Source organism: Triticum urartu, chromosome 3A, assembly GCF_056163025.1.
Source record: "Triticum urartu cultivar PI428250 chromosome 3A, HENAU_Tu73, whole genome shotgun sequence".
Taxonomy (NCBI): domain Eukaryota; kingdom Viridiplantae; phylum Streptophyta; class Magnoliopsida; order Poales; family Poaceae; genus Triticum; species Triticum urartu.
In genome coordinates this window covers 670,814,585-670,880,316 of record NC_141875.1, presented here as the reverse complement: position 1 = coordinate 670,880,316, position 65,732 = coordinate 670,814,585, and the positions used below count along the sequence as shown (strand labels likewise).

The window sequence follows — 65,732 nt, the reverse complement described above, 5'->3', positions numbered from 1 at the left end:
GCATCTCCTGATGCTGACTACTGGAAGGAAGCTGTACGTAGCGAGATGGATTCCATCTTAGCTAACGGTACCTGGGAGATTACTGACCGTCCTTATGGGTGCAAACCTGTAGGATGTAAGTGGGTGTTCAAGAAGAAGCTTAGACCTGATGGTACGACTGAAAAGTACAAGGCACGGCTTGTGGCCAAGGGTTATACCCAGAAAGAAGGTGAAGACTTCTTTGATACTTACTCACCCGTGGTTAGACTGAGCACAATTCGGATGCTGCTATCATTGGCTGCCTCACATGGTCTTCTCGTTCATCAAATGGACGTTAAGACGGCTTTCCTTAATGGAGAGTTGAAGGAGGAAATTTACATGGATCAGCCAGATGGTTTTGTAGTACCTGGTCAGGAAGGAAAGGTGTGCAAATTATTAAAGTCTTTATATGGCCTTAAACAAGCTCCTAAGGAGTGGCATGAGAAGTTCAAAAGAACATTAACTGATGCCGGCTTTGTAGTAAACGATGGTGACAAGTGCGTGTACTATCGCTATGGTGGGGGCGAAGGAGTTATTCTTTGTCTGTATGTCGACGACATATTGATCTTTGGAACCAAACTTGATTTAATCAAGGAGGTTAAGGATTTCTTATCTCGCTGTTTTGAGATGAAGGATCTAGGAGTAGCTGATGTTATCTTAAACATCAAGCTGTTGAGAGATGAGAATGGTAGGATCACACTGCTTCAGTCTCATTATGTGGAAAAGGTCTTGAGTCGTTTTGGGTATAGCGACTGCACGCCTTATCCAACTCCATATGATGCTAGTGTGTTGCTTCGAAAGAATCGACGGATTGCTAGAGATCAACTGAGGTATTCTCAGATTATTGGCTCGCTTATGTATTTGGCGAGTGCCACGAGGCCTGACATCTCTTTTGCTGTGAGCAAGCTGAGTCGGTTTGTGTCAAAACCGGGAGATGATCATTGGCATGGGCTTGAGAGAGTTATGCGCTATTTGAAAGGCACCGCGAGCTATGGGATTCACTACACCGGGTATCCAAGGGTACTGGAGGGTTATAGTGACTCAAACTGGATATCTGATGCTGATGAGATTAAGGCCACAAGTGGTTATGTTTTTACACTTGGTGGTGGCGCTGTTTCCTGGAAGTCTTGCAAGCAGACCATCTTAACGAGGTCAACTATGGAAGCAGAACTCACAGCATTAGACACCGCCACTGTTGAAGGAGAGTGGCTTCGTGAACTCTTGATGGACTTACCTATGGTTGAAAAACCAATACCCCCTATCCTGATGAACTGTGATAATCAAACTGTGATCGTCAAGATAAACAGTTCTAAGGACAATATGAAGTCCTCAAGGCATGTGAAGAGGAGACTAAAATCTGTCAGAAAATTGAGGAACTCCGGAGTTATTACGTTGGATTATATTCAAACATCGAAAAACTTGGCAGATCCATTCACAAAGGGTCTATCACGTAATGTGATAGATAATGCATCGATGGAGATGGTTTTGAGACCCACCGCATGAGTTGTCCATAGTGGTAACCCACTCTATGTGATCGGAGATCCCGTGAAGTAGAAGTGGGAGACAAGCTGTTGGTCAGCTGGGAGGAGAGTATCCTTATATTAATTATCCCACTCCGTGAAGATGCAATACTCTCCTGATCTGCATGGCAGGTTAATACTTATCTTAATGTGTTCCAAGTGGCTTATTCAGGTAAGTAGAGATGTTGTCCTGCAGAACATCTTCTGAGGAACACACCTATATGAATTTGACTGTCAAAGTCACAGTCTGTGAGAATTGGGTGTTCTCTAATAAATTCATGAAAGGCCCTGGAGTATGACGTATACGCTCCACCCGCGGGGAAGCCTTGCGGCAGCCCAGTATCGGTCAAGAATTTGTGTGAAACTAGTTTCACAGAAAACTTGTAGTTCAAGGCATAGTCCACTATTCAAGTTGTGATCTAGTGTAGCATAAATTTCTAAGTGAAAGTTCAACTTCACAGTCTCCACTAAGCACCGATATATAAAACAATGTTTTGGAACTAAATGATGAGATGTGCCAATGAGACTTTGTGGGGGATTGTTGGAATTTTACTAGTAGGCCTTTGGCCCAAAGCCCAACTAAAATTCTGAAATTCTCTTGGCCCATTCATGCACACATGTGAGTGGAGTGAGTGAGGCTAAAGTTTAGTCCCACCTTGGAAGTTGAGAGAGAGTTGCACCTCTTTATAAGGTGAGCTCTTCTACCACTTGTATGAGCATGAGAAGAGGAGACCTACACGCGCGCTCCTCCTCCTCGCTCGCCTCGCCACGACGCGCCGCGCCGCGGGTTGCGGGATTGAGCCGAGCCAAGGACAGAGCTATGCACGTTGTCTATATTTTTGCTGCATGGGAAAATTAATGAGTCATTAATTAATAATTAACGAACGCGTTAATTACTGAACCGTTTCCGATTCTTTTGGATCGTGACGACTCGGACGTGGGGTTTACTCCCACGACCTACCCGGCCCGCCCGCAATATATAGTCAGGCAGACGTCTACCCTAGCCGCCGCTGCTTCGTATGGTTTCTCATCACCGTTCCAGATCATTGCGCCGCCAAGCTAGTCTTCTCCATTCCTCCTTCTGGTGTGCACCGCGAGAAGGGACAGCAGGCCTCCGGAACCCCGCCTCTCGTGATCCTGTACGGGAGAGGGGCGATCAGGTTTTTGGGAAGCGCACTCGCGCGACTGCTGGCAGCGACGACTTCACGAACGACGACTTCTTTCCCGACCTCGGCAACCTCATCCTCGACGACATGGGCGACAACATCAACGCCGGCGGTGCTGCACCCGCTGCACCGTATGTGATTCTATCATTCCTGTTCGAGATCGTGGTAGAATTCATGTTTCTAGTATGTGCCCTAGATGTGATATGTTCATCTGCTATGCTAGTTCGCATGATTAGTTTAATCTCTGCTGCTGTGGTCATGATTTATATTTTGTTTATTCAGATTAAATCTCGTAGTAATTTGCTCATATTTCCAACAGATGCGCGTTGGAGGTGGCGTCTCCTACTGAGGGACGGCTGATTGAAGAAACTTCGAGCCACCTCCTCCTCCTTGATATCTTGTACCAGCAGGCAACGGGTGCTCCATTGTTATTTCTTCATTAATTTAGTGGAGAAGAGGAATAGGAGTGGAAGAAGAGATAGAGTTGGGAAAGTTAGGGGCTGTTTGGATTGTGTTTATCTTTGCCATATATTGCCACATGATTTTTGCTACACTTGCCACACTTGACTTAATTGAGTTACTCAAATTGTTAGCCACATTTTGGCTTGCCTAAGGGAATCTTGTCACGCTTGTGTCTCTATGACATGTAGGGTTCACTGCTCATAAAAAATATTCTTGCCCTAGGTGTGGCTAGAACCAAACACCTACCTAACTTGATCAAACTTACCTAAAGTTAGGTGTGGTAAAGTATGACAAGATGTGGCTAGAAACCAAACAACCCCTTAGTTGGGGACATTGACTTGCCATAGCACGGCAACCGAAGAGCCAGTTAGCTAGGCAAGGCAACTATTTGTACATGGGCTCTACTGCTCGCTCCAAAAAAGCCATGTAAGGGGATCATATTATTTGGTTGATCTTTGCAAACTGAATGATGATGTGGCATAAAGTTGATGTGGACACAGTGTGCATGATGAGAGAGGATAGATAGTAGTGGGGGATCAACCTCTTAAGAATGTAAGATTACTCCAGCGTCTACTCACTAAATCACGCTCACATGACGATTACAGAAGCTGGAATTAGCAATTGCATATATATGCACGGATCATTGGAACACCTTCCTTTCCGTGTCGTTCGAGCTTTCCATCTCGCGCATCAGCTCCTTGTGAATCCACATCGGTCCGTGCGAGAACTCACAATACAGCTTGTCAAGAAGCAGAGCGTTGCGGAGCAAGAACATGGCAAGCATCCTCTGCGCCCTGCCGCCTTGGTAATGCACCAGGTTGATCCTTCTGACCCGGCTCCTCAAGCACGGCGCGATCGGTACGGTCGCCCTCAGCGCGTTGTCCAGGCTGTCGTACTGGTTGTAGTGAAGATGGTGAGCGCCGAGGAGCTCCACCCTTTTGCGGTCCCGAAAGTAGTGTTGATAGCGCCCCTCATGGTGTGTTTCCGGAGGTGGTGGTTCGAAGAAGAGAGTTAGGCGCTCAAGGTTTGGGGCTGCCTCGAGAATTGTGTTTGTCGAGGCGACGATGACATGGCCAGGGTCGTTGTGCAACGCACGTCCATGTAGCTGGAGGTAGCGGAGGCTCGGGAACGCGGGAAGCGCCAGAAAGCAGGAGCCCATGCAAACGGAGGACAGGTGAAGGTATTTCGCCAACGTGAACTTTTGCATGAAGGAACTGAGCATGGCAAGCTGTTCCGGTGACGATGTCTCATCGAAGCGGACTGCGCAAATGTCCAGCTTGCATGACGTGATGGACGGAAAACCACCGTCGACGTTCCCCGGCACGGTGAGAAACGAGTTGCCCGGGACACCGCCACGGTACTCTATCTCACTTTTCCGGGGTTTTCCACTTTGTTAGTCCCGTTTGCATTCCTCTTCATCACCATTTTAAATTAGTGCGTTAAAAGAAAAATGATCATTACAACAGTTCATGATCATTTAGAGCAAGTACAATAAGCTGATATAAGCAAGCTATATTATGTTGAGTTGAAGGAAAGAAAAGAGAAGCGGGTTAGAACAAGTACAATGGCAGGCTTATAGCTCGCTTACATGACGATTTTATCTATGTGAAGGAGACATACATGAAAAAGTAAGAGGAGTGGGCTCTAATTAGGTATCAACAGCAATATCTGTAATTCACTATTTCAAACTATTAATAATTTTGCCAAAAATAGGATTAACAGAAAATCTTAGTAGGAAAGAAATGAAATTAAATAGAGTCGGAGCTTAAAGTGAAAGACACATTGTACAACTTCAGCTAGCATGAATTACTATTCTGGAAATTTGCCCATTTATAAATTACACCGAACAAAAGATTGTGTTATAACCAAAGTTACGGGGAAACAAGATGAAGTACTTACAACAGATTTATTGTTTCCAGTGGTTGTTTATGGTTATGGTTTGTTGCAAAAGCTAATATCCCTTTCCAGAAGTTACTTTAAGAAGATCAAGATTTATCACGAGGAAAATAAATAATCTCCATGTGTTCCCTTGGAGACCGGATCAAGGGAATATGAGGCGGAGAAGACCAAAGGTGTACAATGAAAATAAAACCATAGGGAATTCCTTTAAACTATTTTTGCTCCGTCTGAAACAGAATGAAGAAGATGACAGTAAATCAAACCTTCAACAAAAATCATGTTCTGAATGCAAGGATGAAAAAAAAAGATTGCTAGAGAAATACTGACTGGCCGTGGAACTGCTATTTCCAACAGTGTCTCAAGAAGATCAGGGTTTATTGCAAAATCTAGATCCCCTTTCCAAAAGTCACTTCAAGAAGATCAAGTTTAACCACAAGGAAAACAAAATAATCTCGTTATATTCCATTGGAGACTAGAACACCAAGGTACATAATGCAACTATGACCACGGAGTTCAATTCTCGTTAACTATCATTTTTTTCACAGAAATAGAACCCCAAATACGATAGTAGATCAATCATTTAAACAAAAAAACATATTCTGAACCCAAAAATGAAAAAAAAAAAACATAGAAAGCTTAGCTTATTACTATTATGACACAGAAGAAAAGTGCAACGAAGTTCTCTCTTTTGTAACTTCTTATTTTTTGTTTTCGAATAAGCCAAGTGGAAAGTTTAGTTTACGCGGTATTTGACTTATGTTACCACCAATAGAATTCTGGAAATATTCCTATTGTGAAATTAGAACAAATAACAGATAACATCCTAGCCACGAAAAAAGGTGAACAATGACTATTAGAGAAGTAATACTTACTTTGGATCTCCTGTTTCCTGGAGTTTTTTTTATACAATCATGTCTCCATAAGTTACTTCAAGAAGTTCAAGTTTTATATGGCGCGGAAAGCAAAATAATACTCCCTCCGTCTAGGTGTGTAAGTCATTTTACGAAAATCGAATAATCCCAAAACACTTAGGCGCGGTGCATTAACTTCTACCTCGTTTCTTGTTTCTTGACATATCAACCAATAAGAGATGTGGGTGTGCATGCTTTTAAACTCCTAAACACGACATGCAGTGGTTAGCTCATTGCATGCAATGCTATTAATTAGTAAATAAATATTAAGTTCTCTCGTTTTTCCCTTCTCCTTGGTCACGGTGCACAATCTAAGGCTGGTCATAATGGTAGTATCATAGCTAGTATTATGCATGTCAACTAGACTATTTTGCTGAGGTGGCATAGAATTAAATGAAGAAAGAGAGTGTTGAGTATCATATCATGATACCGTATCATATTAAATGCTATGGTACTATGTGTCATGTATGGCAATAATAAGGTTACCTATGATATTAGTATATGATACTATGCATTACGGAGGTAGTATCATATCTTAGTATCATATACATGATACTAAGGTATGATACTACCCATTACAAGCAGCCTAAGATGACTTATTCATCTAGACGGAGGGAGTATCCTTTTGTACTCCCTCCGGTCCTTTTCACTCCGCACATTAGCTTTGACTGAAGTCAAAGTTTGCTAAGTTTGACCAAATTTATATTAGAAAATATTAACATCTATAACATGTGATAAATATAATATGAAAATATATTCTGAGATGGATCTAATAATAAATGTGTTGTTATGTGAATGTTAATAATTTTTTGTATAAACTTGGTTAAAGTTGGATGAGGTTGACTTCAGACAAACCTAATATGCAGAGTAAAAAGGACCGGAGGGAGTACGTTGGAGACTGGAAGACCAAGGATACAAAAAATATGACCACGGGGAATAAAAGGTGGAGTGTGTATGTGTTGTAGTTAATGCATATTAAAGCACTGACAATCATGATTGTTTGAGGAAAACAAGTGTGTTCCATTGATTGGACAGTTTTGCATCCTACGAAATTTGTTAACCGAAGGGAGTATATGTATATTTCTACAGAGTACCTTTTATTCATGTCTCCTGTATGTAGGATGTATCCGTGAGGATCTAGGAAAGTAAGAGTGCAATATATAGTTGCACTATCTCGTACTGCGTCAATTATTTTGGATCGCAGGGAGTATTGTTTATTCTATTTTCCTACTGACTCCACCTTTTTTTTTCCTAATTCCTTCCGCCACCATCTCCTTCCCTCGGTCACCACGGTAACTCGATAAAGAGTTGGAGAGTTCGAATCAAGTCACACATCTTAGGGCAAGCAAATGAACACATTTTACAGAAATCTGATAATACGCACGAAGGTTTACGAAGAAAAAAAACACGGGTTGGCTAGCTGTAAAAATTTATCTCACTTCTAACCCTTTCCATTTTGCAAAACACCTGTATCATTGATGATCCAAATACTCCAGGCGGCCAAAATTATCTTCTTCATCAAGAAAGGGTCTCGTCAAATTTCAACTTCTTAAATTTTAAAAAAATCAAGCAAGTGCTATAAGTTCAGATAAATTATCTCAAAAAAATAACTAATTATTACATTATCTTTAAAAAATGTTACACCCAGCATTACCACGCACATAGGTTTGACATATAGTATCTACAAATTCATACACACATCTCCCAAAGTTAACGCGACAAATTCACTAACATATATAATCACTATTTCAACAAGGATTAAAGTGGGATTATCCACGATAGCAAGAGGACAAAAACAGGGAAAACATTTCATGATATATCACATACAAATGAACAATAGTGTGACAAGTGTGTATTTTAAATGCACAGGTTAGAGTCTCAAAGCAGAAATCGCTTCGGGCCTGAAGTCGATCCTAAGCCCTAAGACCCTCCTCACCTCCGCAGGTGTCAACAGCCATGTCAGATGCCCAGCATTGTCACCCCAGAAGTCCAGTATCTCAGACACGCGCTCGAAGTTCAGGATGGTCGACATCTGGGAAAGCCTCGAGAACTTGTCTCGCACTGGCCTCTGTGACATCTCCGAGAAATGGTTGATCAGGGAGCGAACCTCCTTGTCGAGCTGCAGGCCACCAAGCTGGCTGAACCTCTTCTGCATCATGATAACCTCAAGCCTCTTGACAATGAAGTCGATGACCAGGTGCACAAAGGAATCGTAGTTGTTCGATGTCATCATTGGCTGGAGCCATGTAACGTTAGTGTCGACTGCAAGGAGAAGCTTCTGCACCCATGGGTCGTTCACCTCATTTTCCCCGTATTCGGCATCATCCAGCTCATAGCTAACAGTGGTAACCGTGTCAAGGACAGGACGAATGCGAGGCGCAATAGATGCCACTAAGTGCTCCAGCCCAGAATAAAGGATCTTCTTGTAGGAAGCATTGATTTCACCTAGCTCCGATAAACAGGACTTGATCTTCTCTCGGTCAGCAGGAGCATGGAAAATCTGTGATGAAAAGCAGCAGAGCAATTCAGTTGTCAGAGATGACTAAAAGACCATTGAGATTAAGTTACCATAGCTCAATCAAACCATTAGCTGTTTCACATAAGATCGAGGACTTGAGGAACAACACATAAGAGCCATACAATTTGTAAGTGAGTTAATTGCTCCAATAATTTCAAAAGAGAATATTTTTCCTCCAATCTCTTTACTTGTCACTTTGGATATGGATACAGTACAACAGATACCTTGAGCATTAGTTCCTCTTCTTATTACCAAACAAAATTTAAACTGTAGTGTTTTTTTTGGAAGAGAAACTCCCCCTTATTATTACCAAAAAATAAATATATTAAACTGTAAAAAAGTTGGAAGGGAAACTGTAATCATGTGTAAGAATTTATGATGGACAATCTAGTAAATAGTATAATATGATAAGATCATTTCCATGTGAACAATCTAAAAATACTTATGTACATTGGTGGTCAAAGTTTCAAAACATTGATTGCATGCATAAAAGGATGAAATCCGCTTGCAAACATAGGAATACCACGTAAGATTTTGCAAACAAGATATTCCATTAATGTGTGTTTGCAATGTGAACAGATTTTAAACACGCACATACTCTGTAATCACATTGATTTGGGGTAAACCACATGTTCTAAAGTTGTTGTTTGAAGTAACACACTATGTTTCAGAAGTGGCCAGTTGACCGCAAGCACAATAGCTAACACCCAAATATAAGACGTCACCTAGGGGAAAACACTATAAACCTGACAATCAAGCATCTCATGATCAATGCTCCTAGTCTTATTTCATAAATATAGAAATTCAATTTGAAGATAGCTCGTCAAAAGATTCAGCCAAGGCATAAGGTTTTCAATTTGCCAGAATGGAGTATATATGGCAATGTGCTTTACTGGGGTATCCAATTTTATTCTTGTAATATTGTTCTTCAATTATCTCTGTTTCTTAATTCCTTCTTTCTAACCAGCGATTTGTGTAAATTATGTTATTTGTCAACTTGAAGTGCTGAGGAGAGGACTATATTTCAACTGCAATCTCCTTGCAGTTTGTAAATCTTTTTTTTGTTTTGCAGTATGCAAAAACCTAAAGGAATCAACATTAATAACATGAATTTGTTTGAATCATCAAGATATTGATTTTAGATGATTGTGAGACAGGCATTCGCAATGAATATTTAATTGACAATGCTATTTCCGTTGCAAGATTTTTCTGACAAATGCAAAGATGATTCAGTTAAGCTTATTTGATGTAGATATATTTGTTCAGCACTGAATCATTTAAGCTGTTTTGTTGTAGGCAGGCTGTTTTAGTTTCAACGGAGGGCTCCTAGGCAGCATGGTGCAGAGCAAGGGTTCAGGGTTGTCACCTGTAATAGTATACCTATGTTTACGAATATTAATTTACCCTACTAGAACTGTTTAGCTGACACTGAAGCACTAGTAATGTTAGGTGGAACAACCCCTGACACAACATTAGGTCAGGCTGCACAGCTGGGAGAGTAATGAAAACTTGTCGACGCCATGGATGTACTATATCTTTTAGGCATGTATAAAGCATAATACAAATATACAATAATCTTTGGTACTATTATCTTCTGTTGAAGTTGAGATTTATAAGCAAATAGTTACACCTTTTTCGTTTGTTGTTGCTTGCAGTGAGTTCCAGATAATACGTGATATTATTACTTTTCATTTAAATGTAGTTCAATAATCAGAAGTATCAGAAGGAGATGCTCGTGAGTCATCAGGAACCTTCATTCCACCAACGAAGATTGCAAAATAAAAAATCGTGGGTTACATGCAAACTGATGTGTGTAATCGTCCAATTAACAAGACTGAGAAATTGTGCCTACTACTATCATTTATGTTACAACTATGCAGACATGCATTTTCCAGAACCATGTGTTGTTACTTTGCACTTTGCAGGAGACAGCAGAACACATGTGCTGGGTCTCTTTGAGTTGAGGACAACAATCGAAGTTTCTATCCATGCCAATCATGTTGATCATCATGTCCAAAGATATTAAAGTTCATAAGAGGATTTGTGGTGTATCCTTTGCAAGAATGAATATAATGGTACTGTGGATACCAGTAAACGTGTTTCGTAACTGCGATGTTATGTTATTACACAAATTTACTGGTTCATCAAATTGGTCATAAATTGATAGTAACCATAAGCACATGACACAGAAATTGCATTGGAACTATTGAAACCCTTAAGTATATAGAAAGGTCCTTAAGAGACAGTAACAGTATAAGAATTTATAAAACTGGTATTTAATCTGATACAGATGTGAGGGAACTATTTCAGTTTACTTGGCATATTGATCAAGCACATGGAATAAAGTGAATGGTTGAGATCATTTTCTGTCTATAAATGTATTGGGAACAGGATAAGAAGTTAGTGAGCTCATAGCTTCTTGTTCTTCTATCGATATGGCAGCAGTCATCACATTATCATAGCCACTGGCCCACAACTTTGATTAGCGTCGAGTAAACAAGTTTACAACCACAAAAATATGAGAAGTGCCTAAGGATTTATCAACACAGCAACTAGTTGGAGCTAACTAAGCTTGCAGTTCAAAGAAGGTGCATGCAACCCTTAACATTTGAAACAGTCTGTGTCTGTTCAGACAGAATGATACTACTAACAGTACTTTCTAGAGAATGTCACCATATTGTGGGCTTCTACTTTAAAAAATGGCAACCTAGAACACACAGAAGAAGCATACTATCGAATTGAGTTCATCTTAATTAAATGTGTACAGAGCTTAACTGCCAAATCCGTGCCAGTGTTTGACATACACAAACAGGTAGAAGGAGACAAAAATAAACTCACCTCTGCACAGAGCTCCTCGACCTCATGGCGGAGTTTCAGGACATATTCTGAGCTCACATCCATGTTGTTCAGCGCAGTTGTAATCTCCTCCCCGGTCTTCTGAACTCCAACACCACCTAAGAAGAGCTTTGCGCCCAAGTTTGGCTCCCTCATTCTCCACTGTAGTGCCTCCTGGAACTCATTGCTTAGTAGGCTCGTTGCCCCACCAAGCACAGCAAGTAGCGAGTTGATGCTTGCAGTGAATGCTGCCCGCCGGCAGCAGCTCTGCAGTAGAAAGAACACATCGTCGACCATTGAGGTCGTGAGACCATCAGGCACTGGCTCATCAATCTGGATGGCCTTCCTTATGTTTTCCACCATGAAGAACTCCTCCAAGATCACATAATACCCAGTCAAATCCTTCTCCATTTTATTGAAGCTACCATTACGGAAGGCTTTCATTGCTTGCGGACCGAGTTCAGGCTTGACATCCCTCAGTCCACGGATCTTGTTCACCATAAACTCAGTATAGTCTTCACCCAGTTGTGTCAATGCAAGAATCTCCTCTAGATAAATCTCAACCTCCCTGGGGTCAGGCCCTTCACTACCACCTGCGGCATTGGTGACAGAACCCATGACCGAGAGAAGATTCTTGGTATAGGAGTTTATATCTGACGAAAGACGGGCAAGCTTTCGGTAATCAGCATAGCGACGAAGGATCTGGGTGCCCCTCGAGTCGCATTCCTCCTGCAGCTCGATGATGGCATAGGCAACACCATCCTCACCCCGTAGCTCACGAAGCACCGCGTCATTCTCCTCAACAGCGAGCACAATATCCTTGAAGAGACGGGTGAGGCAGCCAACGAAATCAGGGCGCTCCGAGGTAGGCTGGGTTGCAGAGATTAGGTCGGTGAGGTGCTCGAAGTCTGCGCGGGCGCGGAGGGCGACCACCTTCTTGAGGTAGGCGACGTAGACCTGGAGGCCCTCGGGCGCGAGGTCGAGGAGGGGGAAGAGGCGCACGAGGCGCAGCACGGCGGGGTGGTCCTGGGCGTCGACCGCGGCGGAGAGCCTCCGGCGCGCGAGACCCTCGAGGCGGCGCTTGATGTCGAGCAGGTCGCGGCGGAGGTCGTCGTCGGTGGGGAACCGCGCGTCGATGGCCAGGAACTCGTGCACGGCGGTGGCGGCGGCCGCGAGGTCGTCGGCGGCCAGGGCGCGGCGCGCGGCGTCGAGCGCGCGGGAGCGGTCGAGGGCCGCCTCGGCGCGGGCCAGGGCGGACTCGGCGCGCGAGTGGGCCGCATCGAGGTGGCGGACGCGGGAGGAGAGCGCCTCGGCGAGCGCCGCGGTGGAGGAGGAGGACTCCCTGAGGGCCGCGGCGTCGGAGGCGGCGAGCGAGAGGAGCGGCGGGGCGGAGCGGAGCAGGGAGGCGGCGGCGCGGTCGAGGTCGGGGCGGCGGGCGAGGAGCGCGTCGAGGCGGGCGTCGAGGGCGCGCTGGTAGGCGACGCACTCGTGGAGCAGGCGGGTGGCGGCGCCGGCGTCGGTGAGGCCGCGGAGGGCGGCGAGGGAGGCCGGGTCGCCGAAGTCCAGGGACGGGGCGGCGTCGGCCGACGCGTCGGCGGCCGCCGATGAGTCCGGGCGAGGGGAGCGCGGGGTGGGCGCGGCGGACGGCACGGCCATGGCCGCCGGGGAGCAGGGTGGATCTCAGTGAGATCAGATGTGCGGGATCTGGCCGCGGTGGGGGGTTGCTGCAGCGTGGGAGAAATTGGTGTTTATTTTTCAGTGTCGCTTTGGCCGTGTATGAAAACGCCCTCTCTTTTTTCAGTTTACATTCATTGTGATTTTCTGTAAATTTTACTATTTGTTTGCACACTTACATCATCCTTGACTTCACTTTTGCATAGCTACAACAAAGTATTAAATACTTCTTCCGTTTTTTGAATATAAATTTTCTTTAGAGATTGCAATGGCAGAGATGTTGTTGAGCGAGGTGACGATGAGAGGCCCTCGCCACCTATGGTGTTGGTTCCGACCTGCCATATGACACTCATATCTGAGTTGGACTGTCATCTTATCTGTCGAATATTTCTTGCAGTTTCTCTTCCAATGGCCCTTCTCATTACAAAAGAAACATTAAGTGTCGGAAGAGTGCCACCCTTAGGCTTTCCACTTGCGTCCGTCTTACCGGCACTCTTGGATTTGCCCCTTTTCATGACCTTGTCCTTCTTAAAACTGGTCGTTTTGTGCATCATCATCACATGATTGACGTCCTTATGTATTCCACATATTATGCAGTCTTGAGCATATTGAAGAACTCATTCACACTCTTGTTCATCCAATTCATGGTATAATTCATGATAAAGCCATTATAGCTAAGTGGGAGGGACGCGAAGACAAGATCAACTGTCAGCTCGGATGAAAATTTGCTCAAAGCCTCCAAATGTTGATCCCGTGAGAACTAGGGTCTCACATGTCCATCAACCAGGGCCATGACAGTCCCACTTGGCACATCAGCATCGGTTACCTCCCGGTAACACAAGGCTAAACCGCCTTTGAGGTGGCATGCAGATCTTCATCAAGATCCAAGACTGAGGGGATTTCCTCCTTGCAACAAGCGTCTCCTCTCTGCAGGCAAGTAGCTTGAGGAGGGGCGCACCCTTGCTGACAACAACATCCACAAGGAGTCTATCATTCACATTGCCTCTCAACAACGTGGAGAAATGCAGATCTTTGTCAAGACGTGCCCTCAAGATACAGATCTTTGTGAAGACAATCACTAACAAGAACATCACCCTAGGAAAGTACTCGCACACCATTGACAACGCCAAGGCCAAGATTACTTCACGAGAGCAGCCAAGGACTATGTGGCTTCCTCGCACCAACAGCTTCTTCGGCATCAGTACCCCCTTAAACGGCTCCTGCCCTGACAATGACCCGTCAACGCCACCCAACATGGCCTACGAGCATGACAGCTACATCTATCACAACCTATAGTGGTGAGCCTAGTTCACAGGCCTGCCACAACCTACAACGGAGTGGGTGAGCTGTCGTGCGAAGAGCACCACCGCACGACGGTTAGATGAAGACCAGGGTGAATCATCACCCCTTTTTACTAGGCGCATGACACCTCACCATCGACGTGTCACGTAAAAGGGCTTCACTAGCATGCAATGTGACAAGATAGGTGCCTCACCTACCCGACAAGGGTCCGGCAACACATATACCCGCATTTAATGTGGTAGGAACACAGTTGTACTCGGCTAATGTGGTAGCCCCTTGTGTGACTACAAAAGGAGGACCCTAACCACCTAAAAGAGTTGAAACATTTCATACCATGGCACACCGCAGAGCTAGGGCATTTGTTGTTCCTGACAATAGCCGCATTCTCTTCTTCCTCCTCAAGCAATTTAGAGAGAAGGACTCTATCTCATCCAATGTAATCACCATCATCCTCTAGTTAATACAAGCAACAGAACATAGGGTGTTACGCTTCTGAGCGGACGAACATGGGTAAAGACTATTGTGTCACCTTTTGCTCATCATCATGAGTTAGGGTTAGACTGTGAGTGTGGCAGCCCCTCTCCAAGCAAAGAGGGGGTGTCCCTCGCTCCCAGGTGTAGTGCTCGCACATACGACACCAACTGATTCCAGTACCTAGTTAACTTGAGTAAGTGCCGACTCACTGAATTTCCTTTTTTCATCTTACACTTGGACAATGCCTTGGATATCTCATATCTTTCAGCTCTTGCCTACCGCCCAAACAAAGTTGTCAACTACACAATTATCTCATAAGCATTATTGTTTTCAAAACGTTTTTGAAGTTCTGGCTCCATGGGTGCAAGGATGATACACTGTACTGCTTTGTAGTCGTTACTCTTAGGATGATAAACATTTTCATCATCCTGAGTGGAGTCATCTAGTGGAGCGTCAACGAGAATCTGCTCTAGAATGTGTTCTTTCTTGGCACCTTCGAGGACAATCCTCTGATTACGGTGCAAAACTATAAAGTTGTTGCTAGTTGCAACTATTTTTTCGAAGAAAAGGGAGCTGTGCAAAGGTGGGATTGCATGCCATTCTATCTACAACGAAAATGCAAACACACCTAGAGACTTGTTCATAATTTATGCATCTCAAAATAATAATTAATTAGAGTATGCTCTCACTAAAATCAACATCCCTCATTATTGATTATTGGCGATTCAAGATCCACGACTCACTTACTCCAACATTGATGTGACATCACCGATGACAGAATAATGAGATAAGTATGTCAGCATGCTGATTCATATCTCATATGATTCTTGGTCTCCTTTCGATGGGTATGTTCCGAACTTCAAGACGACCTTGAACTCGTCAAGACAACCAAGTGGTTTGTTGTGCAAGACGGTGCTGCACTTTGATGAAAACTAATTACTTGATATTTTTTGTGAAGGATCACCATATAAAACACGTCTATCGCACATTAAACAAGCTACATAAAAGTGGATTAACATCACAAGCAATTCGTTATTTAGTGACATGGTATAGCCCCTTATGTTCAAGAAGTTTGGCTCGTCGTCGAAACCTTCTTCGTGAAATCCTGTCATGGCGGTGTTTTTTAGGATTTTTTTTGTTGTGGCAGCAGTTTTTGTTATGCCTGTATGTCGGTGAATTAAGAATGGAGTCCTTAATTCCCCAGACTTATGCACATGGAATAGTAGCCTTCCCGATGGCAAGGCTTGTCGAAGGATAACAAAAGCCGAACTCAAGACTAGATTACAATAACTACAAAGGAGATCTCCAAAACAGAGATTAGAAATATTGAAGGTACAGCTCGAAGACCCGGCAAGATCCTTGCCGAGGAGAGCTCGCCAAGATTCCAGCCCGACAAGCTCCGAGCCCGGCAAGAATCCCACTACCATGCCACCGTTCCACCTCATCGGTCAGGTCGTCACTTGTCAATTAGGTGTCGAGCGGGGCAGGTAGTTAGGTGAGACTTATCTAGGCACGTGACAGCTCATCACCGAAGATACAACTTTAATGACACCCGTCCAAATGATGTGTCAAATGAAAAAAGGTAGATGGGCGAACGACACAGAAGGAGAGACCAACCTTGCCGGAGAGCTCCATCCACAAGACACCTCATATTGCATTAAATGCATTTGTCTAACCCATCAGAGTTAGGTGTTTGGCACTGTAGCCACTATCTGCAGTGTGTATTTACCATTTTGCCATTATGGTGACCCCTTAGTCTATAAAAGGAGGCCCATGGTTACCTTAACAAAGGTCGAAACCCTGTCCATTTGCACGCGTAGCAGCACTTCCTAGGCACCTTGCCAGACGTGCGCTCCTTGTAACTAGACTCATACACATCCAATACACGAAGCAGGAGTAGGGCTATACGCTTCACAGCGGCCCGAACCCGGGTTACCTCGTGTGTTCCTGCTAATCCTGCTCTTTGTGCTTGTTCATGCCTCTAGTCGAACCGCAAAGGGATCATAGATGGTCGTACGCACGACACTGTCGTGGCAGTTTTTTTCAACAGGAGACCCCTGTTGTGGCATCAGTTTCAATTCTCTGCTGTGGCAGTACTTTTACAGCAAAAAAAACTCTACCGTGGTAGCAACTTCAAAATCGCTATCCTACAGTCACACAACTGTTCTTCCCCATGTGTATAATCTTTTTGCACGACGTTTCTTCAACCTCATATTGTTGTATAACTCCCTGTTCACATACGGCACCAAGTCGAGGTCCATTGGTGCATGATTATCACTTGTCGCCACTCGTTGACACGTAGGTCAACAAGTAAAATAAAAGACACTCATATTGGTTCCTATCAATTGTCGTACCACGACTCGCGGGTCATGAAAAACATTAGAACATATTGCATTTCATATGAACACATTGCTTCACGAAGGCCTGGTAATCTGGTGCAACAATGCATTTCAGGTTAGTTTCTTGTGAAGATGACTTAATACCAAAAGGAAGTTACATATTTGTTGATGTTCTTACGGTACTCATTTTAATAGCTTTTCCATGTATAATGGTGCGATTATGTAGGCAGTTCACTCCGGCCTTTTCCATGTATTAGTTTGCCAGCACTATAGAGGTTGGAAACAATCATCATAGTTTGTTTGCCAATTGTTTGATACTAGAGCTCATTCTAAACTATATCAGTCACGATTCATTGTTTTCTACTCTAGTGAGATGCCAAAGGAAAAAGATGGTTATCTGGTTTTTACTAGCAATAGACGAAAATAATACGTGGGCATCTTCAAGTATGTGCATTACGTTCACGTGGTTCTACTGATATTATTTTTGTTGCAGACAGAAGAAGAACATGAAGTTGATGAGGCAGGTAATGCTCCTCACGTCCTTGGCTTAGCTCAATCAAATTGTACAGTGACATGGGAGGTCATGAATTCGTAACATGTGATGAAACTGGAAAATGGAGTGTATATTTTTATTCTGCCATAATGTGATCCCACAAACACGCTGTCATGCCCAGAGTCACAAAACACGGAGCCGAATCCTTTGACATACTGTAATTGACATTGGCCCACTGACACATGAGGCATGGTCCACATGTCAGTGAGGTGACAGCACGTCAGGGGGGCCGTGTCCCAAAAACACATGCATGACGCGCCCACTGATTTCTTTTGAATTCACCTTATCAATATATTATAGAACACCTCACGAACACAAAAATTCCAGTAATTCCTTTAAAAAAATATATGTAGCGGAAGCTGACAGTATTGTCTTTTGTGTCTGCATTTATCACTGTAATGAGGCGCTGGAAGCGGAGTTACATGCGATTATGGAAGGAGTAAGTCTCGCAATTCAACGGTCGGATCGACCAGTTCAGCTACAATCTGATTGTTTGGCAGCTTTGTCAGCACTATCTAATGATTCACTGGACAGATCAGCACATGGTCATCTCTTGGCAGAAATCAAAGGTTTACTGGAGAATAGGGTGTTTGTTCGTGTTAAAGTTTCTCGTGATCAAAACAAGGTTGCACATTGCTTAGCAAATTATGGTAGATCTGGGGATAGCACTGCGTCCTGGCTTAACCAACCCCCTCCTTTTATTTCTGAACTTGTTGCTAAGGATTGTAATTCTGTGAGTTTGAAATTTCCATCGCAAAAAAAAAGGGGGTTCTTTGAACATGTCCGAAGAATTCACAATTATTGCATTTTCATCATAAGTGGATGGTTGAGGTTGTAAAAGTTTGTAAAGTGAATTTCTGCTCGAGGGCGAGGAGAAAAAAGAAAAAGATGGGTGTATGTTTGGTCGTTTTTTTTTGCAAGAAGTCGAGAGAATGGTAGTGATAAATACTCCGTTGGTTCCCGATTAGCGTTTGTAAAAGCAAGGAAGCAAAAAAAAGTCGAGAGCAAAGATCGAACTCCGGATCTGGTGATTATGGGAAGCGAACCAATCCACTCGACCTGCGAGGCTACTCGGCGAAACCCTAGAAAAACAGCAACATATACTGAGCTTATATTTCGCTTACCTATTTAATATGTTTCCCTTCCGCAAGTGAAAAGTGATCGGTTCCGCGCCGCCTCCCTCCCCAGGAGCCGCCGCCGCCGCCGCCGCCCCCGACCTCGCCGCGTTCCCTCCTGCCGCTCGACCCCCCGCCCCTCCTCCAGCAACGAGGAGGAGCAGCCGGTGCCCCCGCCCCCGAGCAGCCGCTGCCTCCCCGTAAACCCATCCGCCACAAATCCACGGCCGCGGCATCGGGCGGAGCCGTCGGGGCGAGATGTTGCGGCAGGAGGAGAAGCTGCGGTGCACCAAGGAGCCCTTCATCGAGGATGTCGGCACCCGAAGGATGTAAGGATACTGCTTCCCACCCCCTTGCGCCGTCGTGCTCGCCGCTCACTGACCCCTCGCCCCGCTTCGCTGCAGAAAGAGCATGCGGTTCAGCATGTTCTCCGGCAAGGAGATACGCCAGTCCGCGGAGGCGCAGGTCTGGAACAACCGGATCTACGAGCCCAACATGAAGCCGGCGCCCAACGGACTGCTCGACACGCGGATGGTAATCTCTCGCCCCATCCTCATTGATCAATTCAGGGATTCATCTCTGCATCCGCCTGAACAATTCAGGGATTCATATGTGCTCTAGCCAGGCATGCCACTCTGTTTGTGCAATGCGTTGTATTATCGGTTTACTGTGGCAAATTCCAGGGAGCTGCGAACAAGCAGGGGGAGTGCGGCACCTGCCACGGTTCGTACACCGAGTGCCCAGGCCATTTCGGTTACCTGAAGCTCGCGCTGCCGGTTTTCAATGTTGGGTTCTTCAACAATATCCTGGATGTGGTCAAGTGTATCTGCAAGGTAACTAACACCGAGGAGAAGCTTACATGCCTTGGGGTCTGTGATCAGATATGTTGTGGTTCTTATACTTGTTACCCCGTGCCTTTGCAGGGCTGTAGCAGGGTCCTTCTTGTGGAGAAAGACCGCCGAGAGTTTCTGAAGAAGATGCGACAACCTAGAGCAGAGCCACTGGTCAAATTTGCCCTCATGAAGAAAGTGAGGGACAAATGCAAGCTATCCCGTTGCCCCTGGTGTGGATTCATAAATGGCAAGCTTCCTTCTAATACTCCTTTTTCTCCCATGTTGCATGTAAATTTCCCTTGGGAATTCCTAGTAACGAACTGGTTGGATGTACAGGGGTAGCTAAGAAGGGCAGAATGGGCTTGGTAATTGTTCATGATTGTAGCAAAACTCTGGATGGAAGTACAGAAGAACTCCGGTCTGCGTTATCACACAAGAAGGAAAAACTAGCCATTACTTCGATTCACACGTTGGACCCTGCAACTGTTCTATCTCTTTTCAGAAGAATGATTGATGAGGTGGATGCCACTCTGTTTTCGCCTTACAAGAGTATTTATTACTTTCAGCCGATTAACGTAGTACATAGGACATAGGTTTATTTCCTGTGTTTTTTACTATCACACTTTGATATTCTGCAGGACTGTGAATTGCTAAACCTTGGTGATAGGCCTGAGAAACTTATCATTACAGAGATCGCAGTGCCACCTGTGCCTATCCGTCCTTCTGTTTTTGTTGGTGGGGGTGGTGGTAGAATGAGGTTTGTTCTTTGGCACCTTGAACTTATATAACGGCGTTTCATCATAACCACAAGAATGTCATTAATTGTCTTGCTTCTCACAGCAATGAAGATAGTATTACTTGCATATTGAAGAACATTGTTAATACAAATTCCATCCTTAAGGGGACCCTTCAAAGTGGTGAACCGCTCGCAAAGTGCTTTGTAAGATTACCCAGAGTCCTTCACTCGTTTTTCTTTCATTTCTCTTATATTTACCACTGTTTTCTTTGCCTCTACGGAGTGCTACATATGTGTTATCTGAAATTTTCATTGCATTCTAGAAAACTGGTCTTCCTTTATTTGTTCATGAAATGCCCAACTTGAGAGCTGATTGTTGGATACGATGATGAGGTCTGCTCAAGAGACACTTTAAATATTTGTTGGCTGTATGGAAGTGCTGCTCAGGAAATATGATTTATTCACGGCGTGAGATAAATAGACATTTTTGCTAAGATAATTGAATATTTAGTAATAACTTTAATCATTAGTGATGACTTACCATCCATCTGCCTGTATGGGCTGGTAGCTGGTGCATTATCAACATCACACTCCAAACAATTCTGTAATTTAGACATATAAAACGGCAAGATATTTTACACATTCTCTTCTAGATTATGTACCTAAGTAACTTACTCAGAAGTGCTGTTAGAAGCGGAAATCTGATGACATATTTATGCTGAATATTTGCATCATGATCTTTTCCAATCTTGCATTACTTTATTCTGATTAAAGTGTAATTTCATTAGGAAACTCTAGCTCAGTTTTCTCCTTTGTTTCTTTCAAGGATTGCTGGCAACACCTTCAACTTCAAGTTGTTGAATATATCAATAGTGATGCCCCCTGTCTTATTGACTCACAACACCGTGGCCTTATCCAACGACTCAAAGGCAAGACAGGCCGTTTTCGTGGGAACTTGTCTGGAAAACGTACGGAGTACACTGGAAGGACTGTCATATCTCCTGACCCAAATTTGAGGATAACAGAGGTACTTGTCCATATATGGTCGATGTTCTTTATGTTCCCTCTCCAGTTATAGAAATTTGAGTATAACAGAGGTACTTGTCCATATTTGGTCGATGTTCTTTATGTTAACTCTCCAGTTGATTTTGTATGTCATTACTAATTCAAACTTATAGGTGGCTATTCCTATTTTGATGGCTCGAGTCTTGACTTATCCTGAAAGAGTTTCATACTATAACATAGAGAAGCTGCGTCAATGTATACGAAATGGACCACACAAACATCCAGGGGCAAATTTTATATTACAACCTGATGGAACGAAGCTGTAAGTTGTAATTTTCTGAATTATTTAATTTTAACAAGTTCACCTTTCATACTTTGCTGTGGACTACATTTTAGGCACTTAAAGTACTGTGATAGAAGGATTGCTGCTCGGGATTTGAAATATGGCTGTATAGTCGAAAGGCATTTAGAAGATGGCGACATTGTCCTCTTCAACAGACAACCGAGCTTGCATAGAATGTCAATCATGTCACACAGGGTATAAATTGCTCTATTTTCTTCTTCAAGAAAACACAACAGCTTTGTGTTTCAAAGCATTGATAGAAAAGGAGAGTTTATGTACACGCCTGATTACACTGTACTTGTTGTACTAAATGATTTGTCTCACCTTTGGTTCCTTTTTATATTGAGTTCAGGCAAGGATAATGCCCTGGAGAACACTAAGATTTAATGAGTCTGTATGCAACCCTTACAATGCCGATTTTGATGGAGATGAGATGAATTTGCACGTCCCACAGACAGAGGAAGCTCGTACTGAAGCACTTATGCTTATGGGGGTAGCACTTGCAAACTCTTCTTTTTTAGTTTAATATTTTTGTTTTGCTTTGGATGCACTAACACTAGTTTGATATCTGATATTTAATTTCACAGGTCCAGAACAATTTATGTACCCCTAAGAATGGGGAAATACTGGTTGCTTCCACGCAGGACTTTTTGACATCTTCTTTTCTGATCACGAGAAAAGACTCCTTCTATGACAGGTCTTCCTTTACTCTCTTATGTTCATATCTTGGAGATGCAATGGAAAATATTGATTTGCCAACACCAGCATTAATTAAGGTAATATTTTCTTTGCATTATTTTTCTTTATGGCTATATGTTCTCCATGCTTTAATGTTTATTGCAAGCATCAAAGTAGTTATATAAACAGTTATGCCATTTGTGCTTCTTCTAATGTTTGTTAAAAGTAGATACATTATAAAATAGCTAATAAATTTGCAAAGTATTAATATGGAAACGAGGCGCCCTCACTCTGAGTTGCTACTTCTTTTCGGAAAGCACGTTTCAGCATTTTTATGCTTAACAAGAGACTTTAAATGGAGCATGTTTTTTCTTGTTACTCTGGAATGACTATATATCTGCTCTTTTGCAGCCTATTGAGCTTTGGACTGGTAAACAACTATTCAGTGTGTTAGTACGTCCTAACGCATTTACAAAGGTCTATCTGAATCTTGGTGTCAGAGAGAAAATCTGTACTAAGAAATGCGCTCTTACTGTCGAAGATAAGACATCTGAAGCAGTACATGATGCAATGTGTCCGAATGATGGTTTTGTCTACTTCCGAAACAGTGAACTTTTATCTGGGCAAGTTGGGAAGAAAACTTTAGGTGAGAACATTTTATAAGTTTGTTTTGATTTCTAGTTCAATGATTCATCTAAAGAACCATTTCTTGGGATTAGAAGGTTGAACTACTGTTCTAGTTTTGTATGCGTCTTCTTAATAAAATGTTCTGTTTGTACTGCATAATTTTTCTTTTCACTGTAATGCTTCAGACTATTTTATTTACATGCCTGAGTTGAAAATTGTTTATTTGATGTAGGAAGAGTAGTTTTTCGTCTTATCTTGTAAAATAAACTATGTATGTTCCACCCAAGTAGCAAACTGTTATTAGTCTACGCTACCATGCTTCACTTTTGTGCAATAGCCGAACCTTACTTTGCAATGATTTCGCTCTTGAACACGCCCCGAAGCGCATGTCATATTTCATTAGAAGGAGAACGCCAGGAAGGCGCAAAATACAACTATAACTAAATAACAGAAAAAAGCACAGAGAAAAGAAGTGATGCAAGAGCATCGAAAGTAAGCTAAGCTAACAAACTAACAGAGCTACCAAAAGACAACCAGAGAGTGGTCAAGGAAAACCCACTCCCCAGCTCAAGCTACCACTGCATCTGGAGGCCTAGCGTGCAGTGGGAGCAGGCAAAGTGCCTTTGCTCCTGCCAACTTTCAGAACTTCAGCTGGCTGTCTGACCATGCATCCTTGAAGACGGCACATTTCTCCTGCGCCAGTCTCCAAAGAGTGAGTGATCAATGATCTGGAGGCCCTCACCTTATCTCCTGGATACGACGTAGTTTGTAAGGAGATGGGAGATCGTTTCATCCTCCTGGCTTCACAGAAGGCATTCGTCTGGATGTTGTAAGCCATATGCTCCAAACATTGTGCAGTCCAATAGCAATTGGCTGCCCCTAGCCAAACAAATATCTTGCACTTAAGAGGCGCCCAACATTTGCGATGATAATCTCTCTTTAGCTTTTTTCTGCTTGCTAGTTTCTTTTTGGTTTTCATGGCTTCTTATTCTTTATTTCTTTTGCAGTGTTAGATAAATAATTCTTGTTTTTTTGGGCTTTTGAGCATTCTGTTTTGCGATTTATTTGTATCTTTGCGTCATTTTGACATACTCCTTAATGTTAAATGACACACATTTTGATGCATGTTGGAGAAAAAAATTCAGAAATTATACTACAGAGTTTAGGATTTAAGTGCAAAGCTCAGGATTGGACCTTGGAATTGTTTTTTTGGAGGAAATGGGACCTTGGTATTATTGATGTATGCCAATTTATTGACGAAATAGTGCATTGTATGGTCATATCTAAATTATCCGTGTCAATCTAGATTCCAGGACATTATGTACCGTGTTCTTGGGATATTTCCTTCTTTTTCAGGAGAGTGTTAGTTATTCATTGTCATAGCTCTGTCATGATGTACTCTCATGAATCATGCCATAAACCACATATACCAGATGGTGTGCATTTCAGCACTCACATTAGCAAACAGCATTATTCATTTGGCCTAGTATTTGTTATTTTCACTTTTCTTGACAGATTTGAAAGCAAACCAAAATTTGATTGACGTTTTGTCTCCAGGTAATGGGAATAATGAGGGCATGTTCTCCGTTCTTATAAGAGATTATAATTCTCACGCTGCAGCAAGCTGTATGAATCGTCTGGCAAAGTTTAGGTGAGACTAGTTCAAAGATTTGTACAACATTATCCTTTCTTAATTATTTGTAATTTTGTACCATACTACTAATTTTCTCTTATCCATTTGCTCAAGAGAATAAAAATGTGAAGGCACCATCTTTACTTTCTTCTAACTTGTATACAAATATATTTTCTTTTTCTTATTTACTTTCTGAGATCATACCTAGTACACATTTTTTTCCAAATTCATATAGTGCAATTCTCATTGAAATTTTGCAGATTATCAATTGTATAGTTGCTTATTTCAATTGTGATTGTAAATTGCTATGTGAAACTAGTTTATGAAAAGTTTGTCCTGATCCAAGGTATTTACCTTTTCTCCTGCAGTGCAAGGTTCATAGGGAATCATGGGTTTTCAATTGGTGTGGATGATGTCCAACCAGGAGAAAGTCTAAATGAGAAAAAGGGGAAAACAATAGGAGAAGGATATCAAGAATGCCATGAGCTTATTGCTCAATATTCAAAGGGTGCACTCAAACCACAACCAGGATGCAGCAGAGCTCAAACATTGGAGGCTCGGATATCTGGTGTACTAAATAAATTAAGAGACACAGCTGGAGATGTAAGTTCTAACTGGTTTTCTTGGTCCATCCCGATTCCTTAACCAATTAGCTTCTGATTGTTTTTCTAGCCTGATCCTTTTTATACAACTATATATTAGGGGCGTTCAATTACGGGTTGGCAAACCCAACCAACCTGGCTGCTTGATACTCTAGTACAACCGTAGGTGTACTGTTCACATCAGCTGCTTGGAGAAAGCTGTTTTTGAACACGCTATATTGTACAAGTTGGAAAAACTTCGCGTCAGATTCCTTCAGTCTAACATTTGATATTATGTTTGCAGTATCACAACTTTGCAGTTTTACCTAGCAAGTTTTCCTTGTACAGATCTCTTTTTGACTAGCCTAATTTTTTCAATACACAAGTTTCTTATCACTAGCCTAATTTTTATTTAAGTGAGGATTTAGTGAAAGTATCGATAAATGATTCAAGTCCACTGGTGAACCTGTTGTGTCCATTTTCAATTAATCATACTTGTGCATTGAATGACTTGTGTTGAAACTTATTTTTTCAGCACTGTATGAGTACACTTCACTGGAGGAACAGCCCATTGATCATGTCTCAGTGTGGATCTAAAGGTTCTCCAATCAATATCAGTCAGATGGTTGTATGTGTTGGTCAACAATCAGTTGGAGGACGCCGTGCCCCAAATGGTTTTATAGATCGAACGCTTCCTCACTTCCCTATAAATTCAAAGACCCCCGCGGTAAGAACAGGACTAAGAAATATGATTTGCTCATTTGTGCAACCACCTTTTGTTTTCGTATGCCATGCACCACGCACTTGAAAATTTGCTGAATGGTTATGTGAATCTTTATTTTGTTGAGGGCCCGTCAACTCTGTTGCAGGATACCCTGTAGAAAGATTCAGACTGTTAGGGCAAAATTAGCCAAGTACCATCACGAAGTTGTATAAATTTGAAAATTCCATCCACCCTGAGGATGACTTGTGAGGCATGTCCGCATATGGCCCATGTCAGTGACACGTCGGATGATATTTTTCAACTAGTTTTTATCAATGACAGTGAGCAATCCATTTGTTCGTATAGTAGTAGTGTATTATTTGCATACGGCATTACATGAAATGACATTTGTAGTCAGAATTTACTAATTGATCTTTAATCTTTTTTTCTTTTCTACTTAGTCCAACTGCCATTTTATTTGTATTCAGTGTGTGGGATCATATTATTGTGACAACACATATGTATGTTCTCTTCAGCTAAGTTATTTTCTTTGTCTTCCATTTGCAGGCGAAAGGTTTTGTTGCTAATTCATTCTATACCGGTTTGACTGCTACAGAGTTTTTCTTCCATACAATGGGTGGAAGAGAAGGTCTTGTTGACACAGCGGTAGGTCTAAATCTAGATCATATTTTGGTTGCATACTACAGTATTACATATCAAAAATTTGTAGAGCATAAAATATTGCTTCTTTGTACTAGACTCTATTGGTTTCCTCTGTTTCTGATTTGTAATTTAGTTCACTGATTGGGCCAGCCTGACAGCTTAGAATGTGCAACTTTTATAGATCAGATCATAACATTTCAGCTTACTAGTTATTTCAGTAAAGGGAAAGGGTAATCCCAGCCCCATCAAAAGGCAAGATACAGTAAGAAGACATCATCAAACTTCTAAAACCTGGAGTAGCATACATCAAACTTTATTTTTTGGTATCTGCAACAACCTACCAACTATGTCAGACTTGACTTGGTAGCTATTATATGCTAGCAATGTGACATTATTTGGTACTCCCTCTGATCCAAAAATAAGTGTCATGGTTTTAGTTCAAATTTGAACTAAAAGCACGACACTTATTTTGGATCGGAGAGAGTATTATACTAACTTGGGGGCATATCCATTGTCCAATAGCCTATAGACATGAACTATGACATGTCTTACTTTTCACTGGACTGATGTGGAATACATTGGACACTGCCAGTTGACTCAATACGCCTTCTGGATACTTCAAATAACCTTTTTCTTTCAAAAACGCAGATATATCATTTTATTTCTTAGTTGGAGTCTGATATCTGTTTTTTTCTTTCTTGTGAACTTCTAATCATAGGTCAAAACAGCAGAAACTGGATACATGTCCCGTAGGTTAATGAAGGGTTTGGAAGATCTCTCAGTTTTCTATGATCAGACAGTCCGCAACGCTAGTGGTGGTATAGTTCAATTCGTCTATGGAGATGATGGCATGGATCCTGTAAAGATGGAAGGAAAAGGTGGCAATCCCTTGAATCTGGACCAATTGTTTATGAAAGTCATGGTTAGTTTTAACATACATGAATACTTTCTTAGATTGATAAAGGAAAGTGTGCTTTGTGCTCTGTTCATTGACCAATGATGTCTTGACATTGTAGGCCACATGTCCTCAAAGGGGACATGAAACATTATCTCCTGAGGCAATCTCACAAATGTTAAATGATAAGCTCTCCGAACAAGACCCCTCAGCTGGTGGTTGTAGCGATAGGTTCAAGGAATTGTTAACAAAATTTGTCGGGAATCGCATCAAAATGCTGAGAAACACAAGGCGGGCACTTCACCTAGATGAAGATCATGTGGGAAGGAAGGACTCCAGCATTGAGGAGTGCGTTGCTGCTAATATTTCTGGCATATCTGCAAAACAACTGCAGGTATGTATCATACTTTGCATTTACTAATTCATAATTGCTTTGCCGAAGTGCTGTAATCTTAGACACATCGCTTATATCCAGTTAGGCTTTGCTGTTGCTGGGGGTAGTATGTCGCTGGGTAATGTAGGAAGTGCCGTTGTTGGCTGGGTGTAGCCTGAGCCTTAGGCTTGTACCTAAACTTCTTTTGTCAATTAATGCATGATGTATTGAGGCACAAATCTTCCATTTTTTCTCCAAGAAGAAAAAAAATCCAGTCAGACTTTAGATCTCTCATTTAAATGCATGAGATTATCAACTTTTCTACCAGCAAGTAGATCAGTATGGTAACGGTTTACTGTTATTGTCCTTTTTGGTGTTCATTCATGCGTTTAGAGTTAAGCAACTGCATAAGTTGCATGCTGTATTGATCTACTTATCAAGTTCGTAGGCTTTGTAAATTTCTTATATTAAACAAGCTGGTGGTTTATGCTTGTTGCTTGCCCCGCAAAATGTGCCTTGCTTTTTCTGTCGATGTCAATACCAAACTAGCAACCACTCCTAAATTAATTGAATGTAAATTTGTGAGTCTCTTTCAAGCACTTCAACTGTGATATGCTCACCAAACACTTCCTGATGCAACATTTTCCTAGTTTTGTTGAGAAATGAATCTTTTGTAATACACAGTACCACAGTAGGTAAGACTGGTTTTAGATCCGCTCCGAGGATTGTTATTTATAGTTTGTCCATGCATTTTGTTCTTGTGTCGGTCTGCTACATGACTTGTTTTTCCTTTTCCTGGCTCAGGTTTTTCTTGATACTTGTTTATCTCGTTATCACTCAAAAATAATCGAGGCAGGAGCATCAATTGGTGCAATCGGGGCTCAGAGTATTGGGGAGCCTGGGACCCAGATGACACTGAAAACCTTTCATTTTGCAGGAGTAGCCAGCATGAGTATCCTTTCTGTGCTATGTATTTAAGGAAAATTGTGGTGTTTTATAACATGCTGAAGTGGCGCATATTTAGTTTCTTATCTGAAACTTTTTATTTAGGGGGCTGCTCTTTTCATTTATAGTTTAACAAATATAACATGATACTGTCAACAGTTCGAACAAGGAGGTTTTATGCCGTCACTATTAATATGGTACGATGTTGTGGCATACAAAGTCCGTAAATATAAACACATGATGTTGAATTCACTAGATTCATTTCCTTTATACTCCCTCTGTAAACTTTTATAAGATTGTCACTAAGTACTTGTTTCCTTAATGAACACCAATAAAGATGTTACACTTGGAGTTCCTCGCATCAAGGAAATCATCAATGCTGCTAAAAAGATAAGCACACCTATTATCACTGCAGAACTTTTGTCTGGGCAGGATGAGTCATTTGGCGTAAAGGTGAAACGTTGTATCGAGAAAGTAGTGCTGGGCGAGGTATATTTTTTCAGAATTTCTTTTAAAATTTTACGCGCACATAAAGAAAGTTTGGCTGCTTGCACTTTCCTCCTGTTATTCTTTTTAAAAGAACATGTTGCATATATTTAGTCCATCCATAGCTGCAAAGATAGATTATTTGTCATTTGGGGGGGGGGGCTAGGTTTTGCAAAGAGAACTACAAAGGCCTGAAAAGGACAGTCTAAAACAAGTTTATAGCAAGAAATTCAATCCCAGAATCGAGGAAGTTTGGGCTTTTGTTATTGATGCCGAAACTTTTATTTGTATTTGGCTGTTTTTATGACATTAAAATAACAAATATAATTATATTTTTTGTACGAGTTTTCTTATCTGTCCAGCAATAATGTTAATAACTGTTACTTTAATAGCAAAATATTGCACTGTTAACATGTGTTGGCTTGAAGTGGAGATTATTCAATGATTTGTCTTGGTTTTAGTTTGTCTGGTTCTGTAGTCCTTGCATCTCTTTTTCTACATGAGCATGGAAATGAAGAAAAAGCTATTAGTGTAGCAGATATATTTTGTAAGGAAGCACTCAACTTGCTGAGAAGCCTTGTAATGCCTGAACAGGTGGCAGCAGCCATAAAGATTGTCTTGAAATCAAGCCAGCCAAATTTGGTTGTGAAACTTGATATGCAACGAATAGAAGCTCAGGGGTACGAAGGAATCAATGCTGACTCTGTGCAGCTATCAATAATAAATTATCCAAAACTCAAGTTAAAATCTCAGGTATGAATAACGCTTTGAGTTTGATGTGATACGTCCAATACGTTCTCTGTGGTTGTAATCATGGTATATGATATTCGCAGCATGTTCGTGTAATTGATGAAGCCAAGTTGAGAATATATCCAGATGGAACAGATAGATCCAAACTCCAGTTTGAGCTGCACAATCTCAAGTCCATGCTTCCAAAAGTGATTGTGAAGGTAAACATGGCGCGCTATGTTTCTTTTTGGGTACCATTATTAGGATGTTGCTGACAGTTTTAATCAATTCAGGGTATTCCAACTGTTGAAAGAGCTGTTGTCAACCCCGTTAAAGGACGTGACAAAACCATCGAAAGATATAACCTGCTGGTTGAAGGGTAAGACTTTTACTATTTATTCAGCTTTGGTGGCATGTAGTTTGCTGCCGGTGAGGAGCTTGTTGTTACCTTTGCTGGAAAGTGTCAATCGCAAGAGCGCTCTCTAAAAAACTTCATGGACTGTTTCTCATTCCGTTTGAAAAAAGAGAGAGATCATGAGCTTTCTAATTTCTTTCTTTGTCAACCTTCATTCAATGATGTGTTGAAATATTTTAGCGAATTGCTTCTGGGAATTGTTTATAACCCTTGCCGTGAATATTCTTGTGAGATGATATATGGTAACCAAGTACATTCATTGTGTATTACAGAACAAACCTGTTAGCAGTATTGGGCGCTCCAGGAGTCGACGCTATGAAAACAAAAAGTAATCACATCATGGAAGTGAACCAGACACTCGGAATCGAAGCCGCAAGGAGATCTATCATCGATGAGATTCAGTATACATTTGAGAGCAACAACATGATCATCGATCTGAGACATATGATGCTTCTCGCAGATCTGATGACATACAAGGTACAGTAGTAATCATTGTCAATCATGAAACTTTGATCTTACAATTGCAACACCCTCCATCTTTTGGCCTGCCTCATGTCCTTGGAAGACTAATGAAATGCTGCCCGCGTTGATGCTCTGAGCAGGGCGAAGTCCTGGGCATCACGAGGTACGGGATTGCGAAGATGAAGAGCAGCGTGCTGATGCTGGCCTCTTTCGAGAAAACTTCGGAGCATCTCTTTAATGCTTCATACGCCGGGCGTGAGGATCAGATAGACGGAGTCAGCGAGTGCATCATCATGGGCATACCCATGCAACTTGGCACCGGCATTCTCAAAGTTCGGCAAAGGTACGTGCGTGCATGCGGTCTGACCTTAAATTTCGCTGTGTTCTCCGAGATAACAATTTTGCTTTTTCTAGACCTGTTTCGACTACCAAGAAAAAAAAGACAAGACAGTAGTAATATTGTTGCAATGAATCCACTCTTAAGCGACAAGATAAGCATATGTATGATTTTTGTTTGTTTTTTGCTTGCAGGCTCGAGAGTTTGCCCGAATTTAAGTACCAGCCTGCTCCGATCATGTCGTCATAACAGCAGCATACTGCAGTGAAAACCCATCCATCCGAAGCTGGAAGTCGGAGCAGCATAGATAGGGGTTGTAGGTAGTTTTGAGGCGCCATGGCATGCCACGAGGAAAAAAGGCAAGGACATTTTTGGACAGGACCCGTAGCCACCGGGTCGCTTTAGCTTAGACAGGAAAACAGAAGGCAAAGATGATTTTAATAGCATTTATACCAGTACTAGAGTGTTGATTATGATCTCCACTGCTTGTTACTACCCTCTCCATCCTAAAATTCTTGTCTTAGATTTGTCTAAATACGGATGTATCAAGTCACATTTTAATATTAGATACATCCGTATCTAGACATATCTAAGACAAGAATTTTAGGACGGAGGGAGTACCTGGTATGCTTTCTTTCTTGTGTGTTAATTTTGGGACACCGATATTCACCACACGTGTGGCATAATAGGCATTTGTTCATACACCGTGTGTGGCATGAGTAGGGGTAGCCCACATGGGCTGTGTGGCATAATAAGCATTTGTCCACACACCGTGTGTGGCATGAGTAGGGGCGAACAGTAGAATTGCCTACATGTGTGGGCGCAGCTATTTTGTGTCACACGCTCAATGAGTACTATTCATCCTGTGAGTGTGGCACGAAGTAAATATGCCCACACGTCCTGGGGCAACTACAAGTATATGTGGTTTGACGATTTAGTCGCCATTCGGGATGGCAGATGTAATTATCCGGGATGGCAAATATGGTTGTAAAAACATGGCAACTCTCTTTGTTTTGGTTAACTATAGTCGCCATATCTAATTTATTGTAGTTGCCGCAAGTAATCAAGTCATAGTTATTGTGTGTGATCAACTACTTGCTACATATGATTAAACGATAGTTGCCATATGTGTTTACTTAGTTGCCACGTGTGATTAATCATAGTTGCCATGTATGTTTACCTGATTGCCACGTACGCGCAACTGCAGTTGCCGTCTAGCAAACGAATCATAGTTGTCATGTGTGTTTACCTAGTTGTCATATACGCGTAACTGCAGTTGCCATCCAACAACGTACGACTGTTGTGTGGGCGAAAAATAGTTCATCCGCACGCGCGTAGACCAGGTGGTGGCTGTGTGGGCAGAAATTAGTTCGCCCCCACATAGCGCAGTTGGCAACCGCGTGCTGTGGGGCTTGTTGGCGACCTCTTCAACGCCCGCACACCGGCCTTGTCCTACGTGGCATGCGAAAACTGCCTCGGTGTGTCAAGATTCGTGCAAACTTAATTGAACGGTGATCCAGACGTGTGGGCGAGTTGCAATGTTGGCATGTGTGGGCATTAGTGTTTTCGTAATTTTGTTGGCGCGCCAAAGTTGACCAGCTTGTGCGTTGTTCGTTGATAACATAGTATAGATTAATCACTAGTTTGTTACGTATATACAGTGCATGTTGTTGAGCTGATAATCAAAAGAGAAACAAAGCGTGTTTTTCTTAAAGATCATACCAGAATCGAGCAATTATATGCACCCATCAACAGAACTCTTTGTTGGCTAGCTCACTGACCACCCAACCTTCCATCTCACGCATAAACTCCATTTGAATCCAATGCGGCCCCTCCGCGAATCCGCAATAGAGATTCTCAAGAACGGCGGCGTTGCGGAGCAAGAATCTGGCCAACGTCCTCTGCACCCTGCCGCCTTGGTAATGCACCAGCTCCATCTTCTTCACTCCGCTCCCCAGGCATGGCGGGACCATCGCGGCCGGGTGCCGACGCGTCGTCGAGGGTGTCGTACCGGCAGTAGTGGAGACGGTGCGCGTCAAGGAGCTCCCCCTCGCTACCGCCGCGGACGTAGGCGTGGTGATCGAGCCCTGAGTGCCACTCCGTTTCACGGGGCGCTTCGAGTGGCGGTGGCGCCTCTTCGAAGAAAGGGTCAGTAGCTCTAGGTTCGGGGTTCGCCGGAGGATGCTGCTCGTCGTGGCGATGACGAACAGACGACAGCGGGGTCGCCGTCGCGCGGCACGCTTCCAGCCAACTCGAGGTGGCGAAGGGCGGGGAGCACGGGGAGGTCCACGAACCACGAGCCCATGCGAGCGGAGCACAACTGGAGGTGCTTCGCGGTCGAGGCCAGCTGATGCAGGAACGAACCCAGCTTGACGTGCTCCCCCGCCTCCTCGAGCGGGCAGATCGTGCAGATGTCGACCTTGCACGACGTGACGGACGGAAGGCCGCCCACGGTGAGGACCGAGCTGTCGGGGACGGCGCCACGGTACTCGAAGGAGTCAAGCTCCGTCGTCGTGTCGACGGTAAGGCTGGATAGGTTGTGGCAGCACCGGAGGGCGAGCCTGCGGAGGTGTGTGTTGTCGAGGAGGAGAGCGCGGTCACCGTGCCACAAGCCTCGAGCGTCAGGTCGGCGAGGCGCGGACAGCCGGAGATCAGCCTCTGCAGTCTGCACATCGTCGTCCTCCTCGTCTCCGTGGATGTGGGTGAGGTGGAGGGCCTCGAGAGCCGGCAGGCTGACGGCTGCCGGCGGGGAGAGCCTGCAGTAGCCTAGACGGAGCGATCGCAGCGCGGCGCAAGAGAAGAGGCCGTTCGGGACGGTGTAGGTGTACTCTTCAGGCGGCGGATTCCACGATCGAGCTGCCGTCTCCTCATCGTCGCTGGATGGGACATCGTCTTCGGGGTGCGCGCGGACAGAACGGTTGCCGTCGGGGTCGTCAGACTTGGGAGGCTTCCCGGCGACGGCTTGATCCCCAACAAGGCTATCGGCGGCGTCGGCGACATCGTCATGGGAGGAGTGGAGGCTGCAGCCGGGGCTATTGCAGATGGGGCCGCGGCCAAGGCGGAGGTCGAGCTCCAGCTCTGGGCGGCATGCCACAGGGCGTAGGAGACCCACTGGTCCACCTTGGACCTGTCTTCGGGGCAGTATCTTTCCATGGATACGCGGAGCGCGCGCAGGGGCACCGAGGCGGCGGCGGGGGACGGGCGACGGTTGCGGGAGAAGAGGGCGTCGGTGACGTCGGCGATGAACCGCACCTTGTTGTGGTCGCGTCGGCCATCGTAGCCGTAGCCCAAGCTGCCCAACACGGGCCGTCCCAGCGGCTCCATGGACATGGAGACGGTGTGGACGCTGGCCATGACGTGGCGCCACCGCGACGAGAGCGTCGCGGCGCGAGCGGCCTCCCTGGTTTCGAGGAAGGAGAGGATGTGACCGAGTACGCCGTCGCGGAGGTTGCTCAGGCGGTCGCTTCCGGCGTCGGCGGCGATCTGCGAGTCACCCATCGCGCGCGGCGCCGATCGATCTGCGAGATGCGGAAGTGTATCCGCGTATAGAGAAATAACCGACGTTCTCTTCACAAACACGTACTCGAAAGGGAGTATATACGGACGTCGGATAACTATTCGATTTCTTCTGAAAACTTTCCTAAAACATTTCCCACATTAGATCAAATATTAACGGATTAATGTCTGTTTATCCATGTGATTACAAACTCCTTAAATCTCCACTTCTATAAAAAGCTGAGTTAGTGATGATGGTTTGCCAACCATCTTCATTTACAACCGTTCAATTTACATCAAACGCATCTGCGATAAACTATGTCAGTTTTGTAAAAAGACCCCGCACTCCACACCTTGTTTGTAGATAACCCCTGCCTCTTGCGTTCAACCACCTCTCCCTCTCACTTCATCTAGCCATCTCAGAAAAAAAATAAGAAGGATGCTCTCAGCACCGTCTGCCTCCAACGCCTCTCATGCCTTCTCTTAGGCCGCATTGCGGACCACCACCACGACCCCCTCTTCCTCGCAATCTCCTCCGCCCCCTTTCAAGTCATCCCGTGTTACATTCACGATGGTCTAGCAAAAATAAACAAAATCGATACTCAAAAATAATTCTTAAAAATCATTTTTTGCAAAAACACAATAAGTGTTATTTCTTCGTCAAGTTTTGGATGCAGGTTGGGCACTTGAACGCTTTTGTTTGCAAAAGAATTTTTTTTGTCTATTTTGCCTATATTTACTCTTCACCCGGATGCTTGTGAGCTCTAGAGAAGAATGAATATCCAAAGAAACCTATCGATATTTGTTACACATGAGATAATGCCCACATACTTTGTCAAATAAACAACTCCCGGATGAATGTATTTCGGTGTTCCTCAGGCGTCTTACTAGTTTAGGACAGTAAAACTTATCCTAAAGCGAGCCCTCACAACAATTTACGTTTCTAGCCATCCGTTCGCAATATAGACGTTTTTAACCGTTGGATCTTTTGTGTACAAGCATCTGTCATATCTTGACTCTGCTGTTCTATGAACTGCTGTTGTAGAGGCCAAAACGACGGCCTGTGGTAAACTGGGCCGTCGGACAACCCATTCCAGCGTTTCGCTAAAGGATGTCCGGCTTCACTAAAGGGGACTCTGCCCACTGCAGCCATTCGATTTGGCTTACCGGTAGTATACTGCTAGCCACGAATGTTGCATCTCCTCCACGCCTGACACGAGCACCACGGACATGCTCCACCATGGCGCTGCCGCCCATCGACCTCACGGTCGAGCCCCACACCCCTTCCTACTCTAAGCGCTACCATTGACCCAGCGTCTTGTGCATATCATAGCATACATGATGGACCCAATTGCCGAGGCATATGGAACTCAACTCATCTGCACACACTCGTCAACTGTCTTGGGACATTGAATGCATGGCTGACAGATCTGACCGCAGGGCTTTATATTCCTCAATAAAAAATATGTCTGACGAACGTTTCACATTTAGGGATAATATTGTACGCATCAATGGGCTGAGAAACCGGGGTTAGTGGGGACTATTGTGAAATGGTTTTCTAGAAACATGAAGGGCATGATTTGGTCCCTGGCCAATGGGCGCAGGCTAAAGCTTTGCCCCAATAACAAACTCCCCTTCGTCGTGTTTTTGTCAAAGTAGAAAGACATCCTGCTATTTGACCTGTTCTTGTTAGTATAATATCGGGCATCCTGATAGTATTTCACTAGTTATAAGGACATTCTGCTTTGAAATAGCAGATGTAGTTTGGAGAGTGGCGATGGTATGGACGGGCTCGCGCGCTCCTGATAGCTGGACGAACGATTGAACGACGCGTTGCAGGCTGTATTCAATGCGAGGATATGGAAACAGGCCGAGACGCCCGTGAAAACGGTGGAGTACGTGCAACTAACGACCGATGATTATGCTGTTCCATTGGCACTGGTTTGTCCGCACGGTACAGAACAGTGTCCGTCAGCTGCGCCACTGTTGATTAGATTATGCCACAACTCTCTAGTTGTTCACCTGGATGACTGGTCAACCTTGTGTTTGCTTCTATTATTGGTACAGGGAGATTTTTTTTCAAACAACCAAATAATTCAAAAAGTATATCTATATGTTCTCCGTCTCATGCAAATGCTATCTACCAATTTGTAGGGAAAAGGACAAAACATTTTTTGTGGAAAAAAAAACAAAAAGAACGCCAACGGTCACCACAAAATGTCACACTAAATCTGTTTGAGAAAAGTATAGTTTTCGTCCCCCAATTCTTGGTGAAGTCTAGATTTAGTCCCTCAACTTCAAAACCGGGCAACTTGCACCCCCAACTACCAAAACCGGACAAGGTTCGTCCCTGGACTCGGTTTTGACCCGTGCTCACTCATATTCTTGTAAAGTTTTTTATATCCGTGAACTTTTTGAAATTCACATACACTTTTCAACTCCGCGTATTTTTTTACAAAAATAATCATACTTTTTTCAAATCAGCGAACTATTCTGAAATTCACGTACTTTTTCAAATCCATCATCTTTTAACATTTACGTACTTTTTTTCTAAATCCCCGTATTTTCCCAAGTTTATGTAATTTTATCAAATCCAAGTTTTTTTCAAAGCCATGAACTGTTTTTGAAATCCGCATACTTATTTCAAATCCACATGTTTCCAAAGTCCGCATTTTTTTAAATCCGTGTTCCTTTTATAATCCATGAACTTTGTTTGAAATTCACGTACTTGTTTCAAGTTGAAATAAGTTTTGAAATCCACATATTTTTGCGTAAAAGAAGTCCATGTCCACGTACTTTTTTCAAGTCCGCATAAAATTTTGAAATTCATGAACTCTTTCAAAAAAGTGTAATCGAATATGAAAAGCTACATCAATTTTTTAAAATTAAATGAACTTTCAAAAAATACGCATATTTGAAAAAGTACATGAACTTGGAAAAAGTACGCAGATTTAAAAAAATTACACAAATTTTTAAAAGGTTCACGTATTTGAAAAAAGTAACCGAATCTGAAAATATTACGTGGACTTGGAAAAGGTAGGCAAATTTGAGTCGGAACAGTCAAAACGGGGATGGGACAGCACGAAAACCGGTCAACACCGTGAGCAGGGATGAATCTTGTACGGTTTCAGAAGTTAATGGTGCAAGTTGTCCGGTTTTGGAGTTGAGGGACCAAGTCTAGACTCCGCCAAGAATTGAGGGATGAAAAATATACTTTTCTTAATTTGTTTTCTTCACCACGAAACACTGCTGCTCCATTTTGCATGAAAAAATTTGTGGATGCTTGCACCACTAATGCGGAATTTATTGAAACCATTCAGACCATTTTTTTTAACCCTTAACACGTCAGCCAAAACGCCATAAGGAAGGGATTTGCTGGGTCTGTGCCGCTGCGTTGTCACGTTCTTACAGAAACACTTACTGCCGCCTTGTAATCTCTCTTTACTCGTGTTGACATACTGTATCTGTTAAAAACAATCTTCCTGACTAAATTAAAAACATGGCCACTAATACGCTGGCAGTAGTTGATATACTATTTGAACTTCAACCAAACACTTCCTCAAACTGCCCCTGATACGAGTATAAAATAAAAAATAAAAATGATGTTCTCAAACCGGGAGCATTAGGCATGCCGTTGGTGGGTCCCAAAACGTTTTCTTAAACTCTTTTTTTTGCGGGGAATGTTTTCTTAAACTCTGATGTTCCCCTGATCACCCAGACCGTAGAATAGTCTATTCATGCCTCCGGGCTGGGGCCGTTTCCATACTCCGGTACATATTGGTGCCAAACAGTGAACAACGGCCCGCAGGAAACACCGTGGTCATCGCTTAAACGTCCGCAACCTCCATCGGTTCTCACGGTGTCTCTTGCCGTCGCGTACGCGCATTAAATATCCCCTTGTACGTCAAGTGTACCATCACACGTCCCGTATCTATATGCGAACGAACGCCTTGCGATACCATGAGTGCGCGAGCTCGTCCACGCCAATGAATTTTCGATGTAGTTTGGTGTCTTTTTTGTTTGTGCACGCTTGGGTGCTGCACTTCAAGTGGCGGAGGTTTACTGATGTCTTCGTGGACGCTGCGATAGTAGTGAGGGCAATGCTAGTGAATGTGATCGGTGAGCCAAGTTATGAACTTCCTTGTGTTGAAGCCCATGTGCAGTGAGCCCTAACACGACTAAGGTATACTCCCTTCGGTTTAAAATAGATGACTCAACTTTATACTAACTTTAATAAAGTACGAAGTTAATATGAAGTTGAGTCATCTATTTTGAAACAGAGGAAGTAGTAAATACACATCTCAGTGTATAGAAGTGTGGATGTCGTCCACTTGCCTTTTACAGTTCCTATTTCTCATATAGATCGGGGAGTAACCACGTAAGAGTATCTCCACTAGGCTCCCCAAGACGCCCCTAAGCACCCTTTTTAGCGCCGGTTGTAAAAAATGCTCCCAGTCACGCCCCCATGACCTCGCTTTGCGCCGGATTTCAGCAAAAACAGCGCCGGCGACCCCGGGCAAAACCCAGCGCCCCGGGGGGCACTTGGGACGCCCGACGCTACTTTTCTTGCATGCAAACCCCACCCGTCAGCCTCTCTCCTCTTCCCCCTCTTTTTCTGTCAGGCCCACCCCACCCACTTGCAGAAAAAGGGATCTCTCTCTCTCTCTCTCTCTCTCTCTCTCTCTCTCTCTCTCCGCAAGCAGCAAGCAGAGCTCCTCGCTCCGGCCGCGCTCGCCGCCACGCCTCCTGGCCGCCGTCTCCTTGCTGCCCGCCGAGCCCTCGCACTGACCGCAACGCCTCCTCGCCGCCCGCACTCACCGCGCGCCCTCGCCTTGGCTGCCGTGCGCCCTCACCACGCCTCCTCGCCGCTCCCGCACGGCTGGACGAACGGGCCACCGGGCGAGACAGCCGGAGTGGGCCATCTCCGCCCGCGCACTCCACGGCGCCCTCGCCGGGCGGTCGAGCTCCAGCTCCACGGCATGGCCAAGGACGAGGACGACGCGGCGGAGGACAAGGACGGCACGACACGGCTTGCTGGGCGCTCCAGCTCCAGCTCGTCCTGGCCGGCTGCTCGCGTGGACGAGGACAATGTTGGGGAACGTAGTAATTTCAAAAAATTTCCTACGCACACGCAAGATCATGGTGATGCACAGCAACGAGAGGGGAGAGTGTGATCTACGTACCCTTGTAGACTGACAGCAGAAGCATTAGCACAACGCAGTTGATGTAGTCATACGTCTTCACGGCCCGACCGATCAAGCACCGAAACTACGACACCTCCGAGTTTTAGCACACGTTCAGCTCGATGACGATCCCCGGACTCTGATCCAGCAAAGTGTCGGGGAAGAGTTCCGTCAGCACGACGGCGTGGTGACGATCTTGATGTACTATCGTCGCAGGGCTTCGCCTAAGCACCGCTACAATATTATCGAGGATTATGGTGGAAGGGGGCACCGCACACGGCTAAGAATATGATCACGTGGATCAACTTGTGTGTCTAGGGGTGCCCCCTGCCCCCGTATATAAAGGATCAAGGGGAGGAGGCCGGCCGGCCCCTATGGCGCGCCAAGGAGGAGTCCTCCTCCTAGTAGGAGCTACTAGGAGGGGGAAAGAAGTGGGGAGGGAGAAGGAAAGGGGGGCGCCCCCCCTCTCCTAGTCCAATTCGGACCAGGAGGGAGGAGGCGCGTGGCCCACCTTTGGCTGCCCCTCTCTCTCTCCACTAAGGCCCATATGGCCCATTACTTCTCCCCGGGGGGGGGGGGGGGGGGTGTTCCGGTAACCCTCCGGCTCTCCGGTTTTCTCCGAAATCACCTGGGACACTTCCGGTGTCCGAATATAGCCGTCCAATATGTCAATCTTTATGTCTCGACCATTTCGAGATTCCTCGTCATGTCCGCGAACACATCCGGGACTCCGAACTAACTTCGGTACATCAAAACTCATAAACTCATAATATAACTGTCATCGAAACCTTAAGCGTGCGGACCCTACGGGTTCGAGAACAATGTAGACATGACCGAGACACGTCTCCGGTCAATAACCAATAGCGGAACCTGGATGCTCATATTGGCTCCTACATATTCTACGAAGATCTTTATCGGTCAGACCGCATAACAACATACGTTGTTCCCTTTGTCATCGGTATGTTACTTGCCCGAGATTCGATCGTCGGTATCTCAATACCTAGTTCAATCTCGTTACCGGCAAGTCTCTTTACTCGTTTCGTAATACATCATCTCGCAACTAACTCATTAGTTGCAATGCTTGCAAGGCTTATGTGATGTGCATTACCGAGAGGGCCCAGAGATACCTCTCCGACAATCGGAGTGACAAATCCTAATCTAGAAATACGCCAACCCAACATGTACCTTTGGAGATACCTATAGAGTACCTTTATAATCACCCATTTACGTTGTGACGTTTGGTAGCACACAAAGTGTTCCTCCGGCAAACGGGAGTTGCATAATCTCATAGTCATAGGAACATGCATAAGTCATGAAGAAAGCAATAGCAACATACTAAACGATCGGGTGCTAAGCTAATGGAATGGGTCATGTCAATCAGATCATTCACCTAATGATGTGATCCCGTTAATCAAATAACAACTCTTTGTTCATGGTTAGGAAACATAACCATATTTGATTAACGAGCTAGTCAAGTAGAGGCATACTAGTGACACTCCGTTTGTCTATGTATTCACACATGTATTATGTTTCCGGTTAATACAATTCTAGCATGAATAATAAACATTTATCATGATATAAGGAAATAAATAATAACTTTATTATTGCCTCTAGGGCATATTTCCTTCAGTCTCCCACTTGCACTAGAGTCAATAATCTAGATTACACAGTAATGATTCTAACACCCATGGAGCCTTGGTGCTGATCATGTTTTACTCGTGGAAGAGGCTTAGTCAACAGGTATGCAGCATTGAGATCCGTATGTATCTTGCAAATCTCTATGTCTCCCACCTGGACTAGATCCCGGATGGAATTGAAGCGTCTCTTGATGTGCTTGGTTCTCTTGTGAAATCTGGATTCCTTTGCCAAGGCAATTGCACCAGTATTGTCACAAAAGATTTTCATTGGACCCGATGCACTAGGTATGACACCTAGATCGGATATGAACTCCTTCATCCAGACTCCTTCATTTGCTGCTTCTGAAGCAGCTATGTACTCCGCTTCACATGTAGATCCCGCCACAACGCTTTGTTTAGAACTGCACCAACTGACAGCTCCACCGTTTAATGTAAACACGTATCCGGTTTGCGATTTAGAATCGTCCGGATCAGTGTCAAAGCTTGCATCAACATAACCTTTTACGATGAGCTCTTTGTCACCTCCATATATGAGAAACATATCCTTAGTCCTTTTCAGGTATTTCAGGATGTTCTTGACCGCTGTCCAGTGATCCACTCCTGGATCACTTTGGTACCTCCCTGCTAGACTTATAGCAAGGCACACATCAGATCCGATACACAACATTGCATACATGATAGAGCCTATGGCTGAAGCATAGGGAACATCTTTCATTTTCTCTCTATCTTCTGCAGTGGTCGGGCATTGAGTCTTACTCAACTTCACACCTTGTAACACAAGCAAGAACCCTTTCTTTGCTTGATCCATTTTGAACTTCTTCAAAACTTTGTCAAGGTATGTGCTTTGTGAAAGTCCAATTAAGCGTCTTGATCTATCTCTATAGATCTTAATGCCTAATATGTAAGCAGCTTCACCGAGGTCTTTCATTGAAAAACTCTTATTCAAGTATCCCTTTATGCTATCCAGAAATTCTATATCATTTCCAATTAGTAATATGTCATCCACATATAATATCAGAAATGCTACAGAGCTCCCACTCACTTTCTTGTAAATACAGGCTTCTCCAAAAGTCTGTATAAAACCAAATGCTTTGATCACACTATCAAAGCGTTTATTCCAACTCCGAGAGGCTTGCACCAGTCCATAAATGGATCGCTGGAGCTTGCACACTTTGTTAGCTCCCTTTGGATCGACAAAACCTTCCGGTTGCATCATATACAACTCTTCTTCCAGAAATCCATTCAGGAATGCAGTTTTGACATCCATCTGCCAAATTTCATAATCATAAAATGCGGCAATTGCTAACATGATTCAGACAGACTTAAGCATCGCTACGGGTGAGAAGGTCTCATCGTAGTCAATCCCTTGAACTTGCCGAAAACCTTTTGCGACAAGTCGAGCTTTGTAGACAGTAATATTACCGTCAGCGTTAGTCTTCTTCTTAAAGATCCATTTATTCTCAATTGCTTGCCGATCATCGGGCAAGTCAACCAAAGTCCATACTTTGTTCTCATACATGGATCCCATCTCAGATTTCATGGCTTCAAGCCATTTTGCGGAATCTGGGCTCACCATCACTTCTTCATAGTTCGTAGGTTCATCATGATCTAGTAGCATGACTTCTCGAACAGGATTACCGTACCACTCTGGCGCGGATCTCACTCTGGTTGATCTACGAGGTTCAGTAGTATCTTGTTCTGAAGTTTCATGATCATCATCACAAAAATAGGTTTTTGTGATGTACTACTTTCCAATAAGGGAGTAGGTACAGTTACCTCGTCAAGTTCTACTTTCCTCCCACTCACTTCTTTCGAGAGAAACTCCTTCTCCAGAAAGTTTCCGAATTTAGCAACAAAAGTTTTGCCTTCGGATCTGTGATAGAAGGTGTATCCAATAGTTTCCTTTGGATATCCTATGAAGACACATTTCTCCGATTTGGGTTCAAGCTTATCAGGTTGAAGCTTTTTCACATAAGCATCGTAGCCCCAAACTTTCAGAAACGACAACTTTGGTTTCTTGCCAAACCACAGTTCATAAGGCGTCGTCTCAACGGATTTTGATGGTGCCCTATTTAATGTGAATGCGGCCGTCTCTAGAGCGTATCCCCAAAACGATAGCGGTAAATCAGTAAGAGACATCATAGATCGCACCATATCTAGTAAAGTACGATTACGACGTTCGGACACACCATTACGCTGTGGTGTTCCGGGTGGCGTGAGTTGCGAAACTATTCCATAATTTTTCAAATGTACACCAAACTCGTAACTCAAATATTCTCCTCCACGATCAGATCGTAGGAATTTTATTTTCTTATTACGATGATTTTTAACTTCACTCTGAAATTCTTTGAACTTTCCAAATGTTTCAGACTTGTGTTTCATTAAGTAGATATACCTATATCTGCTTAAGTCATCTATGAAGGTGAGAAAATAACGATATCCGCCACGAGCCTCAACGTTCATCGGACCACATACATCTGTATGTATGATTCCCAATAAATCTGTTGCTCTCTCCATAGTACCGGAGAACGGTGTTTTTGTCATCTTACCCATAAGGCACGGTTCGCAAGTACCAAGTGATTCATAATCAAGTGGTTCCAAAATCCCATCAGTATGGAGTTTCTTCATGCGCTTTATACCGATATGACCCAAACGGCAGTGCCACAAATAAGTTGCACTATCATTATCAACTCTGCATCTTTTGGCTTCAACACTATGAATATGTGTGTCACTACTATCAAGATTTAATAAAAATAGACCACTCTTTAAGGGTGCATGACCATAAAAGATATTACTCATATAAATAGAACAACCATTATTCTCAGATTTAAATGAATAACCGTCTCGCATCAAACAAGATCCAGATATAATGTTCATGCTTAACGCTGACACCAAATAACAATTATTTAGGTCTAATATTAATCCCGAAGGTAGATGTAGAGGTAGCGTGCCGACTGCGATCACATCGACTTTGGAACCGTTTCCCACGCGCATCGTTACCTCGTCCTTAGCCAATCTTCGCTTAATCCGTAGTCCCTGTTTCGAGTTGCAAATATTAGCAACAGAACCAGTATCAAATACCCAGGTGCTACTGCGAGCATTAGTAAGGTACACATCAATAACATGTATATCACATATACCTTTGTTCACCTTGCCATCCTTCTTATCCGCCAAATACTTTGGGGCAGTTCCGCTTCCAGTGACCAGTCTGCTTGCAGTAGAAGCACTCAGTTTCAGGCTTAGGTCCAGGTTTGGGTTTCTTCTCCTGAGTAGCAACTTGCTTGCTGTTCCTTTTGAAGTTCCCCTTCTTCTTCCCTTTGCCTTTTTTCTTGAAACTAGTGGTCTTGTTGACCATTAACACTTGATGCTCCTTCTTGATTTCTACCTCCGCAGCTTTCAGCATTGCGAAGAGCTCGGAAATAGTCTTATTCATCCCTTGCATATTATAGTTCATCACGAAGCTCTTGTAGCTTGGTGGCAGTGATTGGAGAATTCTTTCAATGACGCAATCATCTGGAAGATTAACTCCCAATTGAATCAAGTGATTATTATACCCAGACATTTTGAGTATATGCTCACTGACAGAACTGTTCTCCTCCATCTTGCAGCTATAGAACTTATTGGAGACTTCATATCTCTCAATCCGGGCATTTGCTTGAAATATTAACTTCAACTCCTGGAACATCTCATATGCTCCATGACGTTCAAAACGTCGTTGAAGTCCCGATTCTAAGCCGTAAAGCATGGCACACTGAACTATCGAGTAGTCATCAGCTTTGCTCTGCCAGACGTTCATAACGTCTGGTGTTGCTCCAGCAGCAGGCCTGGCACCCAGCGGTGCTTCCAGGACGTAATTCTTCTGTGCAGCAATGAGGATAATCCTCAAGTTACGGACCCAGTCCGTGTAATTGCTACCATCATCTTTCAACTTTGCTTTCTCAAGGAACGCATTAAAATTCAACGGAACAACAGCACGAGCCATCTATCTACAATCAAGCATAACCAAGCAAGATACTATCAGGTACTAAGTTTCATGATAAATTTAGGTTCAATTAATTTACTTAAAGAACTCCCACTTAGATAGACATCCCTCTAATCCTCTAAGTGATTATGTGATCCAAATCAACTAAACCATGTCCGATCATCACGTGAGATGGAGTAGTTTCATTGGTGAACATCACTATGTTGATCATATCTACTATATGATTCATGCTCGACCTTTCGGTCTCCGTGTTCCGAGGCCATATCTGTATATGCTTGGCTCGTCAAGTATAATCTGAGTATTCCGCGTGTGCAACTGTTTTGCACCCGTTGTATTTGAACGTAGAGCCTATCACACCCGATCATCACGTGGTGTCTCAGCACGAAGAACTTTCACAACGGTGCATACTCAGGGAGAACACTTCTTGATAATTAGTGAGAGATCATCTTATAATGCTACCGTCAATCAAAGCAAGATAAGATGCATAAAAGATAAACATCACATGCAATCAATATAAGTGATATGATATGGCCATCATCATCTTGTGCTTGTGATCTCCATCTTTGAAGCACCGTCGTGATCACCATCGTCACCGGCGCGACACCTTGATCTCCATCGTAGCATCGTTGTCGTCTCGCCAATCTTATGCTTCCACGACTATCGCTACCGCTTAGTGATAAAGTAAAGCATTACAACGCGATTGCATTGCATACAATAAAGCGACAACCATATGGCTCCTGCCAGTTGCCGATAACTCGGTTACAAAACATGATCATCTCATACAATAAAATTTAGCATCATGTCTTGACCATATCACATCACAACATGCCCTGCAAAAATAAGTTAGATGTCCTCTACTTTGTTGTTGCAAGTTTTACGTGGTTGCTACGGGCTTAAGTAAGAACCAATCTTACCTACGCATCAAAACCACAACGATAGTTTGTCAAGTTGATGCTGTTTTAACCTTCGCAAGGACCGGGCGTAGCCACACTCGGTTCAACTAAAGTTGGAGAAACTGTCACCCGCAAGCCACCTATGTGCAAAGCACGTCGGGAGAACCGGTCTCGCGTAAGCGTACGCATAATGTCGGTCCGGGCCGCTTCGTCCAACAATACCGCCGAACCAAAGTATGACATGCTGGTAAGCAGTATGACTTGTATCGCCCACAACTCACTTGTGTTCTACTCGTGCATATAACATCAACATATAAAACCTAGGCTCGGATGCCACTATTGGGGAACGCAGTAATTTCAAAAAATTTCCTACGCACACGCAAGATCATGGTGATGCACAACAATGAGAGGGGAGAGTGTGATCTACGTACCCTTGTAGACCGACAGCGGAAGCGTTAGCACAACGCGGTTGATGTAGTCGTACGTCTTCACGGCCCGACCGATCAAGCACCGAAACTACGGCACCTCCGAGTTTTAGCACACGTTCAGCTCGATGACGATCCCCAGACTCCGATCCAGCAAAGTGTCGGGGAAGAGTTCCGTCAGCACGACGGCGTGGTGACGATCTTGATGTACTATCGTCGCAGGGCTTCGCCTAAGCACCGCTACGATATTATCGAGGATTATGGTGGAAGGGGGCACCGCACACGGCTAAGAATATGATCACGTGGATCAACTTGTGTGTCTAGGGGTGCCCCCTGCCCCCGTATATAAAGGATCAAGGGGAGGAGGCCGGCCGGCCCCTATGGCGCGCCAAGGAGGAGTCCTCCTCCTAGTAGGAGGACTCCTACTAGGAGGGGGAAAGAAGTGGGGAGGGAGAAGGAAAGGGGGGCGCCGCCCCCCCTCTCCTAGTCCAATTCGGACCAGGGGGGAGGAGGCGCGCGGCCCACCTTTGGCTGCCCCTCTCTCTCTCTCCACTAAGGCCCATATGGCCCATTACTTCTCCCGGGGGGGGGGGGGGGGGTTCCGGTAACCCTCCGGCTCTCCGGTTTTCTCCGAAATCACCCGGAACACTTCCGGTGTCCGAATATAGCCATCCAATATATCAATCTTTATGTCTCGACCATTTCGAGACTCCTCGTCATGTCCGTGATCACATCCGGGACTCCGAACTAACTTCGGTATATCAAAACTCATAAACTCATAATATAACTGTCATCGAAACCTTAAGCGTGCGGACCCTACGGGTTCGAGAACAATGTAGACATGACCAAGACACGTCTCCGGTCAGTAACCAATAGCGGAACCTGGATGCTCATATTGGCTCCTACATATTCTACGAAGATCTTTATCGGTCAGACCACATAACAACATACGTTGTTCCCTTTGTCATCGGTATGTTACTTGCCCGAGATTCGATCGTCGGTATCTCAATACCTAGTTCAATCTCGTTACCGGCAAGTCTCTTTACTCATTTCGTAATACATCATCTCGCAACTAACTCATTAGTTGCAATGCTTGCAAGGCTTATGTGATGTGCATTACCGAGAGGGCCCAGAGATACCTCTCCGACAATCGGAGTGACAAATCCTAATCTCGAAATACGCCAACCCAACATGTACCTTTGGAGACACCTGTAGAGTACCTTTATAATCACCCATTTACGTTGTGACGTTTGGTAGCACACACAGTGTTCTTCCGGCAAACGGGAGTTGCATAATCTCATAGTCATAGGAACATGTATAAGTTATGAAGAAAGCAATAGCAACATACTAAACGATCAGGTGCTAAGCTAATGGAATGGGTCATGTCAATCAGATCATTCACCTAATGATGTGATCCCGTTAATCAAATAACAACTCTTTGTTCATGGTTAGGAAACATAACCATCTTTGATTAACGAGCTAGTCAAGTAGAGGCATACTAGTGACACTCCGTTTATCTATGTATTCACACATGTATTATGTTTCCGGTTAATACAATTCTAGCATGAATAATAAACATTTATCATGATATAAGGAAATAAATAATAACTTTATTATTGCCTCTAGGGCATATTTCCTTCAGACAACGCGGCGGAGGACGAGGACGGCACGACATGGCTCGCCGGGCGCTCCAGCTCCAGCTCTACCTTCGGCTCGCGTGGTCCTGCTGCTGCTCCTGGGCCCCGGCGCTAAGAGGCCGGCGCGGCTGGTCTGCTCCCCGCATGCTGGCCGTCGCTGTCCGCCGCGTGCATGTGTGCGTTGCTCGCGGGCGTGTTGGCCGGGCTCCGCAGCCGCACGGGCATGCACAGGCTTGCATGCTGGTCGGGTTTGGTGGCCGCAGCCGCCGCGTGCTGGCCGTCACTGTCGCGTGCGTGTGTGGTGTCGCGATGCCGTGCTCGGAGCTCTCGCGTGCTAGCCAACGCGTGCATGCGCAGCAGCAGCCACGGCTCGGCCCCGCCCCGCTCCTAGCAGCGTCGTAGGAGAGCACGTAGCGGGAGCGGTCGGCGTGGTGCGCCTCGAGGTGGAGCACGGGGGCGTCGTCAAGGCCGCGACGAGGAGACGGGAGGAGGCCGCAGCAGCCAGCGAGCCGGGAGGAGGCGGCGGAAGACTAAGGCGCGGCCGAGCGAGTCCTGGGGGGCACAACGGCTGGAATTTTTTTGCATCCAAATGCAAAGTTAGCGCCAGGGCCTCCCCAGGAGGCCGAAAAAACGCCTCCTGGGGGGCACAACGGCTGGAGATGCTCTAACGCGGACCCCTCGGGAGCCCTTGCGCGACATCTGGGCCGACCCATATCTGGGGTTTCGAGAGCCTTTCTTCCATCAGTTTTGGGAAGATTTTAGAATTTCACAAGTATTTTTCCTCTACTTCTTTTCTTTCGCTTTTCTCGGTTTTTGCATATTTTCTTTTTCTTTTCATTTTCATTTTTATATTTTAATTTCATTTTTAAAAATTTGTTAATGTTTTTGCAATCTCACAATTTTTGGGACTTGTGAACATTTCTTGATTTCATGAATAGTTTATGAATTCATGAATGTTTCTTGAAATTCAAAATTATTTTTCTAATTCAGGAGCATTTTTTCAGGTGACGATTTTTTTTGAAATTCATGAAATTTTCTGAGATTCACAAACATTTCTTTAATTTTGGTCATTTCTCTGAGATCCGTGATTTTTTTGTATTCACAAACTTTTGTACCACCACCCCATATAAAATGGTGGATTATACCATGATCGTCGTGCTTAGGTGCACTAGTTTTCACATTTGGATTTGTTCCATTATTAGTGGAACTAGAACCATCATTAGGGTTAGGGGGAGTAGAAGTAGATGCATCATTTTTTTGCGGGAAAACAACCGATTTATTCATCTTCAATTTGTTGGGGAACGTAGCAATAATTCAAAATTTTCCTACGTGTCACCAAGATCAATATATGGAGTCATCTAGCAACGATGGAGGAGTGGATCTACATACCCTTGTAGATCGCGCGCGGAAGCGTTCAAGAGAACGGGGTTGATGGAGTCGTACTCGTCGTGATCCAAATCACCGATGATCCTAGCGCCGAACAGACGGCACCTCCGTGTTCAGCACACGTACGGAGCAGCGACGTCTCCTCCTTCTTGATCCAGCAAGGGGGGGAGGAGAGGTTGATGGAGATCCAGCAGCACGACGGCGTGGTGGTGGAAGTAGCGGGATTCCAACAGGGCTTCGCCAAGCGCTGCGGGAGGAGGGAGATGTGTCATGGGAGGGAGAGGGAGGCGCCAGGGCTTAGGTATGGTTGCCCTCCCTTCCCCCCACTATATATAGGGCCAAGGGAGAGGGGGAGGGCGCAGCCTTGCCCCTTCCTCCAAGGAAGGGTGCGGCCAAGGGGGGGAGGAGTCCATCCTCCCCAAGGCACCTCGGAGGTGCCTTCCCCCTTTAGGACTCTCCCCTCCTCTTGTCCCTTTGGCGCATGGGCCTCTTGGGGCTGGTGCCCTTGGCCCATATAGGCCAAGGCGCACCCCCTACAGCCCATGTGCCCCCCCGGGGCAGGTGGCCCCACCCGGTGGACCTCCGGGACCCTTCTGGTGGTCCCGGTACAATACCGGTGACCCCGAAACTTGTCCCGATGGCCGAAATAGCACTTCCTATATATAATTCTTTACCTCCGGACCATTCCGGAACTCCTCGTGACGTCCGGGATCTCATCCGGGACTCCGAACAACTTTCGGGTTACCGCATACTAATATCTCTATAACCCTAGCGTCATCGAACCTTAAGTGTGTAGACCCTACGGGTTCGGGAGACATGCAGACATGACTGAGACGTTCTCCGGTCAATAACCAACAGCGGGATCTGGATACCCATGTTGGCTCCCACATGTTCCACGATGATCTCATCGGATGAACCACGATGTCAAGGACTTAATCAATCCCGTATACAATTCCCTTTGTCTATCGGTACGATACTTGCCCGAGATTCGATCGTCGGTATCCCAATACCTTGTTCAATCTCGTTACCGGCAAGTCTCTTTACTCGTTCCGTAACACATCATCCCGTGATCAACTCCTTGGTCACATTGTGCACATTATGATGATGTCCTACCGAGTGGGCCCAGAGATACCTCTCCGTCACACGGAGTGACAAATCCCAGTCTCGATTCGTGCCAACCCAACAGACACTTTCGGAGATACCCGTAGTGTACCTTTATAGCCACCCAGTTACGTTGTGACGTTTGGCACACCCAAAGCACTCCTACGGTATGCGGGAGTTGCACAATCTCATGGTCTAAGGAAATGATACTTGACATTAGAAAAGCTTTAGCATACGAACTACACGATCTTGTGCTATGCTTAGGATTGGGTCTTGTCCATCACATCATTCTCCTAATGATGTGATCCCGTTATCAACGACATCCAATGTCCATGGTCAGGAAACCGTAACCATCTATTGATCAACGAGCTAGTCAACTAAAGGCTTACTAGGGACATGGTGTTGTCTATGTATCCACACATGTATCTGAGTTTCCTATCAATACAATTCTAGCATGGATAATAAACGATTATCATGAACAAGGAAATATAGTAATAATCAATTTATTATTGCCTCTAGGGCATATTTCCAACAGTCTCCCACTTGCACTAGAGTCAATAATCTAGTTCACATCGATATGTGATTAACACTCAAGATCACATCCCCATGTGACTAACACCCAAAGAGTTTACTAGAGTCAATAATCTAGTTCACATTTACCATGTGATTAACACTCGATGAGTTCTGGGTTTGATCATGTTATGCTTGTGAGGGAGGTTATAGTCAACGGGTCTGAACCTTTCAGATCCGTGTGTGCTTTACAAATCTCTATGTCATCTCCTAGATGCAGCTACCACGTTCTATTTGGAGCTATTCCAAATAACTGTTCTACTATACGAATCCAGTTTACTACTCAGAATAATCTGGATTAGTGTCAAAGTTTGCATCGGCGTAACCCTTTACGACGAACTCTTTTACCACCTCCATAATCGAGAAAATTCCTTAGTCCACTAGTTACTAAGGATAACTTTGACCGCTGTCCTGTGATCCATTCTTGGATCACTCTTGTACCCCTTGACTGACTCATGGCAAGGCACACTTCAGGTGCGGTACACAGCATAGCATACTGTAGAGCCTATGTCTTAAGCATAGGGGACGACCTTCGTCCTTTCTCTCTATTCTGCCATGGTCGAGCTTTAAGTCTTAACTTCATACCTTACAACTCAGGCAAGAACTCCTTCTTTGACTGATCCATCTTGAACACCTTCAAGATCATGTCAAGGTATGTGCTCATTTGAAAGTTCCATTAAGCGTTTTGATCTATCCTTATAGATCTTGATGCTCAATGCTCAAGCAGCTTAATCCAGGCTTTCCATTGAAAACACTTTCCAAATAACCCTATATGCTTTCCAGAAATTCTACGTCATTTCTGATCAACAATATGTCAACAACATATACTCATCAGAAATTCTATAGTGCTCCCACTCACTTCTTCGGAAATACAAGTTTCTCATAAACTTTGTATAAACCCAAAATCTTTGATCATCATCAAAGCATACATTCCAACTCCGAGATGCTTACTCCAGTCCTTAGAAAGATTACTGGAGCTTTGCATACTTATTAGCATCTTTCAGGAATGACAAAACCTTCCGGTTGTATCACATACAACCTTTCCTCAAGAAAATCGTCGAGGAAACAATGTTTCGACATCCTATCTGCAAGATTTCATAAATAATGCAGTAATCGCTAATATAATTCCAACAGACTCTTAGCATCGCTACGAGTGAGAAAGTCTCATCGTAGTCAACTCCTTGAACTTGTCGGGAAACATCTTAACGACAAGTCGAGCTTTCTTAATGGTGACATTTACCATCATTGTCCGTCTTCCTTTTAAAATCCATCTGTACTCAACAGCCTTACGACCATCAAGTAGTTCTTCCAAAGTCTACACTTTGTTTTCATACATGGATCCTCTCTCGGATTTTATGGTCTTGAGCCATTTATCGGAATCCGGGCCCACCATCGCTTCTCCATAGCTTGTAGGTTCATTGTTGTCTAGCAACATGACTTCCAAGACAGGATTACGTACCACTCTGAAGTAGTACGCATCCTTGTCGTCCTACGAGGTTTGGTAGTGACTTGATCTGAAGTTTCATGATCACTATCATAAGCTTCCACTTCAATTGGTGTAGGTGCCACAGGAACAACTTCCTTTGCCCTGCCACACACTAGTTGAAGAGACGGTTCAATAACCTCATCAAGTCTCGACCATCCTCCCACTCAATTATTTCGAGAGAAACTTTTCCTCGTGAAAGGACCCGATTCTAGAAACAATCCCTTATTGCTTTCGGATCTGAGACAGGAGGTATACCCAACTGTTTTTGGTGTCCTATGAAGATGCATTTATCCGCTTTGGGTTCGAGCTTATCAGCCTGAAACTTTTTCACATAAGCGTCGCAGCCCCAAACTTTTAAGAAATGACAGCTTAGGTTTCTCTAAACCATAGTTCATACGATGTCATCTCATCGGAATTACGTGGTGCCCTATTTAAAGTGAATGTGGTTGTCTCTAATGCCTAACCCATAAACCATCGTGGTAATTCGATAAGAGACATCATGGTATGCATCATATCCAATAGGGTGCAGTTATGATGTTCGGACACACCATTACACTATGGTGTTCCAGGCTGTATTACTTGTGAAACAATTTCCACAATGTCTTAATTCTGTGCCAAACTCATAATTCAGATATTCATCTCTATGATCATATCATAGATATTTTATCCTCTTGTCACGACGATCTTTCAACTTCACCCTGAAATTACTTGAACCTTTCAATAATTCAGACTCGTGATTCATCAAGTAAATATACTCAACATCTACTCAAATCATCTGTGAAGTAAGAACATAACGATATCCACTACATGCCTCAGCACTCATTGGACTGCACACATCAAAATGTATTACTTCCAACAAGTTGCTTTCTAGTTCCATTTTACTGAAAACGAGGCTTTCAGTCATCTTGCCCATGTGGTATGATTTGCATGTCTCAAGTGATTCAAAATCAAGTGAGTCCAAACGGTCCATTTGCATGGAGTTTCTACATGCATATACACCAATAGACATGGTTCGCATGCCTCAAACTTTTCAAAAACGAGTGAGCCCAAAGATCCATCAACATGGAGCTTCTTCATGCGTTTTATACCGATATGACTTACGTGGCAGTGCCACAAGTAGGTGGTACTATCATTACTATCTTTTGGCATGAACATGTGTATCACTACGATCGAGATTCAATAAACCATTCATTTTAGGTGTAAGACCATTGAAGGTATTATTCAAATAAACAGAGTAACCATTATTCTCCTTAAATGAATAACCGTATCACGATAGACATAATCCAATCATGTCTATGCTCAACGCAAACACCAAACTCGATGGTAGAGGGAGCGTGCGATGCTTGATCATATCAACCTTGGAAACACTTCCAACACATATCGTCAGCTCACCTTTAGCTAGTCTCCGTTTATTCCGTAGCTTTTATTTCGAGTTACTAACACTTAGCAACTGAACCGGTATCTAATACCCTGGTGCTACTAGGAGTACTAGTAAAGTACACATTAACACAATGTATATCCAATATACTTCTATCGACCTTGCCAGCCTTCTCATCTACCAAGTATCTAGGGTAATTCTGCTCCAGTGGCTGTTCCCCTTATTACAGAAGCACTCAGTCTCGGGTTTGGGTTCAACCTTGGGTTTCTTCACTAGAGCAGCAGCTGAATTGCCGTTTCATGAAGTATCCCTTTGTTCCCTTGCCCTTCTTGAAACTAGTGGTTTCACCAACCATCAACAATTGATGCTCCTTCTTGATTTCTACTTTCGCGGTGTCAAACATCGCGAATATCTCAAGGATCATCATATATGTCCCTGATATATCATAGTTCATCATGAAGCTCTAGCAGCTTGGTGGTAATGACTTCGGAGAACCATCACTATTTCATTTGGAAGATCAACTCCCACTCGATTCAAGCGATTGTTGTACTCAGACAATCTGAGCACAAGCACAACAATTGAGCTTTTCTCCTTAGTTTGCAGGCTAAGAAAATCGTCGGAGGTCTTATACCTCTTGACGTGGGCACGAGCCTGAAATCCCAATTTCAGCCCTCGAAACATCTCATATGTTTCGCGATGTTTCAAAATGTGTATGTCAGATGTTCGCAACATCCACAGACGACGTTCGAGGTTCAGCACACTGAGCGGTGCATTAAGGACATAAGCCTTCTATGAAGCAAATGAGGACAATCCTCAGTTTACGGACCTAGTCCGCATAATTGCTACTATCAACTTTCAACTAAATTTTTCTCTAGGAACTTATCTAAACAGTAGAACTGAAGCGCGAGCTACGACATAATTTGCGAAGACCTTTTGACTATGTTCAGGATAATTAAGTTCATCTTATGAACTCCCACTCAGATAGACATCCCTCTAGTCATCTAAGTGATTACATGATCCGAGTCAACTAGGCCGTGTCCGATCATCACGTGAGACGGACTAGTCATCATCGGTGAACATCTTCATGTTGATCGTATCTACCATACGACTCATGCTCGACCTTTCGGTCTTCTGTGTTCCGAGGCCATGTCTGTACACATGCTAGGCTCGTCAAGTCAACCTAAGTGTTTCGCGTGTGTAAATCTGGCTTACACCCGTTGTATGTGAACGTAAGAATCTAACACCCGATCATCACGTGGTGCTTCGAAACAACGAACTGTCGCAACGGTGCACAGTTAGGGGGAACACTTTCTTGAAATTATTATGAGGGATCATCTTATTTACTACCGTCGTTCTAAGTAAACAAGATGTATAAACATGATAAACATCACATGCAATCAAATAATAGTGACATGATATGGCCAATATCATATAGCTCCTTTGATCTCCATCTTGGGGCTCCATGATCATCTTGTCACCGGCATGACACCATGATCTCCATCATCATGATCTCCATCATCGTGTCTCCATGAAGTTGTCACGTCATCTATTACTTCTACTACTACAGCTAACGGTTAGCAATAAAGTAAAGTAATTACATGACGTTTATGTTGACACGCAGGTCATAAATAAATTAAGACAACTCCTATGGCTCCTGCCGGTTGTCATACTCATTGACATGCAAGTCGTGATTCCTATTACAAGAACATGATCAATCTCATACATCACATATATCATTCATCACATCCTTTTGTCCATATCACATCACATAGCATACCCTGCAAAAACAAGTTAGACGTCCTCTAATTGTTGTTTGCATGTTTTACATGGCTGCTATGGGTTTCTAGCAAGAACGTTTCTTACCTACGCAAAGACCACAACGTGATATGCCAATTGCTATTTACCCTTCATAAGGACCCTTTTCATCGAATCCGATCTGACTAAAGTGGGAGAGACAAACACCCGCTAGCCACCTTATGCAACTAGTGCATGTCTGTCGGTGGAACCAGTCTCACGTAAGATTACGTGTAAGGTCGGTCCGGGCCGCTTCATCCCACGATGCTGCCGAATCAAGATAAGACTAGTAACGGCAAGCATATTGAACAAAATCAACGCCCACAACTACTTTGTGTTCTACTCGTGCATAGAAACTACGCATAGACCTAGCTCTGATACCACTGTTGGGGAACGTAGCAATAATTCAAAATTTTCTTACATGTCACCAAGATCAATCTATGGAGTCATCTAGCAACGATGGAGGAGTGGATCTACATACCCTTGTAGATCGCGCGCGGAAGCGTTCAAGAGAACGGGGTTGATGGAGTCGTACTCGTCGTGATCCAAATCACCGATGATCCTAGCGCCGAACGGACGGCACCTCCGTGTTCAACACACGTACGGAGCAGCGACGTCTCCTCCTTCTTGATCCAGCAAGGGGGGAGGAGAGGTTGATGGAGATCCAGCAGCACGACGGCGTGGTGGTGGAAGTAGCGAGATTCCAACAGGGCTTCGCCAAGCGTTGCGGGAGGAGGGAGATGTGTCATGGGAGGGAGAGGGAGGCGCCAGGGCTTAGGTATGGTTGCCCTCCCTTCCCCCACTATATATAGGGCCAAGGGAGAGGGGGAGGGCGCAGCCTTGCCCCTTCCTTCAAGGAAGGGTGCGGCCAAGGGGGGGAGGAGTCCATCCTCCCCAAGGCACCTCGGAGGTGCCTTCCCCCTTTAGGACTCTCCCCTCCTCTTGTCCCTTTGGCGCATGGGCCTCTTGGGGCTGGTGCCCTTGGCCCATATAGGCCAAGGCGCACCCCCTACAGCCCATGTGCCCCCCCGGGGCAGGTGGCCCCACCCGGTGGATCCCCGGGACCCTTCCGGTGGTCCCGGTACAATACCGGTGACCCCGAAACTTGTCCCGATGGCCGAAATAGCACTTCCTATATATAATTCTTTACCTCCGGACCATTCCGGAACTCCTCGTGACGTCCGGGATCTCATCCGGGACTCCGAACAACTTTCGGGTTACCGCATACTAATATCTCTATAACCCTAGCGTCACCGAACCTTAAGTGTGTAGACCCTACGGGTTCGGGAGACATGCAGACATGACTGAGACGTTCTCCGGTCAATAACCAACAGAGGGATCTGGATACCCATGTTGGCTCCCACATGTTCCACGATGATCTCATCGGATGAACCATGATGTCAAGGACTTAATCAATCCCGTATACAATTCCCTTTGTCTATCGGTACGATACTTGCCCGAGATTCGATCGTCGGTATCCCGATACCTTGTTCAATCTCGTTACCGGCAAGTCTCTTTACTCGTTCCGTAACACATCATCCCGTGATCAACTCCTTGGTCACATTGTGCACATTATGATGATGTCCTACCGAGTGGGCCCAGAGATACCTCTCCGTCACACGGAGTGACAAATCCCAGTCTCGATTCGTGCCAACCCAACAGACACTTTCGGAGATACCCGTAGTGTACCTTTATAGCCACCCAGTTACGTTGTGACGTTTGGCACACCCAAAGCACTCCTACGGTATCCGGGAGTTGCACAATCTCATGGTCTAAGGAAATGATACTTGACATTAGAAAAGCTTTAGCATACGAACTACACGATCTTGTGCTATGCTTAGGATTGGGTCTTGTCCATCACATCATTCTCCTAATGATGTGATCCCGTTATCAACGACATCCAATGTCCATGGTCAGGAAACCGTAACCATCTATTGATCAACGAGCTAGTCAACTAGAGGCTTACTAGGGACATGGTGTTGTCTATGTATCCACACATGTATCTGAGTTTCCTATCAATACAATTCTAGCATGGATAATAAACGATTATCATGAACAAGAAAATATAATAATAATCAATTTATTATTGCCTCTAGGGCATATTTCCAACACAATTATGGCAGTACAACAAACACTAGAAATAATAAAAATTACATCCAGATTCATAGACCACCTAGCGACGACTACAAGCACTGAAGCAAGCCGAAGGCGTGCCGCCGTCATCGCCCCTCTATCACCGGAGCCGGACAAAACTTGTTGTAGTAGACAGTCGGGAAGTCGTCGTGCTAAGACCCCATAGGACCAGCGCACCAGAATATCAACCATTCCCGATGAAGAGTAGCGTAGATCGAAAGGATCCAACCTGAAGACACACGAACGTAAACGAACGATGAACAGATCCGAGCAAATCCACCAAAGATAGATCCACCGAAGACAGACATCTCCACACACCCACCGAAGATTAGATGCATCACCGGAACGGGGGCTAGACGGGGAAAACCTTATTCCATCTTCAAGGAGCCGCTGCCGTCTCGCCTTCCTGAGCAGGACACAAACCCTAACAAAACTCGAAAACACATCTTAAAAACGAAGCTCTCCCACCGGCAAGGACCGGGATCCACCATGCCTCCATGGCCCTAAGGCCACCGGAGACGAGGCTAACGGGCGGCGGCGCCGGCGGGAGGCGGAGGAATCCTAATTTTTATGGGGAGGAGCGGCTGCTTGAGCCCAAGTAGATGCATCATTTCTACCACTGGATGCATCATTGTTGATGGGTTCTTTAGCTCCTTTCTCATTTAATTCATGAACATTTTTTTAGATTCTCGATCGTTTTAAATTGAGAGCATTTGTAAAATTCCTGAACACTTTTTTCATTCTCAAATACTTTTGTGTCATTTTTTTTCTCAAAGCATCGACAAAAAAATAAAATAAAGAGCAGCATGCAGCGCGAACGACATGCAAGCAAGCAGCAGCGGCGAACGCTACATAAAGCATTTTTAGCAGACCCTTTATAACGCGGATCTTTATAATGCGCTTACAGTTCGCGAAAAACACGTTTTAATGGTCGATTTTAGCTACGGTCGAACATACCCCTCAAACTTAAACTGTAAAACCGAATATTCGCTTATATTCTTTCCTCACGCCTTCTTCTTCCTCTCGTCCATGCCCATGGTCAGCTAGTTTGCTCCCGCGAAACCGACAAACAACGCACGAAACGGCCAAATACGGATGTGAAAACTGTATTTTTGCGGATCGAGAGAAGTTTCGGCAAGTCTATCGACGTATTCCTGAACAGCCGCAGGGATGTGAAGTTGCCTCCGTCGTCGTCGCGGTACCACGGCGTGCTCGCCAAGCTGCTCTCCCACCGTGCGGCGCGTCGCGTCGAGGAGCTCCGGCTCGACGCCGAAGAGTCTGAGTCCGACCGCCGCACGTACGGCGCCTGCTGGGACGCCTACTCGGACGGCGAGATCAACCTCAGCTCACTTGGCGTCTACGTGTTCAACCTAGGCTTCGTGCCGTCGGAGAACCTCCGCGTGCTGGACCTCACCAACTGCAGCGACCTCGTTCCGCCGGCCTCCGCGGTCGTGTTCCCGCGCCTTTCGTCGCTGCGGCTGCACCATGGTACCGTGCGGCTCGACGCCCTCCAGAGCCTCATCTACGCTGCGCCTGCACTCGGCACCGTCCACTTTGAGTCCCTCATCATCTTACCGCCAACAGATAGGGAGCCGGACTCTGGTTCGCCGATCGACCATCGGTGGGACTTCGTTAAGACTTCCCTTCTGCCGCCAGCAGAAGCCCTGCTCCGGCTCCCTGCAGCCACCGTGCTCGCCCTAGAGAGGTGCAACTGGAAGAACAACGATGGCTCGCTGCCACACTACATAGTGGACAAGGCCGGCGTTGTCCCGGCGGAGATCGACGCGCCGAGGCTACGTCGCTTCAGGTATAAGGGGGTTCTCCGGCCGTTCTCACTGAGCCCGCCGCCGCCCGACTTGGCACATGCCGACCTGCATTTTGTGCCGCACACCCGCATTGAAAGGGTGAACAAAATTCTGCGCCGCCACAAGCAAACCGACGAGGGAAACCTCGAGAGCTTTTGGCGATTCCTTCACAACGTCGCCAGCGTGAAGGAGCTGAAGCTAAACATAAACCCCCTCGAGGACATCGCTGTGCTCAGCGAGGAGAGGAGGGCTGAGCTCCTGCCTACCTTCTCCATCCTCCAGCGCCTTGAACTGCACGGAGTGCACAGGCCCAAAGGTAAGACGGCGGCAGTGGCGATCGCGAACCTGCTCCGCTGCTGCCCCACGCTCCGCGACCTCCGGATCAACCTCACCGCGGACCATCACTACCTACACTACTGGCACGAGCACGATGACGAAAACCGCTTCCTAGAAAGGAAGTTCAGTGCTGACCGTGAAAAGTCCATCGATCTTCTAACCCGCCATCGAAACTCGAAGCCGACGAGGATGTCACCCGAAGGAAATGACAACGCCAACTACGATGAGGTCTCTGAGATCCCTGGCTTGAGCCAGCACTCGTTCGACTGCTTAGGGAGCTCTTTGGCTAGAGTGGCCTTGCAGTTTCGGCTTGGGGCGGCGAATTGTCTTGGTGCCAAGCTGATAAAATTCTTTGCCGAGAATGCCATGGTTCTTGAACAAATGTTTATCGAAGATGGAAACGCAAAGTTGTGGGAGCACATTAGCTACAAGGTTGAGAAATTGATTTCTGATTCATCCATAAGGAGGAAGCCTGGAGCGTCAAGCTTTGTTGTGTTGCCCTTAAGAGGTGATTTGACTATTAATAGTGATAATTAATTTTGATGTAATTATTTCCAAACATTATGTTTGAGCGGGTAATTGGTTTCACTTCTGACATTAATTTCAATACCAAATTTTTGATCTTGTAAAAGGTAATTTTGCATTTTGGTCAAAATATTTCAGCAGTACAAAAAATTTAAGCCAGTTTCAAACATTTTTTTGTCTTAAATTGATGTTGGATTTAAGTCAAAAGTTCTGGTCATCTGGCTAAATTGGAAATTATAATCCCATTTGTTTTGGTGGTGCCACAAATATTCTGAAACCAAAGACTATGTCAGAACTGTTGTTGACTCATGGTTAGGTCTAACAAATCTCTTCATATGTCATCTTATTTACTACCTCCGTCCAAATATATAAAACATTTTTGTAGTTTATTTAAACTGCTAAAAACGTCTCATATTTTAGGATGGGGCAGTAGGAAACATCACGTACTTACTTTTGCGCCAGCAAACTTTCCGCCGTGCATGTTGCTGGTAGCATGGTACATATGGTCACCGCCTGCGCTCGACAAGGCCAGGGCTACGGCGGCCAGAGGTTCACGCTGGCCATGCAGGCATCCACGAACAAGGAGAATAAGCGCATGCACTAGACCCAAACTAGCCCCTCAAGTGAATTACCTTTTTACAGGATATATTAGTGTGGGGCGGTGAGGAAAAGTCATTTTTCTCAGCCAATGGTGTAAACAGTTGGTAGTACAAATTTAGACCGGGTTATAAATTGTTCTGCATGTTAGAGCAACTCTAGAAGGGTCGATATATTGGGTTCAATCAGGGATGGATGTTACTTGTTGGAATGTACTTAAGTAATATATGCTTAAAAAAGTTGATCAATTATCAGTAAAATACAATATAGAGCATCCACAATGTCTAGAGGCAAGCTTGCCTCTAAACTAGGACCCATGGTCCTGCCTCTAATCTCAGCTGAAAACTGCACAATGTGTAGTGTCTATCTTTAGTGCCAAAGCTAGACCAACAATGAATAATATATGTTACTTTTGTCAACCAATCCATCACTCCCTTCTTCAATTAACTGGCTGACAAGTGGGGACAGTGGACTATTGTATTCAGCAAGAAGCCTTGGAGGCGGGGCTTAGATTGGAGGCGTCTCCAAGCTTTTTTTGGTTAGAGGCAGATGAAGCAGTGTACAGAGGCAACGTTTGGAGACTTGGAGGCAGCCTTATAGGCGGCAAATACCCACACTGTGGATGCCCTTATATTGAAAAGACTAATCGGGTACACTGATTATATTGGAAGGAACTAGATCGTATAGTTAGATTATAGCCGTAACATTGATCTACGTAATTAGAAGAATTTACACTCTATTATGACGTGTTGCTCACAAGCACGTGCTTCGGGCACATAACGGGTAGAATTCGTTAAGAGACAAATATGATCGTGATTGGTAATTTAATCTGAACTCTATCCCGGAAACTAGTTGTAACGACTAGAAATCTTATCTGTATAAGAAGTGGACTCTTTGAAAAGACAGTATAAGAAGGTCCCTATCTCCAGATATGCGATTTGTGAACGACGCTGCGGATAAGTGTAGAAAAATAAGGGATAGACCACAAGCTCTAAATTTTCTAACATTGGTATCATGAGCAAGGTTCGGTGCCGTGGCCTAACCCCGGTCCGTCGGGACCTCGGCCGCGGGCGTCCGCAATTGATTCCGCTGCTGTGCAATCACGTCTGCCCGCGTCCGTACTATTCGTTGGCGAGATCAAGTCTGAACTTTCGTTGTGCCGGCTGAGGAAGGTAATCGGGCTCCTGTTCACGCTGTGATTCATGCGCGTGGCGCGGAAGGAAGGAACTAATTGATCAAGGAATACTGCTCTTTGCTGCATCGGTGATTCTTCTGCCAACCATTAATCAAGGGTCTGTTTGGTGTCACTCATCGGACGGAATCGCACTTGTTTCTCCAATTTGATGGGACGACGCGGAACGGCCTCTTGCCCACTCCACCTCCCACCCGACGCACTCTCGGTCTCCCCCGACCCCTCTCGTCTCCCGTCGCTCCTCCACGCTCGTCCCTCCAAGTCCGGCGGATGAGCCAGCGGATCCACAGTAGGCGGCAGCGACCAGGCAAGCGGATCGACAGCTGGCGGCGGCGACCTGCTTTATGGAATGGGCGGCAATGTCCTGATCTGCTAGGAGATGGCGGTGACTTGATGTGTCGGGGACGGCGGCGACCTGATCTGATGAGGCGGCGGCCACCAAGCTTGCTTTTGAGGCGGTGGCCAACCCGGCAACCCCTCGCGGATCCACAGCAGGACACGGGCTCCATCTATGAGCAGCAAGAGCGTTGATGTGATTCATCTATGAGCAATGCTGTGCTACTATCTCGAGGTCATCCGTGAGCAATATTTCTTGATTGAAAATCTAATGTAAATTGTCAAAAAAATTGAGCAAAATTTCGTTGATTGTGTACTCATTGATGATTTTTTACCCCTGTATATGTCCTCTCAATAGGAAACAATTCAGTGTAAATATTCAATTGAAAGTATACCATATTTAATGTCAAAGTACAATTCGGTATAAATGTTACGGTGAATTTCAATATTATGTTTCCAGAAATACAAAGATTTTATATTTGGTCATACTGTATGAGAGGCAGCCTCATCATTTTTATACAAGAGATGTCTTGAACTGAATTCATTCCATTCTATCCTTCAAATCAAACACTGGAACGTAACCATTTCATTCCATCAAATATCCCAAATCAAACATAGAAACGGAACCGACTCATTACAGTGGAACGGAACCATGACATTTCATTCTACTTCGTTCCCAAATCAAACACACACCCCAAGTTCACGCCTATTGAGGAATTGAGGTATTGGGGTCTACTAATCGATCTTGCTTGTACAATTTGTTTCGCGGCAGAAGGAAGAAAGTTTCAAATCTTGCGTACGCGTATGGGATTAGCAATGTTGGACTTGTTTTTTCTATGCGTACGGACCAATCAACAATCGAAGCAACCAGTTGTGCAGATTTTTTGTCCTCTGTGCACGGATCGAGGGAACATGCTTGGAACACAAAATTATCTTTACTACCTTGGTCAGATTCGTGCACTAGTAGAAAAACAACTTTATGTGAGCCCGATTAATCTTGGTGTGGAAACGAACTGGTATAAATGTGACCATTAGTCCTGGTTTCAACGGCTAGGGCACGGGCATTAGTAGTCCTGGTTCGTGGTGTACCTATAGTCCCGGTTTGTGTCACAAACCGAGACTAAAGGGATGGTGGCAGGCTGACGTCAGGCCGAGGCACCACGAGCCCCTTTAGTCCAGGTTTGTGACGCAAACTGGGACTATAGGTTAGACCTTTAGTCCCGGTTGGAGACACAAACCGGGACTAAAGGGATTCTGCAATTTTCAAACTCTACCCCCCTATCGCCATTTCAGTTATTTAAAAAATAAAAGAAAATGATAAAAAATTAAAATCCTTCGAAATGTAGTTATGTTACTACATCTACTAGTTAAGGAAATTTAAAAACATAAATTTTGACATGTTTTATAAAAAAGTGTTATGAAAAAGTAAAACGACTATAATTTTTGCATACGATGAAAAAAAACTTATAATATATCAAAATGTTCAGCACGATTATGACATCCGTAGGCCGTCTTGCAAATTTTTAGAATCCTCAAATTCTGAAAGGAAAGAAAATTATGCTCAAATTTTATTTTTTTTATTTTTGGTCAAACTGTGGTCAAACTACTTATTCAAGAAATATTAGTGGAATGTACTTGAGTAATATATGCTTAAGAAAGTTGGTCAATTATTAGTGCAATACAATATATACTATTTATATTGGAAAGGCTACCCGGGTATACTGATGATTGGAAGGAGCTAGATCGTATAGTTAGATTACAGCCCTAACGTTGATCTATGTAATTAGAGGAATTTACACTCTATTATGATGCGTTGCTCATGAGCGCGTGCTTCGGAGACATAACGGGTAGAATCCGTTAACAGACAAATATGATCGTGGTTGGTAATTTGATCTGGACTCTATCCCGAAAACTAGTTGTAACGACTAGGAATTTTATCTGTATAAGAGGTGGACTCTTTGGAAAGACAGTATAAGAAGGTCCCTATCCCCTAACCTCAGATATGCGATTTGTGAGCGGCACCACGGATAAACGCAGAGGAATAGAGGGTAGACTACAAACCCTAAATTTTCTAACAATGAACCCACTACAAGTCATAGGTATTCATTTTTTTTGTCGAAAAGTATGTATCCCTAGCGTCTACAATGTACACATTCAGGAAAAAGGAAACTAACACACGCAATGGCATACCATCTGACCATGCATCCCAAAACAAGCAGTAGCCCACCCACCTCTGGTTCTTTCTCTCCTCATAATATCCGGTCCAGTAGCTCATCAATATCTCACTCTCCATGTCCCAGCCTAATTCCTGCTTATCCACTTACTAGTAAAATGCCCGTGCATTGCACGCAACACCGAAATGCATTGATCCGGGTCATCTCATGTTTAACAAATATTGATAGATTTCTTTGGATATTCATTCTTCTCTAGAGCTCACAAGCATACGGGCGAATAGTAAATGTAGGAAAATAGATAAAAAATATCTTTTGCAAACAAAAGCGTTCAAGTGTTCAACCTGCATCCAAAACTTCATGAAGAAATAACACTTATTGTGCTTTGCAAAAAATGATCTTGAAAAAATATTTTTTGAGTATCGATTTTGTTTATTTTT

The 65,732-nt window shown here is 44.4% G+C and overlaps 3 protein-coding genes and 1 pseudogene across 3 annotated transcripts; 2 read left to right on the top strand and 2 right to left on the bottom strand.

The window, feature by feature from the left end:
* Nucleotides 1–7,550: 7,550 nt before the first annotated feature.
* Nucleotides 7,551–13,079, bottom strand: LOC125545898 (conserved oligomeric Golgi complex subunit 4). The gene is made up of 2 exons (XM_048709957.2): nt 11,333–13,079; nt 7,551–8,476 (listed from the first exon to the last, which is right to left on the bottom strand). Exons 1-2 carry the CDS (start codon nt 12,983–12,985, stop codon nt 7,847–7,849), a joined length of 2,283 nt encoding a protein of 760 aa, XP_048565914.1. The 5' UTR covers nt 12,986–13,079; the 3' UTR covers nt 7,551–7,846.
* A 5,743-nt stretch (nt 13,080–18,822) lies between these two features.
* Nucleotides 18,823–31,706, top strand: NRPC1 (nuclear RNA polymerase C1). The gene is made up of 27 exons (XM_048709956.2): nt 18,823–19,115; nt 19,191–19,320; nt 19,470–19,619; nt 19,710–19,866; nt 19,956–20,137; nt 20,258–20,376; nt 20,460–20,559; nt 21,182–21,382; nt 21,534–21,682; nt 21,757–21,898; nt 22,056–22,196; nt 22,291–22,479; nt 22,793–23,027; nt 24,566–24,659; nt 25,010–25,244; nt 25,758–25,949; nt 26,493–26,591; nt 27,307–27,510; nt 27,605–27,877; nt 28,661–28,808; nt 29,139–29,290; nt 29,882–30,040; nt 30,121–30,237; nt 30,310–30,395; nt 30,704–30,908; nt 31,034–31,236; nt 31,425–31,706. The coding sequence occupies exons 1-27, from the start codon at nt 19,045–19,047 to the stop codon at nt 31,477–31,479; spliced, it is 4,188 nt and encodes a 1,395-aa protein (XP_048565913.1). The 5' UTR covers nt 18,823–19,044; the 3' UTR covers nt 31,480–31,706.
* Nucleotides 31,707–33,388: 1,682 nt separating this feature from the next.
* On the bottom strand, nt 33,389–34,728 carry LOC147981359 (uncharacterized; annotated as a pseudogene).
* Nucleotides 34,729–39,704: 4,976 nt separating this feature from the next.
* On the top strand, nt 39,705–61,008 carry LOC147981358 (uncharacterized). Its single transcript, XM_087515946.1, has 2 exons — nt 39,705–39,815; nt 59,374–61,008. The coding sequence occupies exons 1-2, from the start codon at nt 39,705–39,707 to the stop codon at nt 61,006–61,008; spliced, it is 1,746 nt and encodes a 581-aa protein (XP_087372072.1).
* The last annotated feature ends 4,724 nt before the right edge of the window (nt 61,009–65,732 follow it).

Excerpts from the sequence above, each read along its gene's own strand:
- LOC147981358 (XM_087515946.1), top strand. The coding sequence starts at position 39,705 with ATGGCCAAGGACGAGGACGACGCGGCGGAGGACAAGGACGGCACGACA. Across the intron at positions 39,816-59,373 it reads CTCGCGTGGACGAGGACAAT|CTAGTTTGCTCCCGCGAAAC; the intron begins GTTGGGGAACGT and ends GCCCATGGTCAG.
- LOC125545898 (XM_048709957.2), bottom strand. The coding sequence starts at position 12,985 with ATGGCCGTGCCGTCCGCCGCGCCCACCCCGCGCTCCCCTCGCCCGGAC. Across the intron at positions 8,477-11,332 it reads TCGAGGAGCTCTGTGCAGAG|ATTTTCCATGCTCCTGCTGA; the intron begins GTGAGTTTATTT and ends TTTTCATCACAG.
- NRPC1 (XM_048709956.2), top strand. The coding sequence starts at position 19,045 with ATGTTGCGGCAGGAGGAGAAGCTGCGGTGCACCAAGGAGCCCTTCATC. Across the intron at positions 20,138-20,257 it reads TCAGAAGAATGATTGATGAG|GACTGTGAATTGCTAAACCT; the intron begins GTGGATGCCACT and ends GATATTCTGCAG. Across the intron at positions 24,660-25,009 it reads AATCGTCTGGCAAAGTTTAG|TGCAAGGTTCATAGGGAATC; the intron begins GTGAGACTAGTT and ends TTTCTCCTGCAG.